The 72,089-nt window shown below is 46.9% G+C and overlaps 1 protein-coding gene across 1 annotated transcript; it reads left to right on the top strand.

The window, feature by feature from the left end:
* Window positions 1-27,893: 27,893 nt before the first annotated feature.
* On the top strand, window positions 27,894-59,861 carry LOC142257505 (prolactin-releasing peptide receptor-like). Its single transcript, XM_075329646.1, has 2 exons — window positions 27,894-28,165; window positions 57,030-59,861. The coding sequence occupies exon 2, from the start codon at window positions 57,064-57,066 to the stop codon at window positions 58,153-58,155; it is 1,092 nt and encodes a 363-aa protein (XP_075185761.1). The 5' UTR covers window positions 27,894-28,165; window positions 57,030-57,063; the 3' UTR covers window positions 58,156-59,861.
* The last annotated feature ends 12,228 nt before the right edge of the window (window positions 59,862-72,089 follow it).

The raw sequence follows: 72,089 nt of genomic DNA, 5'->3' as shown, positions 1-72,089 counted from the left end.
CTTACCTGGCTGCTAGACGGGCTATCATTTATAATATTACAAATCAATGACAAGTACTGTCGAGTTGCATTCAATCAATAGTAGCAAATAGGTAGAGCATCACAGCGCAGAGGTGGAAGTGTTAGGGCTTGCAGTAATGTTGGCGGTCCTTATAGAGAACAAACGGATCACAACTTGCGATTTTGCAGCCTAAAATGTATTTGTTTGTCTCCCAATAACAAATTAACCCAATTCATTTTTTTTGCAATAATGTAATCTGCAAGCGAGACAAAAGGGAAACATTATTCCAACATCTGTTTCGGTGTCTGTCCTCTTTTTCACACTTTGATAATCTACCGATGCAGGGTGACTATTTGGTAGCCCCGTCTGACTACTGAGACTTGTGGCTCTGACGCATTAAGAAGCTTTCGGGTTAAATCCTTTTTAGTGTGCCGCTATTTAAACCCCTTAGAATCAGTTCCCACTGCAAGTTATAACCTAAACAACACAAAAACCAATTAAACAAATTAAGGAAGGTGAAAGAACCTCAGAGATTAAGAGAATCACTGCATTAAATATATAACAAGCACCATGATAAGTACCCAAAATATAAACACGTGGATGCAAAAGTAATGAAACATACTGTTACGAACCGGCGCCGCCATAGCCGCAAGCAGCCTGCTGCAGTTCCTGTTGCGCCCAGGCGCCGGCTGCCGTTCTTGGCTGTGCCTCGGGTCGTCCAGTTGGCTGTTCCTTCCACCACGTCTAAGTGTGGAGAGGCGGCTAGTGCGCATGCGTGCACCGATTTACCCCAGCCAGAGTCTACGCTCGGTGTTTTGCCTACTGAGCATGCTCAGCCTGATTGTGCCATTCCTGAGACTAAGTCCTCAGTTCAGGCTACTGAGCATGCTCCCACAATTAATCCTAACAGCCTCTTTGCACAGGTACTTGGACTTTGTGCTGTGTCTAAGTTCTGGGATGTGCCTACTGAGCATGCTCAGGCAGATAGTCTGATTTCTGAGTCTGTTGTTCAGGCTACTGAGCATGCTCAGGCACTTAGTGCATCAGAGGCTAGGTCCGGTAAGGACCTCACTGAGCATGTCCGTGAGGTGGCAGGCCCTGATAGGGCAGAGGATGTCAGGTGTCCTGATGACGTGGCCACTCCGGACTGGCTCGCAGAGGCCCGCCCCTATGATCTTACACCTCAGCATTGGTCGTCAGACGATGACTGGTGAAGTGTTTGGGGCGTGGCTGCCATGAGGTCATCAATGACATGGCGGTTCCGGATAGGTTGCTGGTGATGTCACTGATGACATGGCACTCTGCTATTGGACCTTGGTGGTTCCACCCTGGGTTGGGGCGGACCCAGGTTATAAAAGGGGCTGGAGACAACATGGAGGTGCGCAGTCTTCACTTAGAATTCATGGTAGCATAAGCCTTGTTGGAAGCGGTAGGTAGGGCTAGGCAAACGGTGCTTGTCACGCCAAGAGTCGTGGCTCAGCACATCAAGGTCAGGCGCCGTGCTTCCTTGCTACCCTTCCTGTTGTGCTAGAGCAGTCCAGTGGCATTAACTGGGCTGCGGTTTCTGCGTCACCTGTCCACTTGTGCCTCCTACGCACACGGACAGCATACCTGCTGCATCACCTGTCGAAGAGTGCCCTCTACGCACACGAACACCACACCTGTTGCGCCACCTGTCCGGTTGTGCCTCCTACGCACACGGACAGCACACCCCAGGACCCCTGTGTAGTTAACAGGGTGTTCCAGGATTAGGTGTGTGAACCTATTATCCTCCTTGGCTTCCCAGTCAACGCTAATGGTGTGATCCCTTGGCCTGACGTGTCCTTTACACACGTGGCCATTTGTGTAGTGACCAGAAACGCTAATCGGAGGACTGCTTGGCCTGTCGTGTCTGACACACGTGGCCGACAGGGCGCTGTTGCAGCGGTCTTCTCGGTCAACGTTACCTGGTCACCATCCGGCCTGACGTATTCCCTGCACACGTGGTCAGGGTTGCGCCAATTCTACCAAAATGCTAACTGGGTTGTTGTCCGGTTTGACGTGTCCCTACACATGTGACCGGTTCCCAGGTCTCCTGGGTTATCTCTGAGTCATCCGCTCTATAGTCTCCGCCTAAGCCACAGGGTGCCAGCAGCTCCATTGCCATCTGGAGCACGGTGGGCCCCGACTGGCAATTGGGATATATACCCCCTGGTCCTAATCCGCCGGTTCCCCCGTAACACATACATACCTTAAAGTGTGAGAGTAAACTTTAGCATTGTGTCCCCCACGCCTGACGCGCGTTTCGCAAGGGCGTCATCAATGTAGCTTGTCAAGGAATGAGAGGAGACCCCCTACCTTATATAGTGCTGTTAATTACTCATCAATAACGCCGGAGATGGAACGGCGCATAGCACGTCTGCAATATCTTCTCTATGGTAGAAGTGATTTACGGAGGACGAGAATGGAACGCAAGCAGCTCCTCATGACACGCTTCCTGAAGTCTCACGGACATCATCAGTGCATGCGCACACCCGGTGAAAGAGGAGCAAGCCAGAAAAACCACAACGCGATATAACGTGGGTACAAATATGGCGCCACAGAGCAGAATTCAATTATATGGATAATTATATGACAAAATAAACAGTGGACAAACACAAATATGATATAGATAACCACAGTGATTACAATAAAGAATGAATGCAAAGGAATGAATGAATAAACACCACATATAGAAAAAAAATATATAAACATACAATTGAGTCACATGCATATATAAATATATATAAATATAAAATATCAAAACATCATATAAAGATGTAGTGAGGTGTGTTTGAATGTGATATATAGGTGGTGGTAGATGTATAAACATGGAAACTCTAAACATGGATGTGGAGCACCCCAGGGGGTTGGGGGAGATACTCGTCCCCGGGCCGGTGAGGGTCAGGGGATGACATGGGTGGCCCTGCCTGGATTTGTGACCCTGAGGTGTCCACGGAGGATGGTAGTAGCAGCTAAGGTGTTTCTGCTCCCCACAGGTGCAGCGGGCTCCGGGGAGGATGATGAGGGAAGTAGTAATGGCGGGCGCTGGGAATGGACAGGCAGACACAGTCTCTGCGGTTCCAGGTGTTTTACTCAGTTATGCTTGCCCGGGCAGTACCGGTCACCCACTGTGATGGACCCCGGATCCTTTAGAGGTCAGAATCGGTACAGTGAACGATGGGCCCTTCCTCCTTGCGCTAGATGGTGGATCCCCGTGGCTTGAAGCTCTTGAAGGACCCCGGTTCTTGGTTATTGAAAAACGTCTTACACGCTGCCTGTATGCAGGTACCAGGTCCATTGTGGGGCCTGCCTTGGAGCATGACCCCAGATCCAATCTGACACTGTGCTCCAGGTCTGTGGGGGCCAGAGGAATGTGTAATCCCCCTAGTTTGCAGATTTTAGTGGACCACTTAAAGTATAATAAACCCTAGGATTCTGCACCCTGCACTGCGCCGGTCCCGAGGGAGCAATGAAGCTCTCCCCTCGGTTGCCGTATTAGCTCCTGCATCCAACTAGAGCCACTGGTAAAACCCGACTGCTCTCTTGCTCTCCTGCTGGAGAACTCTCTAACTGTTGTTTTGATCCTAACTCATCCTGGTGGTTGCTCCTCCCGTCCCAGGATCCCGCCACTAGTGGATTGGGGGTCCCAGGTGTGGTGGTATCCTAAAGACCCAGCCACACTGGCGACCCCTTTGACCCGAACCTAGCCCGGTCCACGGTAAAGGAGGGCAACCTGGTTGTGTGTGTATGAATTGTGTAAGTGGATCCGGTACCGACCTCCTCTGGACCCGGGTTGAGCACTGCACCTTAAGTCAGGTGCGGTACCCTATGGCGACTGAAGCCTCAGGGGCGCCACAGATGCATATACATGCATAACAATGATGAATAGCATATATAGTCCGCAAGAGAAATAAGAATGCACTCTCCGGTGTAAAGCAGATGATACTCTTCTTTATTCAATACCGGTGCATGTTAAAAGGGCAGGAGAGGCGCTTCAACGGGTCCATGTGGAGGGACGGAAACCACCCCCTCTTAAAGAGGTACACCTAGTCCATGTCATCACCAGTAAAAACAATGAGGAGTGCATATACAAAAAAAACAAATAACATTCAAATGCACAAAGTGAAACACAAACAGACACAAAAAACACAAAAAGAACCCACAAATGGCTATAAAGGTATGAGGGTGCATCGCAAAAACACAGATAGATCGTTCCTGTCATTCAATCCCAGGTCTCCTTGTGCCCTATATTTAATGATCAACTTCGCTTCAGGCCTCTTTCACACGTCTGTGAAAATCACGCACATATTTCACGGATGTGTCAAAGGTGCGTATTGCCCTCCGTGTGTTATCTGTGTGTTTTGTCCGTGATAACACACAGAGAACAGGAACTTTCTGCTCACTTGTCCGTGGCGTTGCTGTCCGTGGTGCTGATCTTCGGTCTCCGGTCCTGCCGACTCCCCGCTGCTGCTGCTTCCGGCCCGCAGTGCAGTGAATATGCAATGCGGTCGGAAGCAAGTGCCAGCAGCGGCTGGAGAAGGTATTAAAATTCCTTTTAATTCACAGACACGTGTGTTTTCTCCGGTGCGTATCACACGGATCACATCCGTGCGGTCCGTGTGACACCCGTGATGCCGGAGAAAAACGGACATGCTCCACACGGACACACGGTCCATGGCAAAACACGCACGTGAGCGCAGACACATTGATTTTAATGGGAGGCCTCAGTCTGTGACAGCAGTCTATGTAGGATACCACCCTGTTGAGGGAGATTAACCCTTTCAAGCACTGCAAAACATAATACATCCGAATTGACATTAAGGCTATCGCGAATATGATTAATTAAGTGAGGAGAACCTTTACCAGTGGTGATTGAATATAGTGTTCCTTAAACCGAACGGTCTAATTGTTTTCCCAATGTAAAACCTGTCGCATGGGCAGAAAATAATGTTCTTTACAAAATGGGAGAAAGGGCCGATCTGTATAGGATTACTGGTAAGATGTAATTTACAAAACCTGCAGTTGCCGCGACGAAAATTACCAGACGGACAACGCTTGTCCAACCATGTAAGAGGACGGCTAAAGGCCCCGTCATACACAGAAATAAATCTTTGGTTGCAGTGAAATCATGGACATATTGTTCCATTTGTACACAGACACAAACCTGGCACTGATTGTCCACAATTTCACTGCAACCACAGATCTGCCACAGATCTGCCACAGATCTACCACAGATCTGCCACAGATCTGCCACAGATCTGCCACAGATCTGTCACAGATCTGCCACAGATCTACCACAGATCTGCCACAGATCTGTCACAGATCTGCTACAGATCTACCACAGATCTGCTACAGATCTACCACAGATCTACCACAGATCTACCACAGATCTGCCACAGATCTACCACAGATCTGCCACAGATTTATCTGTGTGTGTGACAGGGCCTTAAGTCTGTTTCTCACTAATATGTCCTTCAAATTATTGCATTTGCGGTACGTGACTAAAGATTTCAATTGTGTCATTTCTTTTACGTCCACGTCTCTCTCTACAATATGCCAGTTGTTGTTCAAAGCATTCCTTATCCTTGTCTCGAGGGGACCAAACTTGAAATTAAAGATAAATCTCCGTGGGCACTTATTGGCAGCTGACTGATATTTTTCTTCTGTGTTTCTGCTGAAGAATGACATTTGTATAAGAGTCACAATAAAAACATGCAAAAATGTATCAAACATACATGTCTAATCCTGTGGGGAAAAAATTATGTACAAACACACATGTATGAAGAATGAGTACACAGAAAAAAGAAAGTGAAGACGCATCACAATGTGCACATAAAAACCAATACACCAATGCACCCCCCCAAAAATAAGGCTCATTAACAACAAGTGATATACGGAGATTGCAAAATTGCAATATATATATATATATATATATATATATATATATATATATATATATACAGTGCCTTGCGAAAGTATTCAGCCCCCTTGAATTTTTCAACCTTTTCCCACATTTCAAGCTTCAAACATAAAGATAAAAATGTTAATGTTCTGGTGAAGAATCAACAACAAGTGGACACAATTGTGAAGATGAAGGAAATTTATTGCTTATTTTAAACTTTTATAAAAAATAATAAACTGAAAATTGGGGCGTGCAATATTAATCATCCCCTTTACTTTCAGTGCAGCAAACTCACTCCAGAAGTTGATTGAGGATCTCTGAATGATCCAATGTTGTCCTAAATGACTGATGATAAATATAATCCACCTGTGTGTAATTAAGTCACCGTATAAATGCACCTGCTCTGTGATAGTCTCAGGGTTCTGTGTAAAGCGCAGAGAGCATCATGAGGACCAAGGAACACAACAGGCAGGTCCGTGATACTGTTGTGGAGAGGTTTAAAGCTGGATTTGGTTACAAAAAGATTTCCACAACTGTAAACATCCCAAGAAGCACTGTGCAAGCGATCACATTGAAATGGAAGAAGTATCATACCACTGCAAATCTACCAAGACCCGGCCGTCCATCCAAACTGTCATCTCACACAAGGAGAAGACTGATCAGAGATGCAGCCAAGAGGCCCATGATCACTCTGGATGAACTGCAGAGATCTACAGCTGAGGTGGGAGAGTCTGCCCATAGGACAACAATCAGTCATACACTGCACAAATCTGGCCTTTATGGAAGAGTGGCAAGAAGAAAGCCATTTCTCAAAGATATCCATAAATAGTGTTGTTAAAGTTTTCCACAAGCCACCTGGAGACACCAAACATGAGGAAGAAGGTGCTCTGGTCAGATGAAGCCAAAATCAAACTATTTGGGCCCAATGCCAAACGATATGTTTGGCGTAAAAGCAACATCACTCATCATCCTGAACACACCAACCCCATTGTCAAACATGGTGGTGGCAGCATCATGGTTTGGGCCTGCTTTTCTTCACCAGGAACAGGGAAGATGGTTAAAATTGATGGGAAGATGGATGGAGCCAAATACAGGACCATTCTTGAAGAAAACCTGTTGGAGTCTGCAAAAGACCTGAGACTGGGACGGAGATTTGTCTTCCAACAAGACAATGATCCCAAACATAAAGCAAAATCTACAATGGAATGGTTCACAAATAACCCTATCCAGGTGTTAGAATGGCCAAGTCACAGTCCAGACCTGAACCTAATCGAGAATCTGTGAAAAGAGCTGAAAACTGCTGTTCACAAACGCCTCCATCCAACCTCACTCAGCTCCAGCTGTTTACAAAGGAAGAATGGGCGAGAATTTCAGTCTCTCCATGTGCAAAACTGATAGAGACATACCCCAAGCGACTTGTGCTGTAATCGCAGCCAAAGGTGGCGCTACAAAGTATTGTAAGTAAGTGGGGTCTTCCAGGGTATCCCACCATACAGTCCCTTTTCATTCAGACGCCGACAGATAGTACGGGGTGACACTGTTGTACCCTCGGACTGCAGGGCAGCTTGAACTTGTTTGGATGTTAGTCGAGGCTCTTTATCCACCATCCGCACAATCTTCCATTGAAATCTCTCGTCAATTTTTCTTTTCCTTCCACATCTAGGGAGGTTACCACAGTGCCATGCACTTCTTGATGACACTGCGCACTGTAGACACAGGAACTTTCAGGTCTTTGGAGATGGACTTGTAGCCTTGAGATTGCTCATGCTTCCTCACAATTTGGATTCTCAAGTCCTCAGACAGTTCTTTGGTCTTCTTTCTTTTCTCCATGCTCAATGTGGTGCACACAAGGACACAGGACAGAGGTTGAGTCAACTTTAATCCATGTCACCTGCTGCAAGTGTGATTTAGTTATTGCCAACACCTATTAGGTGCCACAGGTAAGTTACAGGTGCTGTTATTACACAAATTACAGAAGCATCACAGGATTTTTCAAACAGTGCCAAGACTTTTGTCCACCCCTTTTTTATGTTTGGTGTGGAATTACTGTATATCCAACTAGCTGTACTACCCGGCTTCGGCCGGGTTAATAACTTTTAACAAAATAGAATGTATTAACAAAAATGTATTCTGCACACAAAAACCACAAAACAAATAGATATAAATGTAATTATTAAAAGGCAAAAACTAAGCTAATAGAAGCATTTCACAACATATATTTCAACACGACAGATATTCCACACAGATTTAACTAAATTAGCCAAGTAATGTGCTCCGTCTGTCTCTTTCCAGGTCTGTTCTATTTCCAGGTCTGTTCTATTTCCAGGTCTGTCTCTTTCCCCGTCTGTCTCTTTCCCCGTCTGTCTCTTTCCCTGTCTGTCTCTTTTCCCGTCTGCCTGTCTCTTTTTTTTGTCTGTCTCTATCTCTCTATTTCTTTCCCCATCTGTCTCTTTCCAGGTCTGTCTCTTTCCCCGTCTGTCTCCCCATCTCTTTGTCTGTGTCTTTTCCTGTCTGTCTCTTTCCCTGTCTGCCTGTCTTTGTCTGTCTCTATTTCTCTGTCTCTTTCCCCGTCTGTCTCGGTTCTCTGTCTCTATCAAGGTCTGTGTCTTTCCCCATCTATCTTTGTCTGTCTCTCTGGTTGTCTCCTCCTTCCCCGTCTGCCTGTCTCTGTCCCTGTCTGCATGTCTGTCTGTCTCTTTCCCCATCTGTCTCTTTCCCCGTCTGTCTCTTTCCAGGACAGTCTCTTTCCAGGTCTGTCTCTGTCTGTCTCTTTCACCGTTTGTCTCTGTCTGTCTCTCTGTCTGTCTGTCTCTCTCTGTCTGTCTGTCTCTGTCTATCTCTATCCGTCTCCCCACCAACATCTTATTACCTCACATATAAGCTTCTTATACTACGAATGTCTTTTGTTCCTATAGCAACCAATCACAGCTCCTACTAATAACCTGTAGTTCCAGGCTCTATTTACTTACTTACTGGAGCCATGTTTTTTGGAGAGTAACTGTAAAGCGTCTACGACGTTCCCTGGGTCACATGAGGCGTCTGTGCAAAATTTTGTGATTGTAAATGTGACGGTGCGGATACACTTTTCGTTTCACTTTTTCCTTATTATGTAGATAGGGGCAAAATTGATTGGTAAATTGGAACGCGCGGGGTTAAAATTTCGCCTCACAACATAGCCTATGACGCTCTCGGGGTCCAGACGTGTGTGTGTGTGTGCAAAATTTTGTGGCTGTAGCTGCGACGGTGCAGATGTCAATCCCAGACATACACTTATACATACACACACACACATACATACATACACACATACATACATACACACATACATACACATATACATACACACACATACTGTACATATACATACACATATACATACACATATACATATACATACACATATACATACACATATACATACACATATACATATACATACACATATACATACACATATACATACACATATACATACACATATACATATACATACACATATACATACACATATACATACACATATACATATACATACACATATACATACACATATACATATACATACACATATACATACACATATACATACACATATACATATACATACACATATACATATACATACACATATACATACACATATACATACACATATACATACACATATACATATACATACACATATACATACACATATACATACACATATACATATACATACACATATACATACACATATACATACACATATACATACACATATACATATACATACACATATACATACACATATACATACACATATACATACATACATACATACATAGTGTGACTGGGGAGTTCGATTTTGTGCGTGACGGACAGTGATATGCCCGTGTCGCACAAAAGAGGGGGCGGGTACGCTCGCTGATGATATCGGTACCGATATCACTCCTGTGTAAAGCCCAGTTTAGAATCAGTTCCCACTCAAGTTATAACCTAATTACTGTGTGTCCCCAAGAATAAGAGCGGATCTTATATTCATTTTTGATTGAAAAGATGGGCTAGGGATTATTTTCAGGGGATGTCATTTTTTAAGATTATAATTAATTTATTTATTTCAATAACATTTGTGTGTGAGATGGATGAATATTAGGGACAAAAAGTCCAAGGTGGAGTGGGGTCTGCCGCTTGGATGAGTTGATGTGTGTTGCTTAGGTCTAAAGTGACCCAAAATATTTGACTTACCTTCCAGACATGAATGATCCCCTTTATCTTATACCAGGTACAGAGCAGAGTCTATGGAGGAAGTCTGGTCTGCAGCTGGCATCAACATAAAGGGGGGCTGCAGACCCGAGGACCCCAGATTTTCAGACCTGAGTGATCCTCTTCAGTTTGGAAATATAGAACAAAAAAAAACAGGAAAGAACAATGACACTTATGTAGCCACATTTCACATAACACTGAGTACCCAATGACTCATGTAATAACCCATTAGTCTAAATTTACAAAATTAAAGTACATTTAGTTCTTAAGGTGCCCAAAAAGTAGGAACATTTGTATAAAAAAATAAAAAAGGCAAAAAGCAATATAAATGCTCTAATTTAAATAGAAATCCATTATACAATTGAAACCAGATGATTACCCCCGCTCTCTATAAAGACACATCTGCAGGTTTCTCCCTCCGCTCCATATAAAGACACATCTGCAGGTTTCTCCCTCCGCTCTCTATAAAGACACATCTGCAGGTTTTCCCTCCGCTCTCTATACAGACACATCTGCAGGTTTTTCCCTCCGCTCTCTATACAGACACATCTGCAGGTTTTCCCTCCGTTTTCTATACAGACACATCTGCAGGTTTTTCCCTCTGCTCTCTATAAAGACACATCTGCAGGTTTCTCCCTCCACTCTCTATAAAGACACATCTGCAGGTTTTCCCTCTGCTCTCTATAAAGACACATCTGCAGGTTTTCCCTCCGCTCTCTATAAAGACACATCTGCAGGTTTTTCCCTCCGCTCTCTATAAAGACACATCTGCAGGTTTTTCCCTCCGCTCTCTATAAACACACATCTGCAGGATTTTCCCTTCACTCTCTATACAGACATATCTGCAGGATTTTCCCTCCGCTCTCTATACAGACACATCTGCAGGTTTTTCCCTCCGCTATCTATAAAGACACATCTGCAGGTTTCTCCCTCCGCTCTCTATAAAGACACATCTGCAGGTTTTCCCTCCGCTTTCTATACAGACACATCTGCAGGTTTTCCCCTCTGCTCTCTATAAAGACACATCTGCAGGTTTCTCCCTCCACTCTCTATAAAGACACATCTGCAGGTTTTCCCTCCGCTCTCTATAAAGACACATCTGCAGGTTTTCCCTCCGCTCTCTATAAAGACACATCTGCAGGTTTTTCCCTCCGCTTTCTATAAACACACATCTGCAGGATTTTCCCTCCACTCTCTATACAGACACATCTGCAGGTTTTTCCCTCCGCTCTCTTTACAGACACATCTGCAGGATTTTCCCTCCGCTCTTTATAAAGACACATCTGCAGGATTTTCCCTCCACTCTCTACTCTACAGACACATCTAGGGAAAAACCTGCAGATGTATCTGTATAGTGAGTGGAAGGAAAAACCTGCAGATGTGTTTGTATAGAGAGCGGAGGGGAAATCCTGCAGCTGTGTCTGTATAGAGAGCGGAGGGAAAAAACTGCAGATATGTTTGTATAGAGAGCAGGGGGGGGACCTGCAGATATCTCTTTATAGAGAGCGGAGGGGAAAACCTGCAGATGTGTTTTATAGACAGCAGAGGGGATAACCTGCAGATGTGTTTTATAGACAGCAGAGGGGATAACCTGCAGATGTGTCTTTATAGAGAGCGGGGGAAAAACTTTCAGATGTGTCTTTATAGAGAGCGGAGGGAAAAACCTGCAGATGTGTTTTTATAGACATCAGAGGGGATAACCTGCAGATGTGTCTTTATAGAGAGCGGGGGAAAAACTTTCAGATGTGTCTTTATAGAGAGCGGAGGGAAAAACCTGCAGATGTGTTTTTATAGAGAGTGGAGGGGATAACCTGCAGATGTGTTTTTATAGAGAGTGGAGAGGATAACCTGCAGATGTGTCTTTATAGAGAGCAGAGGAAAAAACCTGCAGATGTGTCTGTATAGAGAGCGGAGGGAAAAACCTGCAGATGTGCCTATTTAGATAAGTGTATGTAAACATCTGGTTTCATCTGTATCTGCCTGTCTTGCCAGTTCACTCATCCAGACTATGAAAGAAAAAACTCATCAAAACTGTCCATCATGTGTTTCACAGCTGTGGTAGCTCTAGGACCGGAGACCGCTGCTTATTTTTATGGGTAAGACCATTTGTTGGGGGTTAAATAAAAGGGGCTACTGCTGTGCGGAAGGAAATTATGAAAGACATTCTATGGCTCCATCCCATCATCAGCAGCCATATTGTCTTGAGTTAAATTGGCCTACAAAGGCACAGTCCACCACTCATCGGGCACTTACAGTATCATCCCATGGTTCTAAATTCACCTGTTCTGGTTGAGTTCTTGACCGGAGTAAGGCATCATTAGTTTGCAACACGTCTGGAGTACTTCATCACTAGGGATGATCGAATACCTCAAATATTCGACAACGCGAATATTTGCCGAAGAGGTCGCCGCCATTCGACTATTCGCGAATATTCGATGCGCAATGTAAGTCTATGGGAAACCTGAATAACAACTATTCGGGCTTCCTATAGACTTACATTGCGCATTGAATATTCGCATAGCGGCAACCTATTCGTCGGATATTCGTGAAGCCGAATATTTGAGGTATTCAATCATCCCTAATCATCACTCATCAATAACATCGACACATGATGTATGAGGTTCACCAGTCCTAGGAACAGAGCCTAAAATCTCAAGAATAAAGCCTGTGGCCAAAGGAAGAAATCTTGAAGGACGTAGATATTTCAATTGGTCACAAGCTATAAAGGACGTTACCTGTGGCCATCCGAACGAGGGAAAATTATTTCATGGAATTGAAGAATTCAGATCTTGGAGGCTTCTATATCCAAATATGTTTTCCATCATAAATAGCATCGAGAGTTCAGAAATTGGAGTTACTTCCCACAACTTGTCTGCAATGTTGAATAAAGTCATAATGAGAAACATGAGAGTCTTGCAAGTGTGCTGCACAATGGTCAAACTTATAACCTTTCTAAACTGTGTAGTTGTGTGGTTAGGGACATTTTCACGTAAGCGCTAAACTTTTTGGGGTATAGATGTGTTACGTCGCCACCGCAGTCTGCTCCAGCGACTTCTGCTCCGATCGCCAGGTGACGCCGTGTTCCTGCCGTGGATGGTGCTGGTGATGGGAGAGGAGTTGATGCCAGCGGCACCAGTGGGCGCAGGCTCCGATCATCCACTGGGCTGGGTTATCTTGGGATCTGCAGTACCGCTAGCTGTACCATGTGTCTTCCAGCTGAAGTTGCCAGCGTTCAGCTAAAGCCAATGGGAAGACACCACACCCTTCTTAGTTCCCCTCCTCTCTGATGACCTCTGCCAGAGATAGTTCTGATTTCCTGGCTCCTGATCCGCCCTATTCTGTTTAGTGATTCCTGTGTGCTGACTTCTGCGTGTTTTCTGACTACCCTTCTGCCGGCTGTTTTTGTACCTTGCTGCCCGATCCGGATTTGACCTCTGCTACGTTTTCTGATTACGTCTTTGCCTGCCGATTCTGTCCCTGTTCTGCTATTCCTGGTTTGACCCTGCCTGACGACTACTCTCATCGGATTGCAGCCTTCCACAGGTAGTGATCTCCGGGGCCCTGTGTAATTCCAAATCCCTGCATAGGGGTTAAAGGGTTTCAGGGTTCTGGGGGTCCTGCTTGGTGAGTGGCTTCCCTCTAGTCTGTCCATTATATCCCACCTGAGTCTGTTGATCCAGGCAGGCGTTACAAGATGAAGTTCTTGCTAGAGGGTGGAGTAGACCCCGCAGATCACCCAGGCGGTTCTGGTGTGGTGGATCCATGTTCTTCAAATCGATGATGCCTCCTGGCTGAGCATCACATTTAAGCTGTAAATTATATGATATGATTCTTCACAAATTGAATGTTCCTTATTGGGTCTTGAGGTGTCTCCAGACACTAGAGCGTAATGTAGGGTTCAAAAATAAGCCTAATACTCCACTGCTCACCTGTCCCGGTACCCCTGCTGTCCACCAGTCTGGTCCTCAGGGTGTCATTTTGTCCTGCAGTCCTGTGTAAGTCTCTTCACTCTAGAACAGGACTTCCAGCCTCGGTGGTCATGGCTCGTCATGACATCCTGTTAACGACAAGACATGACTTCCAAGGCCTCATGAAGTTCAATTCTTGGCGGATTTGCCAGTGGTCAATGGAGTATAACTGGACATGTGAACAGTGCCTTACTGTCTCTGCTCTTCTGGTATTTACATGTCATGATGACCTGACTAATGTGCAGAAAATGAATAATGCAGATCTTGCCAAGCCTATGAATATCTATGAATCCCCAGTCTTAGGAGACTTTGTCCTTCTATACACAGAATAAAATGCAGGTGGCAGCCTTGCATGTGTATCTGGCACTGAGGCGTGTTTTCTGACGGTACAGGATATGTTTAACTACGTGTGTGCCGCATGGCTACTGTATACATAGAAATGATGTGGAAGCTACATAATAAAAAAAAAACCTCAGAACTGAAAATTAGAGCTAAAAACCACAGCTACTTAATGTGAAAATAAGATTTAAAAAGTAATCTGAACTGATAGGTGAAAGGGAACCTGTTACCATGAAAAACTGGCACAATGTGACTGTAGGATAGTGAGGGACAGGGGGCTCCTATACTTTCCCTCAGGCTAGGAGACCCTATTCTATCTCTAACCTCCAGATTACCCCTGATGGTGGAAATGCCAGAGTCCCATGCCTTACTATTCTCCTGACCAGAACTAATCTGTACCCCCACCAGCGAAGGAAAGAGTGTGATAGCAACACAGATAAAGACAGACAGGTAACGCAAAACTAAAACAGTCTGCGAACTCACAGGAACAAACAGTAAGAAACTAAGGAAAAAAGCAAGAGAAGTAAGGCCGCAACAAATGGACAACAAGGATTTACAACACAACCGCTCACAGCAATAAAGTACTACAACCACTAGTTAGTCTGGATCACACCACCAGACCAGTATAGACTAGTTGTAGCTGGCATTAAAAAAAGTGTCCATCCAGCATTTATAGGACAAGGGCGATGTGACTGGCTCTCACACAGCATGTGATCAAAGGAGACGATCAAGGAGTCCAGCAGAGATTAATTCTAGCTAGCCTGCCTATGAGCTACAAGTCTTGTAGTGTAAGGATAGTCCTGGGAGTGGACCCAATGGACCATGGACCGGACTCCCCTGCGACACTGCCTCGAGCGAACCCCTATACAGGGACTGTCGGGCGTAACCGCAGATGACCTAGATGCACGGAAGCCGGGATCAGCAAGAGTCACTGGATGCAGGTCTGGACCAGGTACAGGTTAACGGGATCACGCAGAAGTCTAGAGTAGAGACTGGTGCAGGTTAACGGGATCAGGCTAAGGTCAGGAGGCTGAGGCTGGTGGAAGTTAATGGGATCAAGCTGAAGTTCAGAAACGGAGACTGGTGCAGGTTGACGGGATCAGGCTGAGGTCTGGAGGCTGAGGCTAGTGCAGGTTAACGGGATCAGGCTGAGGTCTGGAGGCTGAGGCTGGTGCAAGTTAACGGGATCAAGCTGAAGTTCAGAAACGGAGGCTGGTGCAGGTTACTGGGATCAGGCTGGAGTGTGTGCTCAGCACAGTATTCAGGATCTGCAAGCAGAGACAGAGTTACACCAAGCACAGGCATAGAGGGACCTGAACAACTAGTACAAGAGACAAGCTACAGGGACTGCAATGGCCATGGGGAGTAGCAAGTCTTAAATACCCAAGGTTACTTATTAGTGATATTCCGGACAGCTGTGCTGTGCTGGCCCTTTAAGTCTAGGTGAGTGCACATGTGTGCCCCGTAGTGTGCATGTGTGAGGGCCGCAACCTGGAAGTCAGAGCCGAGACCACAGGAGGAGAGGCAGGACGCTGGAGTGCAGGTGGCTGCAGTGAGTGAGCGGCGCAGAACCGGAGCAGACGAGGAAAAGGTCTGGATGGGGTAGCAGGAGAGCGGGCTCGGCGGGGAGCGGGGACCAGAGGGGTTGGAGCGACGGGTGGTGAGGGCGCGGTCAAACCGGGAGCGTGACATCTAGCAAGTCTTATTCTACAAACACCATTAAGTTTGGATCGCAACACTTGACCAAACCAGTATAGAAACACCATAACTGGCATTAAAGGAAGTGTCCAGCCAGCATATATAGGAGGGGAGTGAATGTGACTGGCTCCACCATAGCATGTGATCAAAGAAGACTAACAAGCAGACCAGCAGGGATTAACTCTTGCTAGCCTGCCTATGAACTATGTCTGTGGGTCAATGCTCGAGTCTGCCTGAGCTGATCACAGACATCAGAGAAGTTAGCTGGCTTAGAGACAGAATCTGTAGTCTCCACAGATTCTAACGCCACCATGGCAGTCGGCGATGTTTGTAAAAACTTACTTGTGACAAAAACTGTCCATTTTGCAGGCACCATGCTATAGAGCAGGAGGAGCTGAGGCGAGTAATATATAGTTTTGTGAGAAAAGATTCTGTATAACTGTCATTATCTGGGAGGACATGAGAGGGACTTATTCCAATCTGCCTCATCTCGGGGGGCAGGATGCTATATCTTTGTGCTGCTGCTACTGGAACACCGCCAGTAATAGTTCCTGCTCTGCAGCACTTGAGTCTGGCTCCCTTGAGTGTTCCCTGATCCATCCTACCTCCCAGCTACTGTCCTGACCAGAGCCCTCCCTGTACCATCTGTCTGCCCAGCTCCCCCTGACTTCCCAGTCCTGTCCCGTGTCTCTCCTGTTCCTGCATCTCCCTGTACCTTCTGTCTGCTCGGCTCCTCCTGACTTCCCGGTCCTGTCCTGTGTCTCTCCTGTTCCTGCATCTCCCCATACCGTCTGTCTGCTCAGCTCCTCCTGACTTCCCGGTCCCGTCCTGTGTCTCTCCTGTTCCTGCATCTCCCCATACCGTCTGTCTGCTCAGCTCCTCCTGACTTCCTGGTCCTGTCCCGTGTCTCTCCTGTTCCTGCATCTCCCCATACCGTCTGTCTGCTCAGCTCCTCCTGACTTCCCAGTCCTGTCCCGTGTCTCTCCTGTTCCTGCATCTCCCCATACTGTCTGTCTGCCCAGCTCCTTCTGACTTCCCAGTCCTGTCCTGTGTCTCTCCTGTTCCTGCATCTCCCCATACCTTCTGTCTGCCCAGCTCCTCCTGGCTTCCCGGTCCCATCCCGTGTCTCTCCTGTTCCTGCATCTCCCTGTACAGTCTGTCTGCCCAGCGCCTCCTGACCTGCCGGTCCTGTCCCGTGTCTCTCCTGTTCCTGCATCTCCCTGTACCTTCTGTCTGCTCAGCTCCTCCTGACTTCCCGGTCCCATCCTGTGTCTCTCCTGTTCCTGCATCTCCCCATACCATCTGTCTGCCCAGCTCCTCCTGACTTCCCGGTCCCATCCTGTGTCTCTCCTGTTCCTGCATCTCCCCATACCATCTGTCTGCCCAGCTCCTCCTGACTTCCCGGTCCCATCCTGTGTCTCTCCTGTTCCTGCATCTCCCTATACCATCTGTCTGCTCAGCTCCTCCTGACTTCCCGGTCCCGTCCTGTGTCTCTCCTGTTCCTGCATCTCCCCATACCTTCTGTCTGCTCAGCTCCTCCTGACTTCCCGGTCCCGTCCTGTGTCTCTCCTGTTCCTGCATCTCCCCATACCTTCTGTCTGCTCAGCTCCTCCTGGCTTCCCGGTCCCATCCCGTGTCTCTCCTGTTCCTGCATCTCCCTGTACAGTCTGTCTGCCCAGCTCCTCCTGACTTCCCGGTCCCATCCTGTGTCTCTCCTGTTCCTGCATCTCCCCATACCATCTGTCTGCCCAGCTCCTCCTGACTTCCCGGTCCCATCCTGTGTCTCTCCTGTTCCTGCATCTCCCCATACCATCTGTCTGCCCAGCTCCTCCTGACTTCCCGGTCCCATCCTGTGTCTCTCCTGTTCCTGCATCTCCCCATACCATCTGTCTGCCCAGCTCCTCCTGACTTCCCGGTCCCGTCCTGTGTCTCTCCTGTTCCTGCATCTCCCTGTACCTTCTGTCTGCTCAGCTCCTCCTGGCTTCCTGGTCCCGTCCCGTGTCTCTCCTGTTCCTGCATCTCCCTGTACCGTCTGTCTGCTCAGCTCCTCCTGACTTCCTGGTCCCATCCTGTGTCTCTCCTGTTCCTGCATCTCCCTGTACCATCTGTCTGCCCAGCTCCTCCTGACTTCCCGGTCCCATCCTGTGTCTCTCCTGTTCCTGCATCTCCCCATACCATCTGTCTGCCCAGCTCCTCCTGACTTCCCGGTCCCATCCTGTGTCTCTCCTGTTCCTGCATCTCCCCATACCATCTGTCTGCTCAGCTCCTCCTGACTTCCCGGTCCCGTCCTGTGTCTCTCCTGTTCCTGCATCTCCCCATACCTTCTGTCTGCTCAGCTCCTCCTGACTTCCCGGTCCCGTCCTGTGTCTCTCCTGTTCCTGCATCTCCCCATACCTTCTGTCTGCTCAGCTCCTCCTGGCTTCCCGGTCCCATCCCGTGTCTCTCCTGTTCCTGCATCTCCCTGTACAGTCTGTCTGCCCAGCTCCTCCTGACTTCCCGGTCCCGTCCTGTGTCTCTCCTGTTCCTGCATCTCCCTGTACCTTCTGTCTGCTCAGCTCCTCCTGGCTTCCTGGTCCCGTCCCGTGTCTCTCCTGTTCCTGCATCTCCCTGTACCTTCTGTCTACTCAGCTCCTCCTAACTTCCCGGTCCCGTCCTGTGTCTCTCCTGTTCCTGCATCTCCCTGTACCGTCTGTCTGCTCAGCTCCTCCTGACTTCCTGGTCCCATCCTGTGTCTCTCCTGTTCCTGCATCTCCCTGTACCATCTGTCTGCCCAGCTCCTCCTGACTTCCCGGTCCCATCCTGTGTCTCTCCTGTTCCTGCATCTCCCCATACCATCTGTCTGCCCAGCTCCTCCTGACTTCCCGGTCCCATCCTGTGTCTCTCCTGTTCCTGCATCTCCCCATACCATCTGTCTGCTCAGCTCCTCCTGACTTCCCGGTCCCGTCCTGTGTCTCTCCTGTTCCTGCATCTCCCTGTACCTTCTGTCTGCTCAGCTCCTCCTGGCTTCCTGGTCCCGTCCCGTGTCTCTCCTGTTCCTGCATCTCCCTGTACCTTCTGTCTACTCAGCTCCTCCTAACTTCCCGGTCCCGTCCTGTGTCTCTCCTGTTTCTGCATCTCCCTGTACCGTCTGTCTGCTCAGCTCCTCCTGACTTCCTGGTCCCATCCTGTGTCTCTCCTGTTCCTGCATCTCCCCATACCGTCTGTCTGCCCAGCTCCTCCTGACTTCCTGGTCCCGTCCCGTGTCTCTCCTGTTCCTGCATCTCCCCATACCGTCTGTCTGCCCAGCTCCTCCTGACTTCCCGGTCCCGTCCCGTGTCTCTCCTGTTCCTGCATCTCCCCATACCGTCTGTCTGCCCAGCTCCTCCTGACTTCCTGGTCCCATCCCGTGTCTCTCCTGTTCCTGCATCTCCCCATACCGTCTGTCTGCCCAGCTCCTCCTGACTTCCCGGTCCCGTCCTGTGTCTCTCCTGTTCCTGCATCTCCCCATACCGTCTGTCTGCCCAGCTCCTCCTGACTTCCCAGTCCTGTCCTGTGTCTCTTCTGTTCCTGCATCTCCCCATACCATCTGTCTACTCAGCTCCTCCTGACTTCCCGGTCCCGTCCTGTGTCTCTCCTGTTCCTGCATCTCCCTGTACCGTCTGTCTACTCAGCTCCTCCTGACTTCCCGGTCCCGTCCCGTGTCTCTCCTGTTCCTGCATCTCCCTATACCTTCTGTCTGCCCAGCTCCTCCTGACTTCCCGGTCCCGTCCTGTGTCTCTCCTGTTCCTGCATCTCCCTGTACCGTCTGTCTACTCAGCTCCTCCTGACTTCCCGGTCCCGTCCTGTGTCTCTCCTGTTCCTGCATCTCCCTGTACCTTCTGTCTGCTCAGCTCCTCCTGACTTCCTGGTCCCGTCCTGTGTCTCTCCTGTTCCTGCATCTCCCCATACCATCTGTCTGCCCAGCTCCTCCTGACTTCCTGGTCCTGTCCCGTTTCTCTCCTGTTCCTGCATCTCCCCATACCGTCTGTCTGCCCAGCTCCTCCTGACTTCCTGGTCCCGTCCCGTGTCTCTCCTGTTCCTGCATCTCCCCATACCGTCTGTCTGCCCAGCTCCTCCTGACTTCCCGGTCCCGTCCCGTGTCTCTCCTGTTCCTGCATCTCCCTGTACCTTCTGTCTACTCAGCTCCTCCTGACTTCCCGGTCCTGTCCTGTGTCTCTCCTGTTCCTGCATCTCCCTGTACCTTTTGTCTGCTCAGCTCCTCCTGACTTCCCGGTCCCGTCCTGTGTCTCTCCTGTTCCTGCATCTCCCTGTACCGTCTGTCTACTCAGCTCCTCCTGACTTCCCGGTCCCGTCCTGTGTCTCTCCTGTTCCTGCATCTCCCTGTACCTTCTGTCTGCCCAGCTCCTCCTGACTTCCTGGTCCCATCCTGTGTCTCTCCTGTTCCTGCATCTCCCCATACCATCTGTCTGCCCAGCTCCTCCTGACTTCCTGGTCCCGTCCCATGTCTCTCCTGTTCCTGCATCTCCCCGTACCATCTGTCTGCCCAGCTCCTCCTGACTTCCCAGTCCTGTCCCATGTCTCTCCTGTTCCTGCATCTCCCTGTACCGTCTGTCTGCTCAGCTCCTCCTGACTTCCTGGTCCCGTCCCGTGTCTCTCCTGTTCCTGCATCTCCCCATACCGTCTGTCTGCCCAGCTCCTCCTGACTTCCTGGTCCCGTCCCGTGTCTCTCCTGTTCCTGCATCTCCCTGTACCGTCTGTCTGCCCAGCTCCTCCTGACTTCCCAGTCCAGTCCTGTGTCTCTCCTGTTCCTGCATCTCCCCATACCGTCTGTCTGCCCAGCTCCTCCTGACTTCCTGGTCCCGTCCCGTGTCTCTCCTGTTCCTGCATCTCCCCATACCGTCTGTCTGCCCAGCTCCTCCTGACTTCCTGGTGCCGTCCCGTGTCTCTCCTGTTCCTGCATCTCCCCATACCGTCTGTCTGCCCAGCTCCTCCTGACTTCCCAGTCCTGTCCTGTGTCTCTCCTGTTCCTGCATCTCCCCGTACCATCTGTCTGCCCAGCTCCTCCTGACTTCCCAGTCCTGTCCTGTGTCTCTCCTGTTCCTGCATCTCCCCGTACCATCTGTCTGCCCAGCTCCTCCTGACTTCCCAGTCCTGTCCTGTGTCTCTCCTGTTCCTGCATCTCCCCGTACCATCTGTCTGCTCAGCTCCTCCTGACTTCCCAGTCCAGTCCCGTGACTCTCCCGTCCCTGTTTGTAGCTCTGATTTCCAGGCCTCTGACCCTGCTTTGTTGTACCTAACTTTAGCTCCCCTTCTCCCTTCTGACATTGGCGTTACGTCCTAGTTCCCAACCTCTGGCTAGCACCTGACCACAATTTGCTTCTACCCTGGTTTTGACTTGACATCCTGGTACTGACTCGGCCTGCTGACTATTCTATTGTTTTTGCGCTCTCTAGTGGGTAGTCTGCTAACTGCAGCTAGAAACAGCTTCTCCAGTGTTTCTCAGTGCCTCCACTAGTACAGCGTGACAATAACCTATGATTTCATCTTCTAAACCTCTGCTCTTTCTGGGGTTTTGGTCCAGTAGGCGGTCAATCAGTGACTGACAATTATCTCTGTATGCACTTTTATACAAAGAAAGCTGTCAATCATCGATAGGACAGAGGTTTAGATGATGAAAACATTGTTTATACTGAATGTTTAACCACAAACTATATATCAGTCCGCTCAGCTCCTCCTGCTCTATACCCTGGTGCCTGCAGATTGGACTGCGTTTTCATTGTGATAAGTTCCCTTTAGATAGCATTTTCCATAAAATGAGAAATCACTTATAAAAATTGCTCCCTCAGTTGTTGTAGTCTATTAAAGGGGTGTTACCGTCTCACATTTGTGGTATATCTGCAAAATAAGCCACACTTATATGTCAGATGTGGGTTCCATCTCTCATAAAGAGGTATTGCTCTTCATTTATTTATATGGAACTTCAGTAAATTACAGAGTAAGCAAAATTGAAAAATTGGTTGCAAAAAAAACCAGTGGTTGCACAGTGTGACACGATTCCATTCTCCAGCGGTGGGAACCTGAATCAATCACGCACCTATGGCATATCCTGTCGATATGCCATAAATGTAAGAATATGGACAAGCCCTTTAAGCTGATGTTGCCTTCATTGGTTGTTATCTTTCCTAAGTATAAAGTGTGTCCACCCATATCCTGTCCACCGCCATTAACTTGAGAACGGCGGCAGCTATAGGAATAGAAGTGGTGTCTAGGTATAGTAAAGTAGCCATGCGCTACGCAATGAAACCACCTATAGCGCCACCTGGTGGAAAACAACGGAGTTAGCATTTTTATCTCGAAAACGGAACGAGATAGAGAAAAAAAGTGAATTACAAAGTTGTAGGGCATCATCAATTCAATGCGAATCGACACCTTGCATACAGAAATGCTATGATATGAAACCTACGACTCCCCCAAAACATTGAATGCTGGTCACGCATATGGCACTCATTTAACTTTGATATTCAAAGTGGCCCCCGTCAGCTGCAATGCACATCTGGCCTCTGCACAGCATACTGTATCTTGCTGCAATGCACATCTGGCCTCTGCACAGCATACTGTATCATGCTGCACGTTGTGCAATATGGTAGGGGACACGTTTGCACAAGCATCTGTGATACGTGGTCGTAGGTCCTGCAATGTTGGTGGAGGGGTCGCATACACCTGCTGTTTGATGTGACCTCACAAAAAGAAGTCCAATGGGGTCAGGTCAGGTGAGCGGAGGCCACTCCACACAGCCACCATACCCAATGACTTGTAGGAAGGTCTCCATGAGGTATCGCTTCACGTCCGCAGCCTTGTGAGTGTTACAAGTTCTAATCATAGCATTTCTGTATGCAAGGTGTCGATCCGTATTTAATTGATGATGCCCTACAACTTTGTAATTCACTTTTTTTCTCTATCTCGTTCCGTTTTCGAGATAAAAATGCTAACTCCGTTGTTTTCCACCAGGTGGCGTTATAGGTGGTTTCATTGCGTAGCGCATGGCTACTTTACTATACTTAGACACCACTTCTATGCCTATAGCTGCCGCCGTTCTCAAGTTAATGGCGGTGGACAGGATATGGGTGGACACACTGTATATTAAAAAACTAGATAACAATTGTCACGAACCACCGGGGGGGTCACTCAGAAATCCCCCGCGCTGGCTACCAGTACGTCACAATCGGGGGGTAACAAGTGGGGGTCACCCCTCCCTTATACCTCCCGACCGACAGACAGAGCACGTGACGCGCTCTCTAGCGCCCCTCTTATAGTCAGGCCAATTATGGAATTGCCCGACAATAAGCAAGGAGGCCGCTATACTACTTATGCCGATTATTGAAGGGTCCCCGGTGAGAGTAGGGTATATATTCCCCCGACCTCCGCGGGCGGAATATATAAAACCTCCCCGAATCTCACTGGCCTCCCCACAATAATCCTTGGCACAACTCGCTGCCACCAACCGCTTCACGGTAACTATTAGCCGAACACACAGACGTGGGATTCAAGATCGAGATAACAGAACAGCCCAAGATTAATTATATAATTTAATCAGCCTAAAGCCACACTAGAAACTACAATATATACAATAGGAGATCTACAGAATATACATATGTCAGAGTACAGTTACAGATAAAGCATGGTTTACAAACAGGCATACACAGTTCCAGCAGTTACCTTGTGCGTCTGGCCACAGGGGGGCGCTGTAGACCAGGTTTCTAGGATCCTTCCCACAGATGTTTCCTACACGTGACCCCCAGCGAAAGAACACTGGAAAATGGCCGAAGTAGGGTTATCAACCTGGGCAAATCCAGGTCCCCTCCTACCTTAGTGACCTCAGAGGGAGCACTGCTCCACCCCTGGCTGGAGTTATGGACAATATCCACAACATGGAATATGGGCCATAACTTTGCCTGGGAGCGTCGTAGGCGGACGCCAACGCTCTCATTGTGACAGTTATGAATTTAGCTACAGAACGAGAGGACTCATGACTTGTCTACTAGTTCCCCATTGGCTGATATCACGCCTGGGGTATTTCCCCAGGTCCTGCTCCCATAAAAAGGGTGTGCCAGCATCGTCCGCATGCGGAGACACCATTTTTATGGTTGCCATATTTATCGGAAATATGGCTTGCGAGATATGAACCATTTTTTACTGGAGTCGTTCTGTCTGGATAGTTCCATAGCCTTATAATGAGATACAACTCTTGTTACAGGGTGACGGCAGGGGGTCATCCTGCGTCCATTGTTCCCAAGTCATCTAATCTCCATATCAGAGGAGATGGCTGTTGGAGGTGTAAGTGGAACACAGACCAGTTCCTTTGACACCTATCTGCTAAACAAACCGTTTATCCCTGTGGTAAATTTTCTGATTGAAGGAGTTGTGTGAAGGAAAGGGGGGGTGACACCAGGAGAGGGCTTCCTGACATAACTTGAATATCATGATTTATCGTCATATCTCCGGATTTACCTCACAACAATCCTTAGATTTTTTTATACTGGTGCATTCATTGGAAAATCTGTATTTTTTGAAAGAAAAACAAAAATAGCACTAGATTATCTTGTCATTTTATTGACTCTTATCTGTGATATGAAGGCAATACTAAGACAAGAAGTAACATCAAATGTAATCAGCTCTAGTTTTAGGCTATGTGCCCACGCTGCGGAAAATTCGCGGATTTTGCCGCGGATTTTCCAGAAATCTGCAGCACAGCTACTCCCCAGCCATTTCTATGGCATTTGGGAAATGCTGTGCCCACGCTGCGGATTTTTCCGCAGTGGAAATCGTGCGGATTTTCGTGCGGAAAAATCTGCAGCATGTCAATTATTGTTGCGGATTTCTCCGCAGGGTCCCATATACTTACCTGCCTCACCAGAATCACTTTCTCCGTCCGGTGTACAGGAGCGCGGTGAATCTAGGTACAGGAAGGAAGAGGTGGGCGGAGCCTGCACGAGCTCTGGTCATGTGACAGCCGGAGCTCGTTCAGGCCCGCCCACCTTCTGCAAACGCTGAGAAAGTGACCCGGCTGCCGGAAAGCGAGGTGCTGCATGATGGAGGTAAGTATGAACTCCCACGATCTCTGCAGCACTTGTTCTGCATTGAGGATGCAGTGCCGAAGCCATGGTACTATATCCTCAATGCAGAATGCCCGCACTATATCCGCACGACATTCCGCAGCATGGAAACAGACAAAAGTTGTGGTGCTGTTTCCTGGGAGCACCTGCGGAATGTCTTGCGGATATATCGCCAGGACACTGTCCCCGTGGGCACATAGCCTAATTGGGATCCTTTCTGTAATAGGAATAATTACCCTATTTTGCTACCTTCATGGAGAAAATAGGTACTAAAATGTGCCTCATCAAGTGCATTATTAGATCTGAAGTGTATACCTGGAATATATAGAACACAACTTGGAGTATGGGAGGTGCAGACTCTTCGTAGTGTGTGCACAGTCACTTTGTAAGATTGTGAGTTCTTAGTGAGTGACTGATACTGTGATATTAATTTCAAAAATAAGTGCTGAAGTGTGCATTATTAAGTCCATATATCTGTATTCTATTTTTATAGTGTGGATTTCCCAAGTACTGTTGGGGACTGTGCATAGTCATAGTTCATAGTGTAAATGCAGTCACATTGTATTTAGCAGCAGTTATAGTAAGACTGACCATGCAAGAGTCTGCACCTTCATGGAAAAAATAGGTGCTTAATTGTATTTCATCAAGAGCATAGATCTGTTCTCCACTTCTGGAGTATGGGTATCTCAAATATGAGTCCAGGTGGGAGAGGGGAGGTACAGTGACTACTTAATGTTACCCTAAGACTGAGACAATTAAAAAATACTGCTCCTTCATGGGGAAAATGTGTACTAAAATGTGCTTCATCAAGTGCAGATATTGGTAATTCAGATCTGGAGTATGGCTCTCTCAACTATGAGTACTGGGTGAAGGGGAGGGGGCTGCAGTGACTTTTTTAGTGTGAGTGACTGAAACTGTTATATACAAAGGGACTGCACCTCCATGGAGAAAATAGGTGCTAAATTGTGCTTCATCAAGTGCATAGATACGTGCTCTATATGTGGAGTATGGAACACCCAATTTGAAGTATGAGAGGTGCAGACTCTTCAGAGTGTGTGCACTATGAGTGCTTTTGATATAAAAAGGGACTGCACCTCCATGGAGAAAATAGGTGCTAAAGTGTGCTTCTTCAAGTGCATAGATGCATGCTCCGTATCTGGACTATGGATCACCCAATTTGGAGTATGAAAGGTGCACATTCTTCGGAGTGCATGCAATACGAGTGCTTTTGATATACAAAGTGACTGCGCATCCATGGATAAAATATGTGCTAAATTGTGCTTTATCAAGTGCATAGATCTGTGCTCTATATGTGGAGTATGGAACACTCAATTTGGAGTATGAGAGGTGCAGACTCTTCAGAGTGTGTGCACTATGAGCGCTTTTGATATACAAAGAGACTGCGCCTCCATGGAGAAAATGGGTGCTAAATTGTGCTTAATAAAGTGCATAGATCCATGCTCCATATCTGAACTATGGGTCACCCAATTTAAGAGATTGTGCCTCCATTGAGAAAATAGGTGCTAAAGTGTGCTTCTTCAAGTGCATAGATGCATGCTCCATATCTGGACTATGGATCACCCAATTTGGAGTATGAAAGGCGCACACTCTTTGGAGTGTATGCACTACGAATCCTTTTGATATACAAAGAGACTGCACCTCCATAGAGAAAATAGGTGCTAAAGTGTGCTTCTTCAAGTGCATAGATGCATGCTCCATATCTGGAGTATGGATTACCCAATTTGGAGTATGAAAGGTGCAGACTCTTCATAGTGTGTGCACTGTTACTTTTGATATACAAAGAGATTGCGCCCCCACGGATAAAATAGGTGGTAAATTGTGCTTTATCAACTGCATAGATCCGTGCTTCAAATCTGGAGTATGGATCACCCGATATGATGTATGGGAGGTGCAGACTCTTCGTAGTGTGTGCACTGTTACTTTTGATATACAAAGAGACTGCGCCTCCACGGTTAAAATAGGTGGTAAATTGTGCTTTATCAACTGCATAGATCCGTGCTTCAAATCTGGAGTATGGATCACCCGATTTGGAGTATGGGAGGTGCAGACTCCTCATAGTGTGTGTACTATCACTTTTGATATATAAAGAGACATGGACAAAATAGGTGCTAAAGTGTGCTTCACCAAGTGCATAGATCCATACTCCTAACTGAAGTACGGGTCTCCCTACTAGGGGTGTGGGTGTGGGGAGCAGAGTCTTCATAGTGTGTACAATTGTGACTGCTAAAGAGATTGTGCTCACACTATGAAGTCTCCACTTACATAGTTGGGCGCTCATTACTTCAGATATTCAGATACTTTGTAAAACACACTTTAGCACCTACTTTCTTTATGAAGGTGGCAAAATAGGTATCATCTCTATTGCAAAACATATTCAAATTACATTTCTAATTTACAAATTAGGAAAAAGAAAGTTTCCTCTTTATTACAATGTTTGTGCAAGAAGAAGAAGAAGAAGAAGAAGAAGAAGAAGAAGAAGAAGAAGAAGAAGAAGAAGAATGCATCCAGCCCCTGGAGATGGACAGCTTCTGCTCCCAGTGTGTGCAGGGGCTGTGCACAGGGTCTTCTGGTACCTTGCTTTCTGCTACATACATCACTGGCACAGGGCTGGGCTACTCCTGATCACACTATATGCAGCCAGGAGCTGACAGACAAGGCTCACACTAAATGATTGTTCTGTAAGAGGAGAACCTGTGGCTTTTCTTTCTATCCAGCGACAGCTCCTTGTAGGAGGCAAAGCTCCAGCATTAGTGACTGCTCAGCGGAGACCTTCCTCAGTCCCCAAGTGTGCACTTACAGATTTACCACCTGTGTATGCCGGATTCTGGCGACTGGGAGCAACACAAAGGGCTATAAAGCACATCGCATCCTCCCCCTGTGTAAGTATGGAGCAACAGGTCTGTGCCTGCTGGGTCCGCTCTACATGGATATTGTTGGGAGAAACTCAGGATTTTGTGTTTTTATTTTTCTTAGATTTACTCTTTTATATATTTCTATTTATATATTTAATATTGTTTCTTATTATAGCACTATATATATATAGGAATGCTACATGCTGCATATCTATCTACTAGAAATGCTGCATATCTATCTACTATTTATCTATCGCTATCGATCGATCAATTTATTTACCATTATCTATCTTTATCTATCCATCTATTATTCTATTTCACTAATCAATTAATTTGTATTCTATCTTTTTATAGCCTATATCGGTCTTTTCTATCTGTTTGAGTTGGGTCAATAAAGTATCCACACTTTTTTTGGACCATCTAATTGGAGTTCTACTCTACTTTTTATATGTTATATCTATCTTACCTGTTCATCTGTCTAATAATTTATCTATCATCCATCAATTTATCTCTTATCAATCCCTCTTACCTATTCATACATTTTTATAGTCCATATTTGTTTATCACTTTGATATCTCTGTTATAGCTCAACCTTCTATCTATCTATCATTATTCTATCTATCCCTCTATCTATCTATCCCTCTATCTATCTATCTATCTATCCCTCTATCTATCTATCCCTCTATCTATCTATCTATCTATCTATCTATCTATCTATCTATCTATCTATCTATCTATCTATCTATCCCTCTATCTATCCCTCTATCTATCTATCCCTCTATCTATCCCTCTATCTATCTATCCCTCTATCTATCCCTCTATCTATCTATCTATCTATCTATCTATCCCTCTATCTATCCCTCTATCTATCTATCTATCTATCTATCTATCTATCTATCTATCCCTCTATCTATCTATCCCTCTATCTATCCCTCTATCTATCTATCTATCTATCCCTCTATCTATCTATCTATCTATCTATCTATCCCTCTATCTATCTATCTATCTATCTATCCCTCTATCTATCTATCTATCCCTCTATCTATCCCTCTATTTATCTATCATTATTCTATCTATACCTCTAACTATCTATCTATACCTCTATTGACCTGTCTATTTATCTATCTATCTATCTATCTATCTATCTATCTATCTATCTATCTATCCCTCTATCTATCTATCCCTCTATCTATCTATCTATCTATCTATCTATCTATCTATCTATCTATCTATCTATCTATCTATCCCTCTATCTATCCCTCTATCTATCTATCCCTCTATCTATCTATCCCTCTATCTATCTATCTATCTATCTATCTATCTATCCCTCTATCTATCTATCTATCCCTCTATCTATCTATCCCTCTATCTATCCCTCTATCTATCTATCCCTCTATCTATCCCTCTATCTATCTATCCCTCTATCTATCCCTCTATCTATCTATCTATCTATCTATCTATCCCTCTATCTATCCCTCTATCTATCTATCTATCTATCTATCTATCTATCTATCTATCTATCCCTCTATCTATCTATCCCTCTATCTATCCCTCTATCTATCTATCTATCTATCCCTCTATCTATCTATCTATCTATCTATCTATCTATCTATCCCTCTATCTATCTATCCCTCTATCTATCTATCTATCCCTCTATCTATCCCTCTATTTATCTATCATTATTCTATCTATACCTCTAACTATCTATCTATACCTCTATTGACCTGTCTATTTATCTATCTATCTATCTATCTATCTATCCCTCTATCTATCTATCCCTCTATCTATCTATCTATCTATCTATCTATCTATCTATCTATCTATCTATCTATCTATCTATCTATCTATCTATCTATCCCTCTATCTATCTATCCCTCTATCTATCTATCTATCTATCTATCTATCCCTCTATCTATCTATCCCTCTATCTATCTATCTATCTATCTATCCCTCTATCTATCTATCTATCTATCTATCTATCTATCTATCCCTCTATCTATCCCTCTATCTATCCCTCTATCTATCTATCTATCTATCTATCTATCCCTCTATCTATCTATCTATCTATCCTTCTATCTATCTATCCATTATCTATCTATCTATCTATCTATCTATCTATCTATCTATCTATCTATCTATCTCTCTATTTATCTATCCCTCTATCTATCTATCCCTCTATCTATCTATCTATCTATCTATCTATCTATCCCTCTATCTATCTATCTATCTATCTATCCCTCTATCTATCTATCTATCTATCCATTATCTATCTATCTATCTATCTATCCATTATCTATCTATCTATCTATCTATCTATCTATCCCTCTATCCCTCTATCCCTCTATCTATCTATCTATCTATCCCTCTATCTATCTATCTGTCTACCTATCCTTCTATCTATCTATCTATCTATCCATTATCTATCTATCTATCTATCTATCTATCCCTCTATCTATCTATCTATATATGTGTATAATCAATATTCCATATGTGTATCCCATATAGTTTATATACCCATATTTGCATCTATCATCTCCATGTCTTGCCCTCGTCTGTCCAGACCTTTCATTCATTCCCAGTAATTCCGGGGTCTTCTCGGTGTGTACATTACATGGGGCTGATCATATTGCGGATGTATGGCCACTCACCGTGTCTCCATCAGGCAGCGTGTGACAGATACAATGCACAGGGAGGGTTTCTATTGCCTTTATCCACAGCTTTAGTTGTAGCCTTCGGCTAAAGAGCTACACGACTTACAATAGATCTAACCGGATTAGGATCAGCCGCGCCAACATCGGCCCATCAGGAATCCAGGGTGAGAGCAATCCGATATGGAGAGGGCCTTGGGTGATCTCTTCTCAGAATTGTTGATGCTCTCATTGATAATTGCCGTAATAAATTATAGACATCGCCAGTAATTACCTCCTGGATTGATAATAATGATGGAGATTGGAGTCCTTATGTAAATGTATGTTAGCCTGGCTCGTTAATTGCAGGGTCACATCGACGATTAATTGACCTTTCCTTGTGAGAAAATGAATGATTGTGACCTTTAACAGGTAATCCAAACATAATGGGGCTTCATTCCTTAAGAGCCCTCATCGACATGCTATATATTCAATCCAGAGATCGCAGAGGCGTGAATATTGTATCAGTCACTTAAGAAGTCACTGGATGTGGTGTAAGCCCGTACAACGCTCATTATTTATACACCTTGACCCTTACTCTACGTACTGGGAAAATAATAGAGGCAAGACCCAATTCCCCGAAGAGGTGGAATATACTGCAAATGGTAGCCTCTACCATCCATGGTCTACGTACGCCACACCACCAGTAAACATCCGCTCCATATGTATATATTTGCACATAAAACATATATATATACAATACTGTACTACTTAATAAAATAACCCTGCAGACCTTACATCTGTATACTACATTCCATACTTGCGAAAATATGATGAAAACAAACTCACTTGGGGTCCAATGGACCCATGTGACTAAAGGTTAAAAAAAACCCACTAATTGCCTGGAAAATCTATACCTTGGAGTGAATTGTACAATTTTTGGTCTCTGTAATGCAAATACAACCATTTTAATGTCCAAATTACTTCAACATATCTGGGTAGGATAAAGTTGATGATTGTTACGCTCACCAGGGAGCGGCGAGCGTCCGGAGGTGGACCCAATGGACCGTGCACCGGACTCCCCTGAGAAGGCGACCAACAGCGAACCCCTGTACAGGGATTGTGCGGCGCCTCCCCAGAAGGCCTAAATGCACGGCAGCCAGGAACCGGTGGTAGAAGTCTCTGTACGATCAGGCGTAGCTCGGGTACGAAGTCTGCAGCAGGCACGGTGTGGTACCGAAGATGTTCACTGCGGGCATGACCGGTGACGTCCACTGCGGGTATGGCTGGTGACGTCCACTGCGGGTATGGCTGGTGACGTCCACTGTGGGTATGGCCGGTGACGTCCACTGCGGGTATGGCCGGTGACGTCCACTGCGGGTATGGCTGGTGACGTCCACTGCGGTTATGGCTGGTGACGTCCACTGCGGGTATGGCCGGTGACGTCCACTGTGGGTATGGCCGGTGACGTCCACTGCGGGTATGGCTGGTGACGTCCTCTGCAGGTATGGCTGGTGACGTCCACTGCGGGTATGGCCGGAAGGTACAGATGGCACTACGGTAAGATAGAGTATTAGTAACGGGCAGATAACAAACAGGTAACAGAAGTATAAAGGGGCCTGACCACTAGCAGAGCTCAAGTAGAAGCGTTGCTCGGGCGCCTGCTGCCGGGGGAGGTGAACCTAAATACCTATTAGGTAACAGGTGACCTCTGAGGTCACTTCCAGAAAACGGGGCATACCATTTTAAGAAAGGGGGCGTGGCCTCGCGCGCAGCCTAGAGTCACTTACTGCAATTCTGTGTGAGAAGGGAGACAGGAAGAGGCTGCAGCAAGCCTGGGAGTAGGAGCAGCGTCTGCAGAGCCATAGGACCGGTAAGAGGAAGGCCTTCGCTGCCTGGGACTGGGACCAGGAGTGCACGTGGGAGCCATGCTGGGACTGGGCAGATGTGAGGGAGAGCTCCCCCCCCCGGGGTCTGGTGGGACCAGGCGTTACAATGATAACCAACAGTGTATTTACCACACACTGCAGTATCAGACGTTTTAGGCTATTTAAATCGTATTAATGCTCAAAAATTATCCCTTTTGGAGGGGTAGGAGAATGCCTTGTTTATAAAGACAAGGCGCAAACAAATTAAGCCATGTGTAGTGTCCAACAATTATCCCTGATGTATGAACTTAGTTAAACGAATAAGCAATAGCTTTTTCATAAGCCATCCAAAAATTATCCCTTTAGTTAGGGAGACAAAACAGGTGTACTGTTTGGTTTGGAATGTGAAGAAGTAATGGTTATTCAAATAAAAGTGTTTTATTGAATTTCAATAAAAATTGTTTTTATACTATATAATTTGAGGTAGCATTCTGGGTCCATATTGATATACTACCTTTTGCAATAGGTTTCTAAGTGGTAAAAAAAGTGTTTTTTTCCCCATTTTGGGGGTTCTGCTATTGGTTTACTAATGACAGTATGATTATACAATTACAAAGTCTTTTTTTTATCAAGCCATCTAAAAATTATCCCTTTAATTAGGGAGACAAAATAGGTGTACTGTTTGGTTTGGAATGTGAAGAAGTAATGGTTTCTCAAAAGTGTTTTTCCCCCTTTTTGGGGGTTCTGCTATTGTTTTACTAATGACAGTATGATTATGCAATTACAATGGCTTTTTATCAAGCCATCCAAAAATTATCCCTTTAATTAGGGAGACAAAACAGGTGTACTGTTTGGTTTGGAATGTGAAGAAGTAATGGTTTCTCAAATAAAAGTGTTTTCACCCCTTTTTGGGGGTTCTGCTATTGTTTTTCTAATGACAGTATGATTAGGCAATTACAATGGCTTTTTTTTATCAAGCCATCCAAAAATGATCCCTTTAATTAGGGAGACAAAACAGGTGTACTGTTTGGTTTGGAATGTGAAGAAGTAATGGTTATTCAAATAAAAGTGTTTTATTGAATTTCAATAAAAATTGTTTTTATACTATATAATTTGAGGTAGCATTCTGGGTCCATATTGATATACTACCTTTTGCAATAGGTTTCTAAGTGGTAAAAAAAGTGTTTTTTTCCCCATTTTGGGGGTTCTGCTATTGGTTTACTAATGACAGTATGATTAGGCAATTACAATGGCTTTTTTTTTATCAAGCCATCCAAAAATGATCCCTTTAATTAGGGAGACAAAACAGGTGTACTGTTTGGTTTGAAATGTGAAGAAGTAATAGTTTCTCAAATAAAAGTGTTATTTCTCTCTTTTTGGGGGTTCTGCTATTGGTTTACTAATGACAGTATGATTATGCAATTACAATGGCATTTTATCAAGCCATCCAAAAATTATCCCTTTAATTAGGGAGACAAACAGGTTTACTGTTTGGTTTGGAATGTGAAGAAGTAATGGTTTCTCAAATAAAAGTGTTTTTTCCCCCTTTTGGGGGGTTCTGCTATTGGTTTACTAATGACAGTATGATTATGCAATTACAATGGCATTTTATCAAGCCATCCAGAAATTATCCATTTAATTAGGGAGACAAAACAGATGTACTGTTTGGATTAGAAAGTGAAGAAGTAATGGTTTCTCAAATATAATTATTTCTTTTCCTCTTTATGGGAGTTTGCCACTAGTTTACTAATGACAGTATGGTTATGCAATTACAAAGACTTTTTTTATCAAGGAATCCAAAAATGATCCTCCCTTTATTAAAGACAAAACAGGAGTACTGTTTTGAATGTGAAACAAGTTGTTTCTCAACAAAGAATGAATATTTTTCCATTTTTATGGGGTCTTCACCTGGTTTCCTAATCACAAAATGAAATAATTATGCCATTACAAATGATTTTTATGAAGTCTTCCCTTTTTTCTAGAGAGAAAACAGGAGTATTGTTTTGAATGTGAAGACGTTATGGCTTGTTTTCACCAATTTTCTTTACAAAAATTACACTTACTATAAAACTGATGTGCAGTGGGCAGCCAGAAGATGGCTCAAACCTGGCACAGATGGCTTTTTGGTACAATATATAATGGCGGCTAGATATCCTTCATTGAGACTGATCACAAAAAGCCAATATAATCCAGCTGGTCAGGCATGAATTGTGAACTTGGACATATGGAAGTAGAATTTCCATGTAATTGGGTGATTGATAGCATGTTTCTTGGGCACACAAAAGGAGAACTGACAATGCAGTGGAGGTAAAGTATGAAGTGAATGCAAAGCAGTAGGTGAGAATGGTAATGAGGCAGGTGACAATGACAAGTTGCTACTTGGGGATCCAGACTGGTTACCAAAAAGAAGATCACGTGGAGATGAAGGGGGACAGCTTGAGCCTTGCTCATCTTAGTGGGCAGTTAGTTTTATCAGAAGGAGATTATCACTCCAGGACTAGGTGCACAGCACTCCAGCTAATCTGTGTAATCCCATCCTAACCACTGATTGGCAGCTTTCTGACAATTTACACAGAAAGCTTCCAATCAGGGATGTGGGCAGGGTAATACAAAGCCCCACATTCTATTATTTTATGAAAACTGCACCAAGCAGTCCAGATAAGTAACACATTGTTGGAATTATGGAATGGTGCTCTGTACTCGTGTGGCGCCCTGGACAAGCCAGGACGTCACAGGTACTGCAACAACACACCCCACACCCCGGCCAGGCACATCTAGGTCAAACAAAAATCCTTGTTGCCTCCCTCCAGGGGCTGATGTCCACACCCGGCGGTGGAGCCAGGCGGTTGGCCCCACCCACCGAGGGGTTCACAGTCCTGGAGGCGGGAAAAGGAAGGCAGTTCAGTTCAGTTGGAGAAGTGAAGTGGTAGTAGAGGAGACTGACCGTGTCCGGGTACGTGGCCCGGGCACATACAGCAAGGTTGGCAGACGGTGGTGACCGTCTGCAGGAGGGGCTGATTGACGTGAACCGTAAGGACCGGGGACGGGCGGTGGCCCGCCGGTACCGGATCGGGGAGCGAAGAGAAGCCAGCACCATTCGACAGGGCCTACGGACCCCGACCAGGCTAGGAGTCGCTGTAAAACCGGTCAAAACCGTTAGCGAAGGGAACCTTCGGGGTTTCCCAGCAGTCAAGACCCGATTGAAGGCAACAGCTCAAACCGTGAAGGGAAATACAGTCACCGCCAAGGCTACAGTTCCCAGGGCCAGAGCCTGCGGGCAAAAGGGGCTCCCTCAGCATCCATCCAAGCTGGGGAGCGGGTTACCGGTGGGAAGCCACCAGAACCGAGAATATAACACAGGTGCAGGGAAAGGCAGTCACCACCAAACGGGAGAAGAACAACCATAGCCGTCTGTGGGACCCGTCCATCCAGCCATTTGTTTTACCGGAGACTTTGCATTCATCATTGGCTGAGTGAGTACCACTGTGCCGTGCGGCACCGCGCTGCCCCCGCGACCCTGCACCTCACCAGGCCCCGTAACCCGCCTGCCATCCCTCCCTCACCGGGCCCCGGGACAACCAATCCCCCTACCCACGGAGGGGAAGAACAACATCTAAGCTGCTCCCTGTCATCGCTCCCGGGATCCCTGTCCAGAGCAGTGGTGGTGTCACAACCTCACCACAACCGCGGGTGGCGTCACGGACAATAAATCCCCCAAACCATTCCCCTTTTCACTCACGGGCGAGGAGCGCCGCTCGAGTCCCCGGATCCGGCCCACCGCTCGAGCCACCGAGCAGCAGCAGCGCCGGACCCGAGCGTGGTGAGTGCAGCGTACTTTCCTCCGCCCGCGACACTCGTAACTAGTGATGAGCGGGCACTACCATGCCCAGGTGCTGGGTACTCGTAACTAGTGATGAGCAGGCACTACCATGCTCGGGTGCTCAGTACTCGTAACTAGTGATGAGCGGGCACTACCATGCTCGGGTGCTCAGTACTCGTAACTAGTGACGAGCGGGCACTACGATGTTCAGGTGCTGGGTTACTCGTTCGTAACTAGTGAGGAGTGAGCACTACCATGCTCGGATACCCCGTACGCGTAACTAGAGATGAGGAAGCACTACCATGCTTGAATACTCTGTATGCGTAACTAGTGATGAGCGGGCACTATCATGCACAGTATTCGTAACTATTGATGAGCAGGCACTACCATGCTCGGGTGCTTGGTACTCATAACTAGTGATGAGTGAGCACTACTGTGACGCCCTGGACCCCCAGGGGTCACAGTACACTAAGAACACACACACCCTCCCCTGGGTAGGTGACACCAGTCAACCAAAAATCCTTGTTGCCACCCTCCAGGCTTGATGTCCACACCAGGTGGGGCGGAGCCAGGCGGTTGACCCCACCCACCGAGGAGTTCACAGGCCTGGAGGCGGGAAAAAGACAGCGGATTGTGTTAGACAGTGAAAGTGAGAGGAGTAAAGACTGTCAGTGTCTGGGTTGGAGCCCAGGCACGATCAGCAAGGTCGGCAGACGGTGGTGGCCGTCTGCAGGAGGTGGTGTAGGTCAGCGGAACCGTAGGACCGGGATCGGGCGGTGGCCCGCCGGTACTGAACCGGGAGCAGATTGAAGCCAAGCACCAAGGCAGGGTACTCAGACCCCGACTAGGCTAGGAGCCGCCGAAAAGGTCAAATTCTCTGATTGCGGTCTGGACCTCAGGGGTTCATTCCCACCTAAGTCCCATCAGAAGGCAACATCCCAATCCGTCTGGATAAGTGCCACTGCCAAGGGCCAGATATCCAAGGGCCAGCACCTGCAGGCAAAACGGGCTCTCCGGACACATACACGCCGGGGAGCGGACTACCCGTGGGAAGCCATAGGAGTCAAACACACTTACACAGGTGCAGGAAAACGACAGCCGCCATCAACCCGTCCGGGGAGAGAGAACACCGCAGTCGGCTGTGGGCCCCGTCCATCCAGCCGTTTGGTTTACCAGAGACTCTGTCCTTCTGTGTCTGAGTGAGTACAATAGTGCCATCCGGCACCGCGCTGCACCGCAACGTTGCCCCCGCGCCCACGCTGCCTCCCCGCCTCGGCACCTGCACCTATACCTCCTCCCTACTCTCCAACCGGGGCCCCGGGACCAGCAGCCCCTACCCACGGAGGGGTCAACACCATAGCTGCTCTCCGCCATCGCTCCCGGGATCCCCCGTCACCAGCAGCGGTGGTGCCCACCATCACCACAACCCGTGGGTGGCGTCACGACCGACATCCCCAAACACCCCACCACAAACCTCTCCCCTTTTCACTCGTGGGCGAGGAGGCGCTGCTGGAGCCCCGGGTCCGGCCCCGTGCTCGAGCCACCGAGGAGCAGAAGCACCGGACCCAAGCGCCAGCGATTCCGGACGAGCGGCGTTCCCATCCCCTCCGCCCGCGACACTACCATGCTCGGGTGCTCTGTACTCATAACTAGTGATGAGCGAGCACTACCATGCTCAGGTGCTCAGTACTGGTAACTAGTGAGGAGTGGGCACTACCATGCTCGGGTGCTCAGTACTGGTAACTAGTGATGAGCCGGCACTACCATGCTCGGGTGCTCAGTACTGGTAACTAGTGATGAGCGAGCACTACCATGCTCAGGTGCTCGGTACTCGAAACTAGTGATGAGCGGGCACTACCATGCTGGGGTGCTCAGTACTCGAAACTAGTGATGATGGAGCACTACCATGCTCGGGTGCTCGGTACTTGTTACTAGTGATGAGCGGGCACTACCATGCTCGGGTGCTCTGTACTTGTAACTAACGATGACTGGGCACTACCATGGACGGGTGCTCAGTACTCGTAACTAGTGATGAGCGAGCACTACCATGCTCAGGTACTCAGTACTCGTAACTAGTGATGGATGAGCATTAACATGCTCGGTTGCTCAGTACTCGTAACTAGTGATGAGCGGGCACTACCTGTTACGAATCAGCGCCGCCATACCCGCAAGCAGCCTGCTACGGTTCCTGTTGCGCCCAGGCGCCGGCTGCCATTTTTGGCCATGCCTCGGGTCGTCCAGCTGGCTGCTTCCTCTTCCACATCTAAGTGTGGAGTGGCGGCTAGTGCGCATGTGCGTGCCGATTTACCCCAGCCAGAGCCTAAGTCCAGTATTTCACCTTGTGAGCATGCTCAGCCTGACTGTGCCATTTCTGAGGCCAAGTCCTCGGTTCAGGCTATTGAGCATGCTCCTACACTTAGTGCGAAAAGCCTCTTTGCACAGGTACTTGGACATCGTGCTGTGTCTAAGTCCTGTGTTGTGCCTACTGAGCATGCTCAGGCAGATAGTCTGATTTCTGAGACTGTTGTTCAGGTCACTGAGCATGCTCAGGCACATAGTGCATCAGAAGCTAGGTCCGGTAAGGACCTCTGTGGGCATGTCCGTGAGGTGGCAGGCCCTGATAGGGCTGAGGGTATCAGGTGTCCTGATGATGTGGCCACTCCGGACTGGCTTGCGGAGGCCCGCCCCTATGACCTGGCACCTCACCATTGGTCGTCAGACGATGACTGGTGAGGTGTTTGGGGCGTGGCAGCCATGAGGTCATCAGTGACGTGACGGTTCCGGATAGGCCGCTGGTGATGTTGCTGATGACATGGCACTCCGCTATTGGACCCTGTGGGTGTCATTTTGGTCCACCCTGGGTTTGGGGGTGGACCCAGGTTATAAAAGGGGCTGGAGACAACATGGAGGGGTACAGTCTTCTCATATTCTTGTTCTGAGCACGGCTTCATGTATAGAGCCCATTGCGGCCTTTGTTTGGAAGCGGTAGGTAGGGTTAGGCGAACGGTGCCTGTCACGCCAAGATTCGTGGCTCAGCACATCAGGGTCAAGCGCCGTGCTTCCCTCCTGCCGTTCCAGTCTTGCTGCAGCAGCCCAGTGGCGTTAACTGGGCTGCGGCTGCTGCGCCACCTGTCCTTTTGTGCCCCCTACACACACAGACAGCATACCCCAGGACCCCTGTGGTGTTAATAGGGAGTTCCTGGGTTGGGTGTGCGGACCCTGTTCTCCTCTTAGACTTCCCAGTCAACGCTATTGGTGTGACTACCTAGCCTGACGTGTCCTTCACACACGTGGCCAGTCGAGCGGTGACCAGAAACGGTAATCGGAGGACCGCTCGGCCTGAAGTATCCTACACACGTGGCCGACAGGGTGCTTTCGTGGCAGTCTTCCGGTCAACGCTACCTGGTCACTACCCGGCCTGACGTGTTCCCTGCACACGTGGTCGGTGTAGCGCCAGGTACACCAAAACACTAACTGGGTTGTCATCCGATCTGACGTGTCCCTACACACGTGACCGGTTCCCAGGTTTCCTGGGTTATCTCAGAGCCACCCAGCTCTATATTCTCTGCCTAACCTTCGGGTTGCCTGCAGCTCCTTTGTCAACTGGAGCACGGTGGGTCCCGACTGGCGATTGGGATATTTACCACCTTGTCCTGATCTGCCAGTCCCCCCGTAACACTACCATGCTCGGGTACTTGTAACTAGTGATGAGCGAGCACTACCATGCTCAGTACTCGTAACTAATGATGAGCAGTCTCTACCATGCTCAAGGGTTCGGTACTCATAGCTAGTGATGAGCGAGTTTCACCTAATGAGCATGGTCAGCCTGATAGTGCCATTTCTGAGGCCAAGTACTCAGTTCAGGCTACTGAGCATGCTCTCACACATAAGGGTGCTTTACACGCTGCAACATCGCTAGTGATTGCTAGCGATATTGCGAGCGATAGCACGAGCCCCTGTCCGTGCGACATTTGGTGATCGCTACCGTAGCGAACATTATCGCTACGGCAGCGTCACATGCACATAACTTTTCAGCGACGTTGCTATGACCGCCGAACAATCCCTCCTTCAAGCGGGAGGTGCGTTCGGCGTCATAGCGACATCACTGCGGCATCACTAAGCGGCCGCCCAACAGCAGAGGAGGGGCGGAGATGAGCTGCCGGAACATCCTGCCCACCTTCTTCCTTCCTCATTGCGAGCGGCCGCAGGTAAGATGTTCCTCGTTCCTGCGGTGTCACACATAGCGATTTGTGCTGCCTCAGGAACGACAAACAAGCTCGCTACTGACCAGACAACGATTTTTGGTAAGTGAATGACGTTTCTCAGACCAACGATTTTTGTCTCTTTTGCGTTCGTTTAAGGTCGCTCATAGGTGTCACACGCTGCGATGTCGCTAACGACGCCGGATGTGCGTCACAAACACCGTGACCCCGACGATATATCGTTAGTGATGTCGCAGCGTGTAAATGGCTCTTTAGTGTGAAAAGCCTTCTTTGCTCAGGATCTTGGACTTCGCTTGTGTCCAAGTCCTGTGTTGTGCCTATACAGCATGCTCAGGCTGATAGTCTCATTTCTGAGACTAAAGGTGGCTTTACACGCTATGACATTGCTTTAGCAATGTCGTTGGGGTCATGGTAATTGTGACGCACATCCGGCCGCTTTAGCAATGTCGTTGCGTGTGACACCTATGAGTGTACCGCCCCGCGCTCGGCCGCAGCCGAGCTGCTCGTGTCCGGGCTCATTCGGTGGGTAGCTCGAGTGCCTCCGGCAGCCGGGGGTCACATCGCTCTGAAGGGAAGCTGGTGCTACGTGAAGGAGGGTGATCTTCGGTGGGGATGTTCTTGGCCGTTCACGGTTCACGGCCGGGGCCGTGGTGTTTAGGGATGTAAGTTCGTAATGCCACGGGTTGTGGTGAATGTGGATACCACCGCTGCCGTTAACTAGAATCCCGGGGACGGTGTTGTGCAGCCTGGTGTTGACCCCTCCATGGGCAAGGGGGTGATGGTCCCGGGGCCCGATGGTTGTGAGGTGCGGGCGTGTTGGTGCGGCGCGGTGCGCGGCCCGAGGGCACTGTTGTACTCACTATTACAGATACACCGGAGTCTCTGATAAACCAAAAGGATGATGGTCGGTGCCTGCAGCCGGCTGCGCTTGGTCCCCCACCTGGTTCGGTGGTTCCCGCCTTTCTCCTGCACCTCGCTTTGTAGAATTTGACTGTCTATGCTTCAGCAACGGTAGTCCCCTCCCCGGCTTTATGTGTGTCGGGGAACCCGTTTGCCCGCAGGCACTGGCCCTGGGATCTCTCTGCCTGTGCGGTGGCTTTCTATCCCCCTCGGTGGGCTGTTGCCGTCTTTCGGGTCTTGGGACAGGAAAGAACCTAAGGTCCAGACCTCAATCAGTAAATTCGACATGGTCTAGTGGCTTCTGGACCTCGTTCTGGGTCTGAGTACCCTTCCTGGTGCTCCAGTTGGTTCCCCGGTTCGGTACCGGCGGGCCACTACCCTGTCCCGGTCCCTTACGGTTCCACCAGCTGTCTTCCCGGCTCCTGCAGGCGGCAACCACCGTCTGCCTCCTGGTCACAGGGTATCTGGGCTACGACTCAGACCCCTGACAGACGTTTACTCTTTACTACTACACTCTTTCATCTCCAAAACTGATTTGTTTGTGTTTTTCCCACCTCAGGCTATCCGAACTCCTCGGTGGGTGTGGCCAACTGCCTGACTCCGCCCCCTGGTGTGATCGTCAAGACTTGAGAGGGGAGACTCAGGGTTTTTTCAGGTTGGCTGCTGTTACCTTTTTAGGGGAAGAGTGCTTGTGCAAGGGCCTACCATGCTCGGGTGCTCAGTACTCGTAACTAGTGATGAGCGGGCACTACCATGCTCAGGTGTTCTGTTCTCGTAACTAGTGATGAGCGAGCACTACCATGCTCAGGTGCTCGGTAATCGTAACTAGTGATGAGCGGGCACTACCATGCTCTGGTGCTCAGTACTGGTAACTAGTGATGAGCGGGCACTACCATGCTCAGGTGCTCAGTACTGGTAACTAGTGATGAGCGGGCACTACCATGCTCGGGTGCTCAGTACTCGTAACTAGTGATGAGCGGGCACTACCATGCTCGGGTGCTCGGTGCTCATAATGGGAAGTTGGATGCTTGAATGGGCATGACTCGAGTAAAAAAGTAAGATGCAAGTTAATGGGAAACTGAACCATTTTTAGGAATAGTTTTCCGGAGTGTTCGGAAGAGTTTTCTATTGTACTCAATAATGGAGTTGAGTCCATCTGGCTTGCTCATTTTGAGTACCGAGCACCCGAGCATCTAAGTGCTCGCTCAACACTACTGGTGACACAGTAAAAACACTGGTTCCTGTGATAAAACAGTCAGTGAAATGTGATGCTACAGAAAGCAGGAGCTGTGAGCATCCGCTGTCATCTGTATTCTTGCTGTCATAAGCGATTTATCCTTTCTCCTCTAACTACTGGTATGTAGGGGTAGATTAAGGGTAACCAGGACCCCTAGTTTAGAGTGCATGGGCTTTTTAGTTCCGATGTATTATATGACATGCCACATGATATATTTTCAGGGGTGATGTGACAGGCCACATGATGAATACACAGGTGCTCTGGTGGACATCTGTAGATTTAAGTTGACAGAAACAGTGCATTCTGGCACAAATTATACAGCACTAAACATAACCGTAGAGGATAACATGTAATAAGGGATGACACTATACAGTGGGGGGAAAAAAGTATTTATTCAGCCCCCAATTGTGCAAGTTCTAACACTTATAGAGATGAGACTTGCCTGTAATTGACATCATAGGTGACCACAACTACGAGAGACAAAATGAGAAAACAAATCCAGAAAATCACAGCGTATGATTTGTGAAGATGTGTTTTTGCAAATTATGGTGGAAAATAACTTTTTAGTCAATAACAAAAGTTAATCTCAATATTTTGTTCTATATCCTTTGTTGGCAATGACAGAGGTGAAACATTTTCTGTCTTTACAAGGTTGGCACACACTGTTGGTGGTATGTTGGCCCATTCCTCCATGCACATCTCCTCTAGAGCAGTGATGTTTTGGGCCTGTCGCTGGGCAACACGTACTTTCAACTCCCTCCAAAGGTTTTCTATGGGGTTGAGATCTGGAGACTGGCTAGGCCACTCCAGGACCTTCATATGCTTTTTACGAAGCCACTCCTTCGTTGCTCTGGCGGTGTGTTTGGTATCATTATCAAGCTGAAAGACCCAGCCACGTTTCATCTTCAATGTCCTTGCTGATGGAAGGAGGCTTACAGTCAAAATCTCACAATATATAGCCCTGTTCATCAGTCGTCCTTGTCCCTTTGCAGAGAAATAGCCCCAAAGCATGATGTTGCCACCCCCATGCTTCACAGTAGGTATGGTGTTCTTTGGATGCAACTCAGCATTCTGACTTCTCCAAACACGACGAGTTGTGTTTCTACAAAACAGTTCCACTTTGGTTTCATCAAACCATACGACATTCTTCCAATACTCTCCTGGATAATCCAAATGCTCTCTAACAAACTTCAGATGGGCCCGGACATGTACTGGCTTAAGTAGGGGAACACGTTTGGCACTGCAGGATCTGAGTCCCTGGCGGCATAGTGTGTACTGATGGTAGCCTTTGTTACGGTGGTCCCAGCTCTATGCAAGTCCCCCCGTGTGGTTCTGGGATTTATGCTTACCGTTCTTATGATCATTTTGACCCCACAGGGTGAGAGCCCCAGATCGAGGGAGATTATCAGTGGTCTTGTATGTCTTCCATTTTCTTATTATTGCTCCTACAGTTGATTTCATCACACCAAGCTGCTTGCCTATTGCAGATTCAGTCTTATCAGCCTTGTACAGGACTACAATTTTGTTTCTGGTGTCCTTCGACAGCTCTTTGGTCTTCACCATAGTGGAGTTTGGAGTGTGACTGTTTGAGGTTGTGGACAGGTGTCTTTTATACTGATAACAAGTTCAAACAGGTGCCATCTTGCATGTTTTTAGGTGACTAAATACTTATTTTCCACCATAATTTGCAAAAAAAAGTCTTGCCAAATCAAACTCTGTTATTTTTGTAGATTTGTTTTCTCATTTTGTCTCTCATAGTTGTGGTCACCTTTGATATAAATTACAAGCCTCTCTCATCTTTCTAAGTGGGAGAACTCGCACAATTGTTGGCTTACTATACATTTTTTCCCCACTGACCATAACAAGAGGGAATGCTACGAATAAGGGAATTTTTTTTTCTCTTTCGTACAGCACTAAATAGAACAATACAGGATAAGGTAATAAGGGACAACGCTATACATAACAAGAGTGGATGCTAAGAATAAGGGACAAAATTTTCCCTTTCGTACAACACTAAATAGAACAATAAAGGATAAGGTAATAAGGGACAACGCTATACATAACAAGAGCGGATGCTAAGAATAAGGGACAAAATTTTCCCTTTCGTACAGCACTAAATAGAACAATACAGGATAAAGTAAAAAGGGACAATGCTATACATAACAAGAGCGGATGCTAAGAATAAGGGACAAAATTTTCCCATTCGTACAGCACTAAATAGAACAATAAAGTATAAGATGTAATAAGGGATGACACTATACATAACAAGAGGGGATGCTAAGAATAAGGCAATTTTTTTCCCTTTTGTATAGCACTGAACATAACAAGACAAGACCATATCTAGTAAGGAACAGCGTTTTACATAATAAGAGCTATTTTTGTTTGCAATAGAATTATGCTCATCATCTTTCTGAAATTAAAGTTACATTCATACTGAAAGATAATTGGAAATGAGTGATATGTACTTTCAGTGTAAACATGCAAAGTGCTCGTTCTTTGCAGTGCATAGTCCTCTGTAAACGAGGAACAATGGCATCCTACAGTTGTGTGAAAAAGTGTTTGCCCCTTCCTGATTTCTTATTCTTTTGCATGTTTGTCATTTTTAAATGTTTCAGATCACCAACAAGTTTAAACATTAGACAAAGATAACACAAGTAACACAAAATGTAGTTTATAAATAAAGGTCTTTATAATAAAGAGAAAAAGAAAACCATACCTACAGGGCCCTGTGTGAAAAAGTGATTGCCCCCTAAACCTAACAACTGGTTGGGCCACTCTTAGCAGCTACAACTGCAATCAAGCGTTTGCAATAACTGGCAACTGTAAGGTTCGGGGTCCGTACCGAACAGGTGGTGTTCGTGCACACTATCTCGAACACGAGCTTTCCTGGGAAGCTCGTGTTACAGTTCGGGTCCAGGGGCTGTAAAAAAGCACATTATTAAAAAACATTACGATCATACTAAAGGCCCTGTCACACAGAGAGATAAATCTGCGGCAGATCTGTGGTTGCAGTGAAATTGTGGACAATCAGTGCCAGGTTTGTGGCTGTGTACAAATGGAACAATATGTCCATGATTTCACTGCACCCACAGATCTGCCAAAGATTTATCTCTGTGTGTAAAGTGGCCTTTACAGGTACCGCAACGCGTACTGCAAACTCTGTCTCCCTGCTGCTTCTGCGTCCGTCCGATCATTGCTGTGCCGCCGGATAACCAGCACTGAGTTACAGGACCTTCCGTGACCTTTACCCATGTGACCAGTCACGTGTGAATGTTGTATTATCGCAATGTCTACAGACTGACTTCATGCCAGGTCCTGCAGTGTCAATGTCTTGGTGCTCGCCGGTACACAGTGCTCGCCCGAGCATCTCAGTACTCGATATACCCGGCGAGATGCTCGGACACATTCTTGGCTCCCACTCCCTGCATGTTGGCGCTGTTTACAGAGTCTGCCCACATGCAGGGATTGGCTGCCACAAACTAGTGCCACAGCCGTGATGCCAGTGGCGCATCGGATCACGGCACACAATCTCCTTACAGCAGCGGGTCATCTGCGTTTATTTCCATGAATGTGTCGCGGGCGGGGAGGAGGGTGTCAGCACTGCGCTCACCCCTCTGCTCGGGTCCGGCTGCTGCTGCTCAGTGGTGGCTCGAGCGGTGGGCCGGATCCCGGGGGTTCTCGAGCGGCGCTCCTCGCCCGTGAGTGAAAGGGGATCGGGTTTTGGGATATAGTCTATTGTCCGTGACGCCACCCACGGTTGTGGTGATTTATTTGCACCACCGCTGCTCGGTGTGGGGATCCCGGGAGTAATGGTGTGAAGCAGTAAGTTGTTGTGTTGCCCCTCCGTGGGTAGGGGTTGGTGATCCCGGGGCCCAGTGATGAGGTGGGAGATGCAGGGCTTGGTGGGCGCAGGGACGCGGGGGCAGCGCTGTGCCTTGCGGCACTGTGGTACTCACTCAGCCTGAGACGATGACACAGTTCTCGGTAAAACACACGGCTGGAAAGACGGTTCCCACGGACGGCTGCACTTGCTTTCCCCAGTAGGTGACGGTGATGTCCCTTTGTCCTGCACCTATGTTGTTGATGGTTTCGATGGGTTCCCACCGGTAACCCGCTCCCCGGCTTCAAGCTGGACCGGAGGAGCTCTACTCTTTGCCCATAGGCGCTGGCCCTCAGAAACTGGTGCCCTGGGGGTGGCGGTGTCTCTGTTTTAATGGTTGGGCTGTTGCCTTTAACCGGGACTTGGTTGTTGGGAGACAGCCGTCCCCTTCACTGACGGATTTGGCAAATTATGGCGACTCCTAGCCTTGCCGGGGTCCGAGAGGCCCCTGCCCTGGTGCTGACTGTCCTTTGTACACTGCTCCAGACCGCCGGGCCACCACCCGTCCGCGGTCCTTCCAGGAACTTCCGAACAGTCACCCCTCCGGACAATCACCGCCGTCTGCTGACCTTGCTGTCTCAGTCCGGGGCACACACCCGGACCAGCTTCAGGCTTTCTTACTGTCACTTTTACTCCTTTACTCCAGTCTTCTCCTTTGCTCCTCTACCACTTCACTTCCTTCTACTTTCCACTTGACTACTTGTTTACTCCTCCACCTCCTAAACTGATCTCAACTCATCTTGCTTCCTCTCCCCTTCTGTCCAAACATTAAACTGCCTGGTTCTTCCCCCCTCCAGGGCTGTGAACTCCTCGGTGGGCGGAGCCAACCGCCTGGCTCACCCCCTGGTGTGAACATCAGCCCCTGGAGGAAGGCAACAAGGATTTTGGTAGCCTTGGTGTTCCTAACTGGGGTGTAGGGTGTGGTGGTGTGATGACCTGTGACCCCTGGCTTGCCCAGGGCGTCACAAATGCAACTGAGTTGCTCCTGTCCTGAGAGGGTGATGCAATGCGAGACGCAAGTGCAATCATCCCCTCACTGTCAGCCTGCTTCTCGCTCTGTACAAAGTAATGTAGCAGACCTGACATGGCTCTCTGTGGTTCTCACTTTGTATAGACACTGTCTGTGCACAGTGATGTAGCAGACATGACATGGCTCTCTGTGCTTCTCACTATGTATAGACTGTGTCTGTGCACAGTGATGAAGCAGAGTTGACATTGCTGTCCCAGTGGATTACGTCGGACTAAGGATTTTTTATAATAGAGATGGAGTCTCTAAATGTTTTTTTTTGTTTTATTTCTAATAAAAAAATTGTTTCTGTGTTGTGTTTTTTTTTATTGTTTCCAAGAAATTAATGGTGGCCATGTCTAATTTGGCTTGACACCATGAATTTCGGGCTTAGTACCATCTGAGAATACAAAGCTGGTATTAACCCTTTTATTACCCAGTGAGCCACCCAGCACCAGGGCCTCTGGACGAGTTGGGTAACGTGCCTGGAAATGGCGCTAAGAAACAATGCGCCCCTTCCAGGGGGTGGCAACGGCTGCCGAGAATCCCAGCCCCCAGCTACCTGGCTTTACCTGACTGGCGATCGAATTACGGCAGGAGCCCATGCATTATATTTTTAGTTATTGTTTTAAATACAAAAAAAATTAATGGGCTTCCCTGTATTTTGATCACCAGCCAATGTAAATCAGGCAGCGGGGGATAGGGGTAGTAGCCCCTAGCCGTCTGCTTTATCTGCGCTGAGAATCAAAAATACTGTGGAGCGCTACGTCATTTTTTTTTAATGATTTATTTATTTTTACATTACTGTGGTGTCTGGCAATCACAGACCCGACACAGAGAATACGTGGGCTCTTGCTGCATTTTCTATTGCTAGCTAAGGGTAATCCAAGCAGCTACTGGCTGCTAACCCCCACTGCTTGTTGTTACCTTCACTGGCAATGGAAAATTTTTCCAAAAAACTATAAAAAAAATGACGTCTTTTCCATATTTTTGTATGCTAGCCAGGTACAACAGACAGGTACGGGCTGCCCCCAACCCCCGGCTGCCTATTTGTACCCGGCTGGAAACCAAAAATATAGGGAAGCCCCTTTTTTAATTATTTCACGTATCTCATGAAATAATTAAAAAAAGAAAACAGACGTGGGCTTTGCCCAATTTTTGTGTCCAGCCAAGTACAACTAGGAGCTGGGGATTGGAATCTGCAGCGCAGGTTGGCTCAAGCTTTCTGCCCCCCCCCTGCTGCGAATTGCAGTCCGCAGCCGCCCCAGAAAATTGTACTTTCATAGAAGCGCCATCTTCTGGTGCGGTATCCAACTCTTTCAGCGGCCCTGGTGCCGGGTGGCAAGCTGGGTAATAAGGGGTTAATACCAGCTTTGTTTTACCAGCTGGAATTAAGCCCTAGATTTTTAATGCCAGGCCAAGTTTGACATGGCCATTAAGAATTTTTCAAAAAAGGGTTAAAAAAAGACACCACGCAGAGAAAAAATACTTTATTAGAAATAAATACACAGACACACTTAGGGACTGCATCTTTATAACTCCCTCTCACCCCTTCACGATCCTGGTCTTCTTCAACCCATGCAGCTCTGCTATATCAGAATGCATGGGGGGGAGGAAGAACACTTCTGCTCCCCGCGCTGTCTAATCACTCAATGAGTGATCAGAGGCTGCGGGTTGGTAAGCAGTGATGTCAGCACTGTCACCATTGCCATAGTAACCTAACAAGCAGGTTAATATAGCAACTGTGATCTCCGATCACCTGATTCCCGGCACTGCTATTCACCGGCTGTAGCATTAGTGTGAGGCAGCCAATCCCTGCATGTGGGCTGACTCTGTAAAGAGCACCAACATGTAGGGAGGGGGAGCCGAGCATGTGCCCGAGCATCTCGCCGGTATTCGTCACTCGCCAAGTATACCGCGTACCGGCGAGCACCAAGACACTGACACTGCAGGACCTTGCATGATGTCATAGTCATGTAACCAGTCTGTAGCCAATGAGATAATATAACCTTCACACATGACTAGTCACATGGCTATGAAATAACGGAAGGTCCTATCATCAGTGGTGGTTAACAGGAGGACACAGTGATGATCGACTTGGCAGCAGAAGTGGCAGGAGACAGAGTCTGTAGGACGCGTCGCGGGTCCTATAAGTATAGTGACAATGTTTATTTTTAACAATATTCTTTATTTTACAGCCCCCCGCCCCTTCACATAACTGTAAGGTCCATGTTCAGTGTTCGGATTCAAGTTCACGTTATCTCAGAACTTGAACTTTACAAAACGTTCGGGCGAGTCTCCCAAACACAAACATCGGGGAGTTCACCCATCACTAGCAATGAGCCTTTTACAACGTTCTGGAGTATTTTTGGCCCACTCATCTTTGCAGAAGTGTTGTATGTCAGCTGCATTGGAGGGTTTCTGAGCATGGATCTCCTTTTAAAGGTCTTGCATCTCAATCTGATTAAGGTCAGGACTTTGACTAGACCACTCCAAAGACTTAATTTTGTTTTTCCTAAGCCATTCAGCGGTGGACTTGCTAGTGTGTGTTAGATCATTGTCCTGCTGCATAACCTCAGCTTGAGCTCAAGAACAGGTGGCCGGACTTTCTCCTTCAGGATTTGTGGTAGACAGCAGAATTCATGGTTCCATTTACCATAGCAAGTCATCCAGGTACTGAAGCAGCAAAAGAGCCCCAGACTATCACACTACCACCACCATAATTTACTGTGGGCATGATGTTCCTTTTCTGAAATGCTTGGTTACTTCTACTCAAGACATAATGGGACATATAGCTTCCAAAAAGTTCAACTTATGTCTTGTCAGTCCACAGAGTATTCTCCCAAAAGTCTTGGGGATCATCAAGATGTTTTCTGGCTAAACTGAGATGAACCTTTATGCTCTTTTTGCTCAGCAATGGTTTTCATCTTGGAACTCTGCCATGCAGGCCATTTTTACCCAGTCTCTTTCTTATGGTGGAGTCATGAACGTTGACCTTAACTAAGGGAAGTGAGGCCTGCAGCTCTTGGATGTTGTTGTGGGGTCTTTTGTGACCTCTTCGAGTCGTTGCTGCACTCTTGGGGTAATTTTGGCCACTCCTGGGAAAGTTCACCCCTGTTCCATGTTTTCACCACTTGTGGATAATGACTCTCACTGTGTTTCGCTGGAGTCCCAAAGGTTTTAAAAAGGCTTCATAACCTTTTTCAGACTGGTAGATTTCAATGAACTAATTTCTCAGTTGTTCCTGAATTTCTTTGGATCATGGCATGGTGCCTATCAATTGAGGATCTTTTGGTCTACTTTACTTGTCAGGCAGGTCCTATTTAAGTGATTTCTGAGCAGTGATGAGACCTGGGTGTGGGTACAGAAAATTAATTAACTTTAAAGAAAAAAAAGAATAACGTATCTCTCCTGCTTCCTTTCCCTTATTGCCAAGTGCATATGTGGTGCCCTGGACAAGCCAGGTCGTCACAGGTACTGCAACAACACACCCCACACCCCGGTTAGGCACACCAGTCACACACACAAATCCTTGTTGCCTCCCTCCATGGGCTGATGTCCACACCAGGTGTGGTGGAGCCAGGCGGTTGGCTCCACCCACCGAGGAGTTCACAGTCCTGGAGGCGGGAAAGGACGGAGGAGTTGAGGAAGGGAAAGTGAAGTGGAAGGAGGGAAGTGGTAGTGGAGGAGCACTCTGACCGTGTCCGGGTACATGGACCGGGCACATACAGCAAGGTTGGCAGACGGTGGTGACCATCTGCAGGAGAGGCCGATTGACGCACAACCGTAAGGACCGGGGACGGGCGGTTGCCCGCCGGTACCGGACCGGGGAGCGAAGAGAAGCCAGCACCATTCGGCAGGGCCTACGGACCCCGACCAGGCTTGGAGTCGCCGTTAAACCGGTCAAATCTGTCAGTGACGGGAACCTCCGGGGTTTCCCAGCAGCAAAGACCCGACTGAAGGCAACCGCTCAACCGTGAAGGGAAATACAGCTACCGCCACAGCTAGAGTTCCCAGGGCCAGAGCCTACGGGCATTAAGGGGCTCCTCTGGCAAATACACCGCTGGGGAGCGGGTTACCAGTGGGAAGCCATCGGAGCCGACAACACAACACCAGTGCAGGAAGAGACAGTCACCGCCAACCTACAGGGGTTGACCACCGCAGCCGGCTGCGGGACCCGTCCATCCAGCCGTTTGTTGTACCGGAGACTCCGTCTACGTCATTGGCTGAGTGAGTACCATCGTGCCGTCTGGCACCGCGCTGCCCCCGCGACCCTGCACCTCGCCAAACCCCGCTATCCATCTTACAGTCACCATCATCGGACCCCGGGACCACCAAATCCCCCTACCCATGGAGGGGAGAGAAAACATCTCGGCTGCTCCCTGTCATCGCTTACGGGATCCCCGTCCAGAGCAGCGGTGGTGTCCCAACCTCACCACAACCGTGGGTGGCGTCACGGACAGCATCCCGAAACCCAAACCATCCCCTTTTCACTCATGGGCGAGGAGCGCCGCTCAGGTTCCCGGATCCGGCCCACCGCTCGAGCCACCGAGCAGCAGCGCCCCGCCGCCCGCGACAAATACGTGCTAAACGACACAGCCGGTCTGATGAAGTCCTTGCGCCATCAGAGTTATAGCGTAGATGATGGACAGAAGCCAAGAATGCTTTCCTGCAGCTACACTCTGTCTCTCTATTGAAAGCGGAGGAAGAACAGGAATGTGATTAGTGCTGCTGATGGTGGCACAAAAAAAAATTACGAAGAGGGCAATCTGGTCATGGGCTCCCCAGAGCTCTGGGCACCAGGTGGTAGCCCAGATTGCCCTGATTAGAATCCGCCTATGGTGCTATGGACCGACCAAAAACATCTAGACCAGTGAAGGTGCAACCAAAGGGTTTTTTAAATAAATGAATTGCAGGCTAGGTAAGAGGCCTTTGAAATGAGCTAAAGTTTCTCTATGTTGAGATCCCCAAGTCACTGTAGGGAGACTTATAAGCCTTTCAATGCTCATCTGGGACTTTGAATATGAAAATAGCCTTTTTAGACAAGACCAAGACTCATGTCACCTAAGAACTTTAATAAATAACCAGCATCTGCCTTGTATGGAATGGCCACAATCACTAAGTCCACTACATACACATTCACCTTGACCATGATGTACATTTATGGCAGTGTGAGCAAAGTGGTTAGTAACATTTTATGTTTTAGGGGCTCACCTGGTGATTTGGATTCTTTAAGCAATAGTTCAGGTGGCCAGCACAGACCAGAGACGTTGATGCTGAGGAGGTGGACCAGCCGGATGGCTCATGAAACAGCGAGAACCAACAGAGCTGCATAGGTAGGATGTCATGTGGATCAGCTAAGCTGGAAGGACTAGATACAGCAGAGCCGAGTGTGTGGATAGCAGCAAAGATCAGTAGAGACAAATAGGCACCTTGATGCAGCAGAATAGACATAGAATTATCAGAAATGTTTTTGCAGAAGTTAGATGTGAGGGTAGAACTGAGGAACAGCTGAGCTGAGTACCTTGTTGTAGCAGAACTTGGTGTGCAGATAATTCCCAGGAACCAAAGAGCTGAGTAGACAATTGGACATCTTCTAGTAGGAAAGCTGGAAGTTTTGAAATCACACAGGAACAACTGAGAAAACTAAACAATGAGGTACCTGTAATGCTACTGTGAAGCCCTGGACTAGCCAGGTAGTCACAGACAGGCCCTTGCACAAACACCCGTCCCCTAAAAAGGTAACAGCAGCCAACCTAAAAACTTTGGTCACCCCTCTCGGGTCTTGGCGTTCACACCAGGGGGCGGAGCCAGGCGGTTGGACACGCCCACCGAGGAGTTCGGATAGCCCGAGGCGGGAAAGCGCAGGCAGTCCACAGCTACAAAACAAGGTGCAGGAGAAAGGCGGGGACCACCAAACCGGGTGGACCAGACGCAGCTGGCTGCGGGCACCGAACACTATCTTTTTGGTTTACCAGAGACGTCGATGTATCTGTCAGAGTGAGTACAACTGTGCCCTCGGGCCGCGCACCGCCCTGCACCTCACCAATCCGTCCGCACCCTCACAACTGGGCCCCGGGATCATCACCCCCCTACCCACGGAGGGGTCAACATCTGGCTGCGCAACACCGTCCCAGGGGGCCTAGTAAACAGCAGCGGTCGTGTCTACATTCACCACAACCAGTGGGTGGCGTCACGAACTTAACTAAAAACCACGGTCCTGGCCGTAAACCTAACCCCCTACGTAGCGCCAGCATCCTTTCAGAGCGACGTGACCCCGGGTGTGGAGGCGCTCGAGCCACCCACCAACGAGCCTGGATCCGAGCGGCTCGGCTGCAGCCGAGCGCGGGGCGGTACACTACCAACAGGGGATGCAGGTACACAGGAGAACTGTGGGGATCCTAGGTGTAATGTGGCGTCTGTCCACTAGATGTCACCAGTATCTACACGGGGAGGAAGCAGAATGGTCGTACACTCTGAGAGTCAGAGCTGGGAGGTCACGTCAGTGCAAAGAAGGAAGAGGAGCTGAAGGTCGGTAGCCGGGAGGTAATGTCAGATACAGATGGGGAGCAGAACAGTAGTCAGAGAGCAAGCCGGGGTCAGAAGCCGAAGGGAACATAAGTACAAAAGGGGGGAAGCGGGACTGAGGAAACAAGACAAGTAGTGGGTCAGGAAGTCAAGGAGCACAAACAAGACGAACGGAGCCAAGGACAGGGAGAGGAGTTGGGGTAGCGGAATGAGGATCATAACGAACTCACGGGAACCTGAAGCGCACACTGCACAGCAGGAACTATCACTGGCGAAGTTTTGGTGGAAACGGCCCAAAAATAAAGCAAGGTAATTACCGGAACGAGGCACCAAACAAGCCCCCTCCACCGGCAAGGACCCGGGGAATACAAACAACCGAGCAATAGACAAAACTCAATAGCTGTGCAAGGAGCAGAGCCAAACGTGAATCATGACAGTATCTAGTTGTAGCAGAGCGGAGGGGGAAGTGTAGCACATGTCCTGATTAGCCCATGGCATTGGAATGCACTTATTACCCAAATAATAAGGCGGCGAGCAGCTACCTGAGCCGGCCTTACAAGAACTTGGATGATGACATCAGAGGTGCGTGCTGAGTTATCATAGAAAACCTGCCTGGGCGGAAGAGGGAAGCAAAGCCCGGCACTAGGGCCAAAACCGCTAATGTTATTTGGATAGAGGTTTTTTAGTTTACTTGTATCACATTTTTTCCCAATATATTTAGTTTTTATCTTTATTATATAATATGCCCCTCAAGAGGCCGTCAGACTACATTTAATAGTGCAGATATTCACTTTAGCTAAGGCATAGAAAACAGTCACCAGATAGGGCGAAAGACATTGACAGATCTGATCTGGGTCTGCAAAGATTCATTCTTATCATTATATTCATTATTTGTATATATTCATTACTACTCATTTATATCCAAATTACATTCTCACCAGGCTATAGCTCCTCGTGTTTTATCATTTCTTGATGTTGTCTATAGGGAGTCGCTTTGTCCCGATAAGTCGAAAAATAAATCCTACTCAATTATTACTTCAATTGTTATATTTACGGATCATAGGGATATTCAGGTTTGTATCCTGACAATTAAAATCTCCAATGAATGATGTAATTACATAATAATAGACCTAACTGAATTAGCTCTGTATGTGGAAATAATTCTTATTACAAAGGGATGTATTCGGATATAATTCCATTCATCACACATATACAATAGGCACAAATTACGCTGTTAGATTTTTATTATTTTTTTGTTTATATTGATGACTTTCAGGACTTCAAAGCTTATCTTGACTTAACATATATATTTTGCCCCATGTTGTTCTCAAAGTTTATGGAAAGCGCAAAATTTACACAATTGCATTTGCGCTTTCTTTTTTAATTTGGAGCAAATTTTTATTTTAATTTGTGCCTTTTTTATTCCTTTTTTTTAAATTTATTTTACAGGGTTTTTTTATGTTTGCCATTATGGTCACGGGTCTTGTTTTCCCAGATCATTGCTGTTATATCATCAATTGAAACTTTTTGAAAACGTCTCAAGATGTTGCCAGTATATTCTGGGTGGGTTTTTTTTTATACTCCTGAAATTTTTTTCACTTTGTGGCTGGTGGGTGATGGGTTTATACAGTTTTTGATCAAAAACGTTACCCTAAAACCTCACAATTTTTACATTTGTAGCAATGGTGCAATTCATGTATTCATTAATTGCAGTGTGCCTGTCACACAGGTTACATCTTGTGTTGGAGCAATATTATTTTCATTTGACACCTAAATGGTTAAGAACTCTTTCCTTTCTGGCTGAGATTACTCATAGCTTTAATAACAGCTGCAGCATCTTGTCATCATGCCCTTCCAATATACTTACCCACTTCTGGCTTTACTCCATGCCGGTGATAGAATCTCTATGCTGACCACTTTGAAGGAGCCTGTCTCTGGAGTAGCTGAAGTCTTGTTTCAGTTGCAGCTGTGAAGTTCCTTCTGAAGAAACTTTGGAGTTTTATTTGTTAATAATAACCTACAAATTCCCTAAAACAAACGGGAGAGCTTTCATATTAGACATATAACCAAAGAAAGATCAGTGATAAGCCCAAGAATAAAAGACTGAGGGGGCAGTGAAAAAAAGGAATCAAAACCATGATGGGGAAATGCAAAATAATTTTATTGGAATTAACAGAAAAAGGTGAGCAAAGGTTGTCGCTTTCATCATGGCGTTTGTCTTACTTTCCTTGTGTTATTGTAGTAGTGGGAATAGTGCCTCACTGCCAGAGTAATTTTAGGGTCAGCAAGGACTTAGGCATGAAATGGTGCACTGGGGGAATGACCCGTCAAGTTAGAAGCTAAGGGATCGGTCACAGGTGAATGTAACGCGGTGACTAATCTTCCCTTTCCCTATCGGCGAGGTCCTGGGCATGTGACGGCGCACTGGGGGAAGGACCCATCTAGTTAGACAGCTAAGGGATCACTCACAGGTGAGTGTGAGGTGGTGACTAGTCTCCCTCTTCCTATCACTGGGGCCTTCTTCTACATCCTCCCTGGTTTTTTTTTCTGTGTTGCGCTGCATGCCATTTGTTTCATCACCCTGGCGTGACAGTGGCGACACAGTGTTTATAAGCAAATAGTTTTGTATGGACAGGCTTCCATTACAGTTATGCAGTTGTTAACTTGGATTCCCCTCCCTCCAAAAACAAAATTTAAAAACAAAACAAAAAAAAAACAAAAAACAAATTCAGATATTGGAAAAAAATGTCCATTTGTGAAATACAATTCCTTAGGTGCTAACTCTTATCTTCATTTTTACAGAAATGCGTCAAGAACCCACACAAGCTTGAAGATAATGTCCGTCCAGCTATCTAATGACTCGATGAAGAATGCCTCGCAGTCGTTCACCGGCCTGGATCTCCTCTTTGATATGAAGCCTCTGTTTATTCCTTTGTATGCGTTGTTGGTGACGGTGGCTTGCTTAGGAAACAGTGTTCTGATCCTTCTCATCGCCTTTACCAAGAAGCTTCACAACACCACCAATTTTCTCATCGGGAACCTGGCAGCAGCCGATCTGGTCATGTGCATTTTCTGTGTGCCGTTGACAGCCTCTTATGCTTTTGAAGTCCGAGGGTGGCTGTTTGGAGAATTTATGTGCCACTTTGTCACTTTAATGCAAGCTGCAACTGTTTTTGTGTCCGTCTTATCGCTGACTGCTATTGCAGTAGACCGGTACGTGGTAGTGGTCTATCCTATCCGAAGAAGGATTGGCTGTAAATCATGCTTTTATATTGTAACGGTCATCTGGATAGTTTCCATTGGGGTCTCTCTACCAACATCCATGCACACTCATTACTTGGATCTCAAGAATGTTGGCCATAACATGATCATTTGTGAAGAGTTCTGGAAGCACCAAGAAAAACAAAGACTCCTATATTCATGCACTATGTTGCTGTTGTCTTACATGCTTCCACTTTCTGCCGTCACCATTTCTTACTGTGCCATTGCCTACCACCTTAGGAGGAGGAATGTCCCAGGGGCAGCCACCCACAATCAAGACAAATGGTCTAAAAAGAAGCAGAAGACGTTCCGTATGCTCATCATCTCAGTCATGGCTTTTGCCGTGTGTTGGCTGCCTCTTCAGGTGGTCAACCTCATCCGGGATATTGACGAAGAGTTTACTATTTTAGATAAGAATTATATTAATATCATTCAGGTCACCTGCCATCTTATCGCGATGAGCTCCGCGTGCTACAACCCTTTCATTTACGCTTCTTTGCACGACAAATTCCGTTTTCACCTTCGAAATTACTTCTACCACCACAAGAAGAGAGCTAGCACCATGTCAAGCAAGAACTCCAGACTCAACACTTGCTCTACCTTAGCCGACGTTCCCATGGTCCTGTCTGACAAGATGACCTTTCAAGGAAGATTTTCTTTCAACTAGAGGCCCAGTTTAGTCTTTTTCACTCATCTGTGCATTACCGTAAAGTGTATTTTTCTGGAATTTGTTTTATGTACAAACTCAATGGTGAAGAATTATTGATTTATATTCTCAAATTTTTCATTATTCAATCAAGATGTGCAATTTTTTTAACCAATGGATTTTTCTCAGGGACATAAATATTATAGTATGAAAATCCATTGACTAAGAATTAATTTGGTATATATTAAATATAGTATTTGTGGGTCAACATTGTGTGCTCTAAAAACTTTTTTGCAACGTTTTGCAGTTTATTACTAGTCGTCTATATATTGTTTAGCTGGTACAATCCTAATATGAATATGTATAAAACTTTACAACATTTGATATTACTGTTGTTTATGTGTTTAAAAAGTAGTTTTTGTTTGGTTTAGTATATACAAAATATACTTGTATAAAGCCTTCAATGCTATGGTGTATTACGTGTTTATTGTACACCGACAAATTTCTACTTAGTTTTATCATTTTAATTTTTAATTTTCACAATAAAAGAATTGTATCAAAGGATACATTTATCAAGGTGTATAACAAATTTAAACTTATATTAATTTACAGTTATGAAGTTTAGAAATGTATAGTAAGACGTTAGGTAGCACATATCAGTAAAAACTAGATGGAAAATCCAAACCGAACCCCACTGTCATGATCCAGGTCTGTATCGGCTGCTGTGATTTGATTATTTCACCCATCTCCGGCCTGGTCATGTCAGGCTCCCTCCCTCCCTGCTTCACTCCGGGACACTATATCCTGGTGCTGCACCTCTGGTTCCATGCCAATGATAGTTTATGCTCTGCAGCGTGTGTTACTGGCTCTGGTAAGTTACCTAATCTGTCTTGCCTCCAGCTACCTTGTTCTGAACTGTACTTTCCTCGTTCATCTGTCTGTTTTGGTCACTGACTATCCGCTCATGTCTACTGTGTACCCTTCCCTGTCTGTCTTATCCCAGTCCTGAACTGTTTGTCCTCCTCCCTTGTTTGTACTTGGACTTTCCAGCATCTGACTTGTATCCACATTCCTGACTTTAGCTCCATCTCTCCCCTCTGTTACATACGTGAGTTCCCGGCTTCCAACCCTTGGCTATCACCTGACAATGATTTGATTATCCCTGTGCTATTGATGAGACCTCCTGCTGCTGACCTGGTTTACTGATTACTGTACTGCCCTCTGGTGGTTTGCCTGCTAACTGCACTCTGAAGCTACACTGTAGCTTCAGCGTCTCTCTTAGTAGAGTGCTACACCCTAATGCTATTTGACAAGGCACATGTCATTTTGTGCTCCACAACGGATGTGTACATCATCCTGATGGCATGGTACAGCTTAGGTATCGGTGCGATCAGCTTCAGGAACCCAACTAATGCAGCAAGAGTATGCTTATTTCTGCTAGGATCAATATTCTTACTGATCCCAGCAATAACTCCTTAGATGCTGCTGTCAATAGTGACTGCAGCACTTGAGGAGTTTGACAGAGGGAGCATACTCCTTCTGTAAGCCCATTGACATTCCCACAACATGATCACTTGGTGTTGCTGTTGTAGCCGGAAGCCTGATAATATTACACTGGCAGGATGAGATATTTCACTGCATTGCACATAATACTGTATATTACGTACATGATCACATGATCAAAAAAAGTGTTCAAAATGTCTCAAATTATACAGCTTGTAACTAAAACACAGACCCTTTTAGAGATCTGTAATAAAACAAAATCTACAAATAAAAATATTTTTCCTGAAAATTGATTTTCTTCTTCAAAAGTATCAAAATGTAAAGAAAAAAATAAAAAAAAATTGCATTTTGCTGTAATCTCATTGAACTGTATAATGTTATATTCCTATATAATGGTGATGTCCTAACACTAGGTGTCGCAAGACACACTAATGGAGGAGTAGTGAGATGCGCTAACACTAGGTGTCGCAATACACACTAATGGAGTAGTGAGATGCGCTAACACTAGGTGTCGCAAGACACACTAATGGAGGAGTAGTGAGATGCGCTAACACTAGGTGTCGCAATACACACTAATGGAGGAGTAGTGAAATGCGCTAACACTAGGTGTCGCAATACACACTAATGGAGGAGTAGTGAGCTGCACTAACACTAGGTGTCGCAATACACACTAATGGAGGAGTAGTGAGATGCGCTAACACTAGGTGTTGCAATACACACTAATGGAGGAGTAGTGAGATGCGCTAACACTAGGTGTCGCAATACACACTAATGGAGGAGTAGTGAGATGCGCTAACACTAGGTGTCGTAATACACTCTAATGGAGGAGTAGTGAGATGCGCTAACACTAGGTGTCGCAATACACACTAATGGAGGAGTAGTGAGATGCGCTAACACTAGGTGTCGCAATACACACTAATGGAGGAGTAGTGAGATGCGCTAACACTAGGTGTCGCAATACACACTAATGGAGGAGTAGTGAGATGCGCTAACACTAGGTGTCGCAATACACACTAATGGAGGAGTAGTGAGATGCGCTAACACTAGGTGTCGCAATACACACTAATAGAGGAGTAGGGAGATGCGCTAACACTAGGTGTTGCAATACACACTAATGGAGGAGTAGTGAGATGCGCTAACACTAGGTGTCGCAAGACACACTAATAGAGGAGTAGTGAGATACGCTAACACTAGGTGTCGCAATACACACTAATGGAGGAGTAGTGAGATGCGCTAACACTAGGTGTCGCAATACACACTAATGGAGGAGTAGTGAGATGCGCTAACACTAGGTGTCGCAAGACACACTAATGGAGGAGTAGTGAGATGCGCTAACACTAGGTGTCGCAATACACACTAATGGAGGAGTAGTGAGATGCGCTAACACTAGGTGTCACAATACACACTAATGGAGGAGTAGTGAGATGCGCTAACACTAGGTGTCGCAATACACACTAATGGAGGAGTAGTGAGATGCGCTAACACTAGGTGTCGCAATACACACTAATGGAGGAGTAGTGAGATGCGCTAACACTAGGTGTCGCAAGAGACACTAATGGAGGAGTAGTGAGATGCGCTAACACTAGGTGTCGCAATACACACTAATGGAGGAGTAGTGAGATGCGCTAACACTAGGTGTCGCAATACACACACTAATGGAGGAGTAGTGAGATGCGCTAACACTAGGTGTCGCAATACACACTAATGGAGGAGTAGTGAGATGCGCTAACACTAGGTGTCGCAAGACACACTAATGGAGGAGTAGTGAGATGCGCTAACACTAGGTGTCGCAATACACACACTAATGGAGGAGTAGTGAGATGCGCTAACACTAGGTGTCGCAATACACACTAATGGAGGAGTAGTGAGATGCGCTAACACTAGGTGTCGCAAGACACACTAATGGAGGAGTAGTGAGATGCGCTAACACTAGGTGTCGCAATACACACTAATAGAGGAGTAGTGAGAAGCGCTAACACTAGGTGTCGCAAGACACACTAATGGAGGAGTAGTGAGATGCGCTAACACTAGGTGTCGCAATACACACTAATGGAGGAGTAGTGAGATGCGCTAACACTAGGTGTCGCAATACACACTAATGGAGGAGTAGTGAGATGCGCTAACACTAGGTGTCGCAATACACACTAATGGAGGAGTAGTGAGATGCGCTAACACTAGGTGTCGCAATACACACTAATGGAGGAGTAATGAGATGCGCTAACACTAGGTGTCGCAATACACACTAATGGAGGAGTAGTGAGATGCGCTAACACTAGGTGTCGCAATACACACTAATGGAGGAGTAGTGAGATGCGCTAACACTAGGTGTCGCAAGACACACTAATGGAGGAGTAGTGAGATGCGCTAACACTAGGTGTCGCAATACACACTAATGGAGGAGTAGTGAGATGCGCTAACACTAGGTGTCGCAATACACACTAATGGAGGAGTAGTGAGATGCGCTAACACTAGGTGTCGCAAGACACACTAATGGAGGAGTAGTGAGATGCGCTAACACTAGGTGTCACAATACACACTAATAGAGGAGTAGTGAGATGCGCTAACACTAGGTGTCGCAATACACACTAATGGAGGAGTAGTGAGATGCGCTAACACTAGGTGTCGCAATACACACTAATGGAGGAGTAGTGAGATGCGCTAACACTAGGTGTTGCAATACACACTAATGGAGGAGTAGTGAGATGCGCTAACACTAGGTGTCGCAATACACACTAATGGAGGAGTAGTGAGATGCGCTAACACTAGGTGTCGCAATACACACTAATGGAGGAGTAGTGAGATGCGCTAACACTAGGTGTCGCAATACACACTAATGGAGGAGTAGTGAGATGCGCTAACACTAGGTGTCGCAAGACACACTAATGGAGGAGTAGTGAGATGCGCTAACACTAGGTGTCACAATACACACTAATAGAGGAGTAGTGAGATGCGCTAACACTAGGTGTCGCAATACACACTAATGGAGGAGTAGTGAGATGCGCTAACACTAGGTGTCGCAATACACACTAATGGAGGAGTAGTGAGATGCGCTAACACTAGGTGTTGCAATACACACTAATGGAGGAGTAGTGAGATGCGCTAACACTAGGTGTCGCAATACACACTAATGGAGGAGTAGTGAGATGCGCTAACACTAGGTGTCGCAATACACACTAATGGAGGAGTAGTGAGATGCGCTAACACTAGGTGTCGCAATACACACTAATAGAGGAGTAGTGAGATGCGCTAACACTAGGTGTCGCAATACACACTAATGGAGGAGTAGTGAGATGCGCTAACACTAGGTGTCGCAATACACACTAATGGAGGAGTAGTGAGATGCGCTAACACTAGGTGTCGCAATACACACTAATGGAGGAGTAGTGAGATGCGCTAACACTAGGTGTCGCAATACACACTAATGGAGGAGTAGTGAGATGCGCTAACACTAGGTGTCGCAATACACACTAATGGAGGAGTAGTGAGATGCGCTAACACTAGGTGTCGCAATACACACTAATGGAGGAGTAGTGAGATGCGCTAACACTAGGTGTCGCAATACACACTAATGGAGGAGTAGTGAGATGCGCTAACACTAGGTGTCGCAATACACACTAATAGAGGAGTAGTGAGATGCGCTAACACTAGGTGTCGCAATACACACTAATGGAGGAGTAGTGAGATGCGCTAACACTAGGTGTCGCAAGACACACTAATGGAGGAGTAGTGAGATGCGCTAACACTAGGTGTCGCAATACACACTAATAGAGGAGTAGTGAGATGCGCTAACACTAGGTGTTGCAATACACACTAATGGAGGAGTAGTGAGATGCGCTAACACTAGGTGTCGCAATACACACTAATGGAGGAGTAGTGAGATGCGCTAACACTAGGTGTCGCAATACACACTAATGGAGGAGTAGTGAGATGCGCTAACACTAGGTGTCGCAATACACACTAATGGAGGAGTAGTGAGATGCGCTAACACTAGGTGTCGCAAGACACACTAATGGAGGAGTAGTGAGATGCGCTAACACTAGGTGTCGCAAGACACACTAATGGAGGAGTAGTGAGATGCGCTAACACTAGGTGTCGCAATACACACTAATGGAGGAGTAGTGAGATGCGCTAACACTAGGTATCGCAAGACACACTAATGGAGGAGTAGTGAGATGCGCTAACACTAGGTGTCGCAATACACACTAATGGAGGAGTAGTGAGATGCGCTAACACTAGGTGTCGCAATACACACTAATGGAGGAGTAGTGAGATGCGCTAACACTAGGTGTCGCAAGACACACTAATGGAGGAGTAGTGAGATGCGCTAACACTAGGTGTCGCAATACACACTAATGGAGGAGTAGTGAGATGCGCTAACACTAGGTGTCGCAATACACACTAATGGAGGAGTAGTGAGATGCGCTAACACTAGGTGTCGCAATACACACTAATGGAGGAGTAGTGAGATGCGCTAACAATAGGTGTCGCAATACACACTAATGGAGGAGTAGTGAGATGCGCTAACACTAGGTGTCGCAATACACACTAATGGAGGAGTAGTGAGATGCGCTAACACTAGGTGTCGCAAGACACACTAATGGAGGAGTAGTGAGATGCGCTAACACTAGGTGTCGCAATACACACTAATGGAGGAGTAGTGAGATGCGCTAACACTAGGTGTCACAATACACACTAATGGAGGAGTAGTGAGATGCGCTAACACTAGGTGTCGCAATACACACTAATGGAGGAGTAGTGAGATGCGCTAACACTAGGTGTCGCAATACACACTAATGGAGGAGTAGTGAGATGCGCTAACACTAGGTGTCGCAAGAGACACTAATGGAGGAGTAGTGAGATGCGCTAACACTAGGTGTCGCAATACACACTAATGGAGGAGTAGTGAGATGCGCTAACACTAGGTGTCGCAATACACACACTAATGGAGGAGTAGTGAGATGCGCTAACACTAGGTGTCGCAATACACACTAATGGAGGAGTAGTGAGATGCGCTAACACTAGGTGTCGCAAGACACACTAATGGAGGAGTAGTGAGATGCGCTAACACTAGGTGTCGCAAGACACACTAATGGAGGAGTAGTGAGATGCGCTAACACTAGGTGTCGCAATACACACTAATAGAGGAGTAGTGAGAAGCGCTAACACTAGGTGTCGCAAGACACACTAATGGAGGAGTAGTGAGATGCGCTAACACTAGGTGTCGCAATACACACTAATGGAGGAGTAGTGAGATGCGCTAACACTAGGTGTCGCAATACACACTAATGGAGGAGTAGTGAGATGCGCTAACACTAGGTGTCGCAATACACACTAATGGAGGAGTAGTGAGATGCGCTAACACTAGGTGTCGCAATACACACTAATGGAGGAGTAGTGAGATGCGCTAACACTAGGTGTCGCAATACACACTAATGGAGGAGTAATGAGATGCGCTAACACTAGGTGTCGCAATACACACTAATGGAGGAGTAGTGAGATGCGCTAACACTAGGTGTCGCAATACACACTAATGGAGGAGTAGTGAGATGCGCTAACACTAGGTGTCGCAAGACACACTAATGGAGGAGTAGTGAGATGCGCTAACACTAGGTGTCGCAATACACACTAATGGAGGAGTAGTGAGATGCGCTAACACTAGGTGTTGCAATACACACTAATGGAGGAGTAGTGAGATGCGCTAACACTAGGTGTCGCAAGACACACTAATGGAGGAGTAGTGAGATGCGCTAACACTAGGTGTCACAATACACACTAATAGAGGAGTAGTGAGATGCGCTAACACTAGGTGTCGCAATACACACTAATGGAGGAGTAGTGAGATGCGCTAACACTAGGTGTCGCAATACACACTAATGGAGGAGTAGTGAGATGCGCTAACACTAGGTGTCGCAATACACACTAATGGAGGAGTAGTGAGATGCGCTAACACTAGGTGTCGCAATACACACTAATGGAGGAGTAGTGAGATGCGCTAACACTAGGTGTCGCAATACACACTAATGGAGGAGTAGTGAGATGCGCTAACACTAGGTGTCGCAAGACACACTAATGGAGGAGTAGTGAGATGCGCTAACACTAGGTGTCGCAATACACACTAATAGAGGAGTAGTGAGATGCGCTAACACTAGGTGTTGCAATACACACTAATGGAGGAGTAGTGAGATGCGCTAACACTAGGTGTCGCAATACACACTAATGGAGGAGTAGTGAGATGCGCTAACACTAGGTGTCGCAATACACACTAATGGAGGAGTAGTGAGATGCGCTAACACTAGGTGTCGCAATACACACTAATGGAGGAGTAGTGAGATGCGCTAACACTAGGTGTCGCAAGACACACTAATGGAGGAGTAGTGAGATGCGCTAACACTAGGTGTCGCAAGACACACTAATGGAGGAGTAGTGAGATGCGCTAACACTAGGTGTCGCAATACACACTAATGGAGGAGTAGTGAGATGCGCTAACACTAGGTATCGCAAGACACACTAATGGAGGAGTAGTGAGATGCGCTAACACTAGGTGTCGCAAGACACACTAATGGAGGAGTAGTGAGATGCGCTAACACTAGGTGTCGCAATACACACTAATGGAGGAGTAGTGAGATGCGCTAACACTAGGTGTCGCAATACACACTAATGGAGGAGTAGTGAGATGCGCTAACACTAGGTGTCGCAAGACACACTAATGGAGGAGTAGTGAGATGCGCTAACACTAGGTGTCGCAATACACACTAATGGAGGAGTAGTGAGATGCGCTAACACTAGGTGTCGCAATACACACTAATGGAGGAGTAGTGAGATGCGCTAACACTAGGTGTCGCAATACACACTAATGGAGGAGTAGTGAGATGCGCTAACACTAGGTGTCGTAATACACTCTAATGGAGGAGTAGTGAGATGCGCTAACACTAGGTGTCGCAATACACACTAATGGAGGAGTAGTGAGATGCGCTAACACTAGGTGTCGCAATACACACTAATGGAGGAGTAGTGAGATGCGCTAACACTAGGTGTCGCAATACACACTAATGGAGGAGTAGTGAGATGCGCTAACACTAGGTGTCGCAATACACACTAATGGAGGAGTAGTGAGATGCGCTAACACTAGGTGTCGCAATACACACTAATGGAGGAGTAGTGAGATGCGCTAACACTAGGTGTCGCAATACATACTAATGGAGGAGTAGTGAGATGCGCTAACACTAGGTGTCGCAATACACACTAATGGAGGAGTAGTGAGATGCGCTAACACTAGGTGTCGCAATACACACTAATGGAGGAGTAGTGAGATGCGCTAACACTAGGTGTCGCAATACACACTAATGGAGGAGTAGTGAGATGCGCTAACACTAGGTGTCGCAATACACACTAATGGAGGAGTAGTGAGATGCGCTAACACTAGGTGTCGCAATACACACTAATGGAGGAGTAGTGAGATGCGCTAACACTAGGTGTCGCAATACACACTAATGGAGGAGTAGTGAGATGCGCTAACACTAGGTGTCGCAATACACACTAATGGAGGAGTAGTGAGATGCGCTAACACTAGGTGTCGCAATACACACTAATGGAGGAGTAGTGAGATGCGCTAATACTAGGTGTCGCAATACACACTAATGGAGGAGTAGTGAGATGCGCTAACACTAGGTGTCGCAATACACACTAATGGAGGAGTAGTGAGATGCGCTAACACTAGGTGTCGCAATACACACTAATGGAGGAGTAGTGAGATGCGCTAACACTAGGTGTCGCAATACACACTAATGGAGGAGTAGTGAGATGCGCTAACACTAGGTGTCGCAATACACACTAATGGAGGAGTAGTGAGATGCGCTAACACTAGGTGTCGCAATACATACTAATGGAGGAGTAGTGAGATGCGCTAACACTAGGTGTCGCAATACACACTAATGGAGGAGTAGTGAGATGCGCTAACACTAGGTGTCGCAATACACACTAATGGAGGAGTAGTGAGATGCGCTAACACTAGGTGTCGCAATACACACTAATGGAGGAGTAGTGAGATGCGCTAACACTAGGTGTCGCAATACACACTAATGGAGGAGTAGTGAGATGCGCTAACACTAGGTGTCGCAATACACACTAATGGAGGAGTAGTGAGATGCGCTAACACTAGGTGTCGCAATACACACTAATGGAGGAGTAGTGAGATGCGCTAACACTAGGTGTCGCAATACACACTAATGGAGGAGTAGTGAGATGCGCTAACACTAGGTGTCGCAATACACACTAATGGAGGAGTAGTGAGATGCGCTAATACTAGGTGTCGCAATACACACTAATGGAGGAGTAGTGAGATGCGCTAACACTAGGTGTCGCAATACACACTAATGGAGGAGTAGTGAGATGCGCTAACACTAGGTGTCGCAATACACACTAATGGAGGAGTAGTGAGATGCGCTAACACTAGGTGTCGCAATACACACTAATGGAGGAGTAGTGAGATGCGCTAACACTAGGTGTCGCAAGACACACTAATGGAGGAGTAGTGAGATGCGCTAACACTAGGTGTCGCAAGACACACTAATGGAGTAGTGAGATGCGCTAACACTAGGTGTCGCAAGACACACTAATGGAGGAGTAGTGAGATGCGCTAATACTAGGGGTCGCTAAAAACACTAGAGGAGGAGTAGTTGAAAAAGCCAAAAGTTCAAAAGCCAGGAAATCACATCAGGTACATGGGGAGAGAGTGGAGCTAAGGTCAGAATATGAACCGGAGGTCATGTCAGATGGACGGGGAGAGAGCGGGCCAAGGTAAGGGTACCAGACAGAGATCTGGGAGCCCAGAGGTCATGTCAGGTACACGGGGAGAGAGCGGGCCGAGGTCAGGGTATGAGCTGGAGGTCTGGAAGTGTGGGAGTCAAGTCAGAGTCAGGGGTACAGGCGGAGAAGGGTACTTCGGTTAGGGGTAGCGGGGACAAGATCAGGAGACTCACTTATGGGAACCAGAGACGCAACTGGAATACAGAAACTATCACCGGCGGCGTTCCAGGTGGAGTTGCTCCTAAATAAAGCAGAGCAGTCACCCGGAACGAGGCTCCAGTGAACAGGCCCCTCCAAAAACCAACACAGGATCTGAGGCCGGGAACAACCCGTCTACCGGAGCATAACAAAAAAAAACAAGGCATGGGCTCTGCACGAGATCAGAGCACCGCCAATCAGGATCATGACAATAACTATGTATCAAATATGGTGAATGCTGTAGGAAAAAAAAATCAAAAAACATTTATCTGAAATGTTGGTTCTTGCTCATCCAACCTAAAAAAAAAAATGAAATAAAGCAAAAATAAGCTCTCACACAATGATGTCTAGGGACAAATCCCTGAGTCTTTGAATATGGTAACTTCCCAAAACATTTTTGAAGCGTGGAAACAAACTACCGTAAATAAACCGGATATTTTCATTATCTGTCACAATGACTTTAAGATATTGGGAAAGCAGGGATCCTAAACTGTCCCTCAAGTAGGAGACCCTATGCTATCCTTATTCTCAGTGATAGTCCTAATGGTGAAGAAGCATGAGTCTCCCTCCTGGCCCTGCTCCTGACCAGTCCTGATCTGATTCTGGGGGATGGGACAGGAGTGGGTTGAAACCACAGTAAAGGACAAACAAGGGAAAAACCAAACCTCTAACACACACACACACACACACACACACACACACACACACACACGCACGCACGCACGCACACACACACACACACACTAAGACAATAAGGGATTCAGGAGGAAAACAAGAACAGGAAGGAAGCACAAAACAACAGGGGTAAACTCCATAACCACACCAAGCAAAAAGCACAACTAAACACAACTTTCACCAGAAAGTCTGGGACACCACACCTCACAGACCAACACAGATTGGGAAGTCATATAGCATATCAAACTATAAATTTTTTATAGCTTTATTCATGTTGAGCAACAAAATAAAGCACAGTTGTGCTCAAAAGTTTACACAACCCGGCATATTTTTGCTTTCTTGGCCTTTTTTCGGAGAATATGAATAACACACAATCTTTTTTTCCACTCATGATTAGTGGTTGGGTGAAGCCATTTATTGTCACTACTGTGTTTTCTCTTAATAAACCATAATGACAACCAAAAACATCCAAATGACCCTGATCAAAAGTTCACACACCCTGGTGATTTTGGCTGATAACATGCACAGAAGTTAACACAAATGGGTATGAATGGCTAATAAAGGTAACGTCCTCACCTGTGACCTGTTTGCTTGTAATCAGTGTGTGCATAAAAGCTGAGAGAGTTTCTGGGATCCAGACAGACTCTTGTATCTTTCATCCAGCCACTGACATTTCTAGATTGTGAGTCATGGGGAAAGCAAAAGAATTGTTAATGAATCTACGGGAAAAGATAGTTGAACTGTATAAAACAGGAAAGGGATACAAAAATATATCCAAGGAATTGCCTATTTGTGCAGCATGGGAATAGCAAAAAGTGAAAAAAGTGACAGAATTGCTGTTTGTTTTTTTTCTAAACAAAGAGGATGTTTGCTTAGTCTCTGTTAATATTTTTTAACAAAGAATAGCTAAACATGAGTAAGTATGTAGATATTAGAAAAATTCTGCATGGATTAATATGCATATAAAGTCCTTTGATCTTAGGAAAAAATATAAAAGGTACGAGAAAATAGAATAATATAAAACCACTTCAACAACCTTGATAGACGTCCTCGTATATGCCAGATTCTGAAATGTCCTCTTTTATTGTAAACACCTCTATAACCTCCGTTATGTTCTCCTTATTATCTCTTTTTATTATTATGTTCTTATTTTATTGCTGGAGAGTTATCACAGTGTGAAATCTACTGCTAGAAAAAAACTTATCTGGTATTTTGGGTGACTATTGATGAGCGAAGCCTGAACTGTAGAGTTTGGGGTTCATATCGGACACCCAATATCTGGTGCTGAACTCCGAACACAGACGTCTCACTGAAGTCCATTGTACAGTTCAGGTTCAGATGCCAAATAAAGTTTGTTCAAAGGCTGCAGTGTAGACAATCAGCAAGCTTTTCGGCTGTGGGAAGTTTCAGATTGATTTGCTGGTCCACCACGTGACCCAGTCTATAGCAATGCCAAATCACAGGTTGCCCTGCCATTTTTTTTCGAAAGAGCACAATATTCAGCTCACCTACATGGACGTAAATCCAAAGACATGCATAACACATAAAAAAATCATCCAGCACTTAAACATTGACTCTTTATTCCAAATCCTATAAAAATTCCAACTCGGGTGGCATAGCCAGATAAGATCACTGTCATGATTTTAGCATGGCTTTGACTCTGCAGAGCCAGTGCATGTATGTTGTCTCCAAGGGTCCGAACGGAGGGGCCCGTTCTGTTGTGCCTCATTCCGGAGGTCACGCCGCCATATCTTGATGTTGTAACCTCCGGGATGCCGCCAGTAATAGTTCCTGCTCTGCAGCGTGCAACTGGTTCCTGTGAGTACACTCTGATCAAGTCCTGCTTCCCAGTATCGTTCACCCTGACCTCCATCCCTCCTGCCCGGCCTGACCTCCCTGCCCTCCTGACTCTGGTCCTGTTCTGTATCTTCACCTTCACTCCCTCCTCTGTGCGCACTTGTTCTCCCTGACCTCTGTCCCTCCTGCTCGGTCTGTCATCCCTGTCCTCTTGACCCTGGTCCCATTCCGTGTCCTCAGCTCCACACCCTCCTCTGTGCGTACTTGTTCTCCCTGACCTCCGTATCCCCTGTCTGGCCTGACCTCCCTGCCCTCCTGACTCTGGTCCTGTTCCGTGTCCTCACCAACACGTCCTCCTCTGTTCGTATGTGTTCTTCCTGATCTTGGTCCCTTCTTCTCAGTCTGACATCCCTGTCCTCCTGACCCTGGCCCATTCCGTGTCTCGACCTTCGCTCCCTCCCCTGTGCTTATTTGTTCTCCCTGACCTCCGTCCCGCTTGCTCAGTCTGTCATCCCTGTGCTACTGACCCTGATCCCGTTCCGTGTCTCGACCTCCGCTCCCTCTCCTGTGCTTTCTTGTTCTCTCAACCTCCAACTTCGGTTTTGTTCTTTGACTTGCGCTTGCTTACCCCTCAGTACAGACGTGACATCCTGGCATAGACCTTTGACTGATTGACTATCCCTGCACTTGTGTTAGCGACCTCTAGTGGGCCTCTGTTTTACTGCACTCAGGAGTTCCTCCTCTACCTGAGTTTCAGCGCCCCCTAGTGGTAGCTTTACAATCACAATGTAGAAATCACATACTATATAAAATGTTTACATGTTTCAGGGTCCACCACCCCTTAGTTATAACATCATTGTTACAACTAAGGGGTGGTGGACCCCGAATCACGTAAACATGCTATACAGTATGTAACTTTTACATTGTGATCTTACCTGGATATTGGAATTTTTAATGGATTTTTAATAAATTATACA

Source organism: Anomaloglossus baeobatrachus, chromosome 12 (assembly GCF_048569485.1).
Source record: "Anomaloglossus baeobatrachus isolate aAnoBae1 chromosome 12, aAnoBae1.hap1, whole genome shotgun sequence".
Lineage (NCBI taxonomy): Eukaryota > Metazoa > Chordata > Amphibia > Anura > Aromobatidae > Anomaloglossus > Anomaloglossus baeobatrachus.
The sequence above is the reverse complement of the archived record's forward strand: the minus strand, read 5'-3'. Positions and strand labels throughout refer to the sequence as shown.

Coding starts and splice junctions, on each gene's coding strand:
- LOC142257505 (XM_075329646.1), top strand. CDS start 57,064: ATGTCCGTCCAGCTATCTAATGACTCGATGAAGAATGCCTCGCAGTCG.